The sequence below is a fragment of the Dama dama genome, chromosome X, assembly GCF_033118175.1.
Source record: "Dama dama isolate Ldn47 chromosome X, ASM3311817v1, whole genome shotgun sequence".
Lineage (NCBI taxonomy): Eukaryota > Metazoa > Chordata > Mammalia > Artiodactyla > Cervidae > Dama > Dama dama.
The window spans coordinates 125,060,877-125,132,965 of record NC_083714.1 but is presented as its reverse complement, the minus strand read 5'-3'; positions in this window follow the sequence as shown (position 1 = coordinate 125,132,965).

Below are 72,089 nucleotides of genomic sequence, written 5' to 3'. Positions count from 1 at the left end.
ACTATAGGTATAGTTCTATAAAATTCTAATTTCCATCATCTTGACTACATTGATTTTGTGCACTTTGATCTTTATTTTGTGTTATACAGAAGTCTATATGTTGATCTACAAACACATCTGCTCCTTGGATAGTAGTTACTTTAGAACCGGCTCTCTTTCCAAGTACAGTTATGACACTCAGAATTGGTACTGTGTGCTGCTGTTGGCACTTACCAGTCATAAAACCTATGAAAAATTCCAAAAGCTATGTGAAGGAAGCTTTCTTTGTTCTAATTTAACATTAGTGCATAGGGTAAAATTGTGTTTGTTAGAAATTGTATGAAAAACCTGTGGTCTTTGGTTCTTTGGTTTGTTTATTTCCTTGACTCTGGAGTATTAATACCATTTTTTTTTCTTTTTTTTTTGTCATGATCAGGGGCTTCCCAGGTGGGGCTAATGGTAAAGAGCCCACCTGCCATTGCAGGAGACCTAAGAGACGTGGGTTTGATCCCTGGGTTGGGGAGATCCTCTGGAGGAAGGCATGGAAACCCACTCCAGTTTTCTTTCCTGGGATAGCCCATGGACAGAGGAGCCTGGTGGGCTACAGTCCATAGGGTCACAAAAAGTCAGACACGACTGAAGTGACTTAGTACGCATGCACGCAGGCATAGCATGACTATAGCTATATGTCAAATTATTAGTTCATTGAAATTCCTAATCAGTATAACATTGCTTGTAAGATAAAATTTTTTGTAACTTATTGAATTAGTTCTCTGTTTTATATGACAATCTAACTATAACAGCTATTTCTTGGAGCACAGAGGTTACTTATTCATTTGTTGATTGGATACCTGAAACTGAGAGGTTACCCCTGAGAAATATTTAAAAATAAAGAAATAAAGAATCAGAAGAGTGCCATAGCCAGTACCAAAAAAAAAAAAAAAAAAAAGCTGCAATGTGAAATGAGATCACTGAGTGTGAAGTGAAATACCACAGAGACCCATTCCTTTACAACTGATGTGAAAGACATGATGGTTTAAGCATCTAAGTTGCTTACTACCTGTGTTTATATTATATAGGTAGACTTAGAAAAAAGAGGTTTAGTTTAGTATAAGAAATATTCTAGTTATTTAGTGCTGCATTAAATGAAACATGGGATGTCACTTCTGATATATTCTGTTTATTATTTGAGCCCAAAAGGCAGCCCAGATTTGAGAGGAGTGGACATATAGACTCCAACTCTCAGTGGAGTAAATGACATGTACATGTAGAAGGGTTGAAATGGATGAGCTGTATTAGAAATAGCTATCCAAGAAGTAAGTATTATTTAATGATACTTGGATATATTGAATATCACTATGATGTGGACAAATAAGGAAACATTGACAATAATTTTCATGTGAAATTTTCTTCTTTAGCCCCATACTTAAAATAGTATGTCTAGATTGTGTTTGACCATTTGATGAAGCATAGTCTTCTTGTGTTTCGAGTTGATGAAGCAGGCTGACCAAAGTTGTCACTCTAGGGGATACTTCTGTGTCCTGAGTATGCGTAAACCTTAGGAAGAGCGAGTGTGCTATTGCTATTGCATCTGTTTGTGGCAATGTGAGATGGAGTGAGTCTAAAATGATATGATTTGGAAGAATATTGCTAGAATGTATAATTTTAAATTTTCCAAGAAAAATTGTAGTGTTGATCTCATCTAAATCTTTTTATCACAAAGGTAAGAATACTAAAGCCTAGAGGGGTTAAGTGACTTTGCAGAGCTCTTAATGTTAGCAGGTGGAACGGCACACTGTGGACTTGAATCTAGGTCTCTTAACTGCCGCGTTACTGCTCTTCCTATTATTCCATATGTCATTACTTTCCAAAAGTTGGTGCTGTAAATTTCCATCTGGTAATCCATGTAGAAGTACTGTCTTCACCAAATGTTGAATAAGAGCTTGTGATTTCATTTTTATTTTCAAAGTTTGGGGTCTTTAGAGAAGTGAAATGTTTAGTCAACTTGACAAGAAGCTTGATAGTGAGTAGTTTATATATATGGTGAGTCAGGGAGAGTCTAGTTTTGACAGGCTCTGAAATTTATACAAATTTGGCCCCACTCTATAAGAAGAAATGATGCAAGATTACAACTGCAGAATTAAGCACAGGGTTTGAAAAGAGGCCTGTATAATTTAAACGGTCCTGGAGCTCAACCTTCATCAACCTCTGGTGGTGAATCAATTAGTTTAATTGAAATAATAGAGTTTTGATTAGACTTTTGGAAGAACATGTTGTTTCTTCAGACAAAGCATTGTTACTGAGCACAAGTGAAAGTTGATCTTTTCCTTCCAGCGTTTATAATGGGTTTTAAATGCACTCTTGCTTATATGTATGAATATACACAAGGAAATTCAGGCAGTGCTTTCTAGCTCTAAGAAATATGATGCTTCCTTGAATAGTGATGTAGACATGCAGCCCTACTTTTTAAAAACCTCCAACTGCCAGTGTTTATGTAGGAAGTAGTGCTATTGATCTTTGAAGGCTAAAGACTTCTGAATGATGTATTGAATTGGTGTGTTAAAGCAGTCCTGTGTATCTGCTTATTTTTGGAAATCATCTAATTATAAATTGTTTGACCTCATCGAGTAGGAGGATAAATGAGGATACCAACTCATGCCTGAGTTGATTTAAGTGAAACCAATTGCAATATTCAGAGAAATGCTGCTTATACGAAGTATTTTTAGTCCATTTCCAGTGTTAGTACGCTACATATGGAATGCATGACAGAGACAGAGGAAGTAAGGGTAATATTTTACCTTACTGAGTGTTTTGAGACACGCAAGGTTGTTATTATGTTTCCTATTCTTATAAAGAAAATCAGTTGCAGGATATGAACTCATTTTCCCTGAAGTAACATAGCTGGGATTCAAGTCCAGGATTAGGACACAAAGGGCAACAGGCTTTTCTTTACGCCACTCTGTCTCCTCTGAGTCCGGTGGAAGTTTATGCCATCCCCACTGTCCTTCCCCACCTGGAAACAATTCCATTCCCAAGGCCTTGTAATTTAGCTTTTTGTTATGACTGCTTTTCTCTGTGTTATTTAATTAGAATCTGCAGCTTTTGGCAGGAAAATAGTCAACCCAGCATATTTCTAACAAGTAATGTCTTTAGGGGAGAAAGTCGAAGTGAGCAAATAGAAAAGAAGGAATGCATGATAGTAGCTGCTAGAATATATTAGTTGCAGACAAATTTCAGTGGGAATGTCAGTCACCATGCATTAAATTTTAGTGAAGTGGCCTGAAAAACAAGAATGGAATGTAACAAAGCATGTATATCATAGTACAGAAGGTTTGGAATTCTCCCAAACCTGTCATCTTTTAATGGAGAAACTTTTAGGAGCAGAGGCAGGGCCTATGTTGATAGAATGATCTTGGGAAATGCCTTCCAAAGGTACCTTTAAACATTCCTTTTCAGACTTGATGTTTTTAAAGGCTTTTCTATTAGATAAGTAAAATTTCAAAAGCAATAGCTATATATATATTATATATATATATAGTTGTTAAAATAATCAAATTAAAGTAGCTCAATAGATAATATTATTAAGCATTCTAAAGATTGAATATTGCTAATGAAACATACTTGAGCTTTTAAGTAGAACTGTTAGACAAGATAAATGATAAATACTAGATGAAAAAACAGTGGTTTGAGTGGTACTGACAAAAATGGATTAAGAGGGCTTTCTACCCCCTCTGGCTCAAAGCATTTCATTACTGGTAGATGGAAAATGGATGGTGTAGTCTATTGAGAAATTCCCTCAACAGGGAAGGTGTGATCTTGCTATTTGGGATGATAATGTCAGTGTGGTTTTTCATCATGTTGCCCCATACAACATTTTAGGTACTTTTTTTGGTCTAGTAAATAATCGATGACATGAGTCTCTGCATGCTATTGATAAGAAACTATTTTTTTCATCCATTTTCCTTGAAGCCCATAGGTTTCTCAAAATAAGGTTTTCTGGTGGCATGATTGCAATAATATCTGCTGGAGTTGAAAATTGTGCCTATTTTTTCCAAGAACAAGTTGTAAATCCTGTTAAATTGCAAAGTCAAGTCCATAGTTTGCATCAAAGTTAACAGGGAGAGAGGAGTAGACTAGCTTCCAGGCAGGCAATGTGAAAGTATTTAGACTCCATCATGCCTGAAAGCATTTTTCTTAAGTACAAACCTTGGATATATTACCCAGGGATTTAAAACAGAGTCAGCTAAAGGGAACTGGATCTTTTCAGTCTGTCAAATTATGTGTGTCTGCTTCTTAATCATTATCATGAAACCGTTCTATGGGACTACTTGAACCAAGCTAGCTTTCAATTAGCATGACATTATGTTGGCAAGTCAAAACTATTAGAAAATATATGGTCCTGGCATGGACGTCTTATATATGAACAAGTTGGTGCAGTTTCATGGTCCAACAGTATTACACCCTGTTAAGCTCTTAAAACTCGTGCCTCTGAATTTTTCTATGAAACTCACTTGAAAACAATTCCAAACCCAGTGAAATCCAACTATCTGCCTGCTTCCATTCAGATAATTAAGATCATGGCATTTCAGTCCCATCACTTCATGGCAAATAGATGGGGAAACAGTGGAAACAGTGGCTGACTTTATTTTTCTGGGCTCCAAAATCACTGCAGATGGTGACTGCAACCATGAAATAAAAAGACACTTACTCCTTGGAAGGAAAGTTATGACCATCCTAAACAGCATATTAAAAAGCAGAGACATTACTTTGTCAACGAAGGTCCATCTAGTAAAGGTTATGGTTTTTCCAGTGGTCATGTATGGATGTGAGAGTTGGACTATAAAGAAAGTTGAGCGCTGAAGAATTGATGCTTTTGAACTGTGGTGTTGGAGAAGACTCTTGAGAGTCCCTTGGACTGCAAGGAGATCCAACCAGTCCATCCTAAGGGAAATCGGTCCTGGGTGTTCATTGGAAGGACTGATGTTAAAGCTGAAACTCCAGTATTTTGGCCACCTGATGTGAAGAGCTGACTCATTTGAAAAGACCCTGATGTTGGGAAAGATTGAGGCAGGAAGAGAAGGGGACGACAGAGGATGAGATGGCTAGATGTCATCATCGACTCAATGGACATGAGTTTGGGTGAACTCCAGGAGTTGGTGACAGGGAGGCCTGGTGTGCTGTAGTTCATGGGGTCGCAAAGAGTCGGACACGACTGAGCGACTGAACTGAACTGAACCTGCTTCCTGACTTCACCCACATTGTTGAGCATTCCCGAAGTAAGCATACTGCCTTGCTGACTGTTTTTTCCCAATTTTCCTCCTACCTCATTAATTCCTATTTTGCTTTGCTGATTCCTGTTTTGGTGTTTGGCCTCACTAAATTGTAGTTCAAGGCCTCAATCATGAGTCTTCTTCCCTATCTTCCTTGCACAACTGACCATGAAAGTGAAAAGTGTTAGCCACTTAGTCATGTCCGACTCTTTGCCACCCGATGGACTGTAGCCTGCCAGGTTCCTCTGTCCATGGAACTCTCCAGGCAAGAATACTGGAGTGGGTTGCCATTTCTTTTTCCAGGGGATCTTCCTGACCCAGGGGTCAAACCCAGGTCTCCTGCATTGTAGGCTGATTCTTTACCGTCTTAGCAACCAGGTAAGCCCATAACTGACCATACCTAGTTTTTAAAAATAAAATCCATATATTGATGACTCCTGAATCTATATCTGCAGCTCAGACTTCTTCCATGTTCTTCCCATCTGCATTAGTTATCTATTACTACATATAAATTTACCAAAAACTTGGTGTCTTAAAACAAAACACAGTCTCATGGATTCTGTGGGTTAGGAATCTGGGTATGGCTTAGCTGGGTCTTCTGGCTCAGGGTCTCTCACAAGGCTGAAGTCAAGATGTTGGCGAGGTTTGATTGGTGCATGATTTGTTTCCAAGTTCATGCCATGGTTGTTGGCAGGATTCAGTTCCTTAAAAGTTGTTGGACCCAGCTTTCCTCTGGTTGTTGGCCAGAGGCCACCCTCACTTTCTTCCCACACGGGCTTCTCTATGGGGCAGCTCATAATATGGCAGTCGGCTTTATAAAACTGAGTAGTAAGAGAGTGCCAGCAAGATGGAAGTCAGGCTTTTATCCTCTAATCTCAGAAGTGACATCCTATCGTGTTGGCCTTGTTAGCAGGTCACTAGGTTCATCCCACAGTCAAAGGGACATGATTATACAAAGTCATGAATAATAAAAGTCAGGGATTATTATAGGCCTACCATGCTAATGTATCAAATTAACTTGGATGTTTTATAAGCATCTCAAAGTATCCAAAAAGGATCACATCTTCCTAACCACTTCCCCAAGTTGCTATTCCCCTAGGCTTCCTCATCTCAATGGTAGCCCAGTACACCTCTGACTAAACCCGGGAGTGATTTTTTATTCCATTTTTAGTCACTGACCACACCTAACACGTTTGTAAATCCAATTCTATTATCTTCAAATTTTACCCTGTCTGAAGATTTTCTCTTTTTTATATTAAAGAATAGTTGATATATAGTGTTGTGTTAGTTTCATGTGTATAACATTGCAATTTAGCTTTCTCTCTCTCTCTATATATATATATATTTCAAATTCTGTCCCATTATAGTTTATCATAAGATATCAAGTGTAGTTCTCCATGATATATGTTATGTCCTTGCTGTTTATCTGTTTTATATATAGTTGTATGTATCTGTTAATTCTAAATTCCTAGTTTGTCCTTTTCTTCTTTGGTAGCCATAGGTTTATCTGTGGGTCTGTTTCTATTTTGTATGTATATATATAGTTCCTTTGTATCTTTTTAAAATATTCCATGTATAAGTGATATCACATGATATTTGTCTTTCTCTGGCATACTTCACTTAGTATGATACTGTCTAGGTCCATCCATGTTGTTGCAAACGTTATTGTTTCATTCTTTTTTATGGCTCAGTAATATTCCACTGCGTATGTTATGTATGTGTGTGTGTGTATATGTATATTTATCACATCTTCTTTATGCAGTCAACTGTTGAGGGACACTTGGTTTGTTTCCATGTCTCAGCTATTGTAAATAGTGCTGCTATAAACACTGGGGTGCATGTATCTTTTCAAATTACAGTCCTTGTCTTTTGTAGATATATGCCTGGGAGTGGGATTGCTGCATCATATGGTAGCTCTATTTTTCATCTTTTAAGGGATCTCCATACTGTTTTCATAGTGATTGTACCAATTTACATTCCCACCAATAGTGTAGGGAGGTTCCCTTTTCTCCACACCCTCTCCAGAAGTTATTATTTGTTGTCTGATTATTTTCTATCATTACCTTTGGTAAAACTGTAATCCAGTATCATTTCTTGTATGAACCACTTCATTAGCCTCCAGCCTAATTATTATCTTTTTTCCCTATTCTTGGTCCACTGTAGTCCTTTCCTTACATGATCTCAAGGCCAGCTTTTAAATAATTCATATTCTCTTACTGCTGCTGCTAAGTCGCTTCAGTCGTGTCCGACTCTGTGCGACCCCACAGACGGCAGCCCACCAGGCTCCCCCGTCCCTGGGATTCTCCAGGCAAGAACACTGGAGTGGGTTGCCATTTCCTTCTCCAATGCATGAAAGTGAAAAGTGAAAGTGAATTCGCTCAGTCGTGTCTGACTCCCAGCGGCCCCATGGACTGCAGCCCACCAGGCTCCTCCGTCCATGGGATTTTTCAGGCAAGAGTACTGGAGTGGGGTGCCATTGCCTTCTCCGATTCTCTTACTAGTACCTGTATTAGTTACCTAGTGCTGCAGCGACAAATTACCACAAACCAGGTGGCTTAAAACAATAAAAATTTGTTTTCTCACAGTTCTGGAGGCTAGAGGTTCAAAACCAAGGTGTTGGCAGGGCTATGCTCTCTCTGAAGTCTCTAGCAGATGATCCTTCCTTGCTTCTTCTTTGCTTCTTGACAGTTTTTGAGAGTCCCTGGCTTTTCTTGGCCTATAGATACATCACTCCAATCTCTGCCTCTATTGTCACATGGTTTCCTCCTGCAAATGTGCGTCCGTCCTTTTAAGGGTTTAGGGTCTACCGTAATCCGGTATGGCCTCATCTTAACTTGGTTACATCTGCAAAGAACCAATTCCCAAATAAGGTCTCATGTGCAGGTACCTAGGTTTAGTACTTAATCATCTTTTGGGATGACCCACAACAGTCCCCTCATTTAAACTCGGAATTATTCGTTTTTACTACAAATAAAATACAAGTCCCTACCTGAACTGGTCCCAGCCTATTCTTCATGATCTACCTAGTCCCATTCTCCCCTTTGTCTGATCTCTTCTAGCCATAGTGACCTTCTTTTTTTTGTACAGTTACACTGAGCTTGTTCCCGTCTCATGTCCTTTGCATATGCTCTTCCTCTTCCTGTGATGTTTTCCCTGCATATCCTGCCTCCCTCTCACAATTTCAGTTCCAAATTATAGGCAAGACCTTGGAGAAATTAAAAGGGAAATTTCTATACCACGTCACTCTTTTTCCTGTACTACTATTTTATTTGCCTCACAAAATTTATCATTAAAGAAAGTGTGCTGCTTACTTGTCTGCTTGTGTTTTGCTTGACGAGAATGAAGGGTCTTGAACTGTCTCGTTTCCTGTTATATCTCCAACACGCCTACATGTAGAGTAGTGCATGGCATATGTGGGTCAAGGAGTTGAGAGACCCATTCCAATGCCGGAGAGCAAGATGTCATGCGAAACTGCTAAGCAGGTTCTGGAAAGTAGTAGATACCAAATGCTGGTTTATCTCTGATCCCCCGAACTTGTGGAGGTGGTAAGAATTTGTGTGTTAAGTTTCTATATGTGGTTGGAAGAAGAGCAGTCAATTTTGGACTTCAATTATTAGAAGAACCCTAAGCAAGGAAAACTATATGCTAGTTTCAGCGACATTAAGAAGCCACCAGATTAGATGGTCATAACACAATTTATATTCTCTTTGAGGAGACAGTGCAGCTTCTGCTGTAAAGAAACAGGACTCTCATATAGTGAGAACTTTTGAGTTTAGTGACTGTAGCAAATACCTCGTGGAAAACCACAGTAAAAGCATATGGAAAAGAGTCTGTGCATGGCCTCTGTGAACACTGGCCACAAAAATGGTAGCCCTGCCTGCAGGTGAATCATTGGATATGGATCGAATGTGATTTTGTTTGTGGATATATTTGCATCAGAGGTCTCAGAACCTTGTTGACTATTTAAAGTATCGTCAGTGGAAGACTTGTAAACACCGTGTAGGTATCTGACCTTGTGAATGGTAACCTATAGACAACAGCAGCATCTACCTAAGTGAAAATTTGTAAGGATTAACAAAATGATTTCTGTGAAATACCTAGATACGTGCCTGGCATTAAGTGTTTTTTAAAAAAGTAAGTTGTTATTGATAAATACAAAAACCAGAATATGCAAGATCAGATATGAATATATAAATAATTATCACAAATATCTGCAAGTGCTGGTGATAAACTAGAATATTTCTTTTAAGTTTCTGGCTTTTAAAAAAACGTTTCTGGCTATTTTATTGTATTTACTTCCTGTTACTGCTATAACAATGTCTCATAAACTTTGTTGCTCAGAATAGCACAAATTTGTTCTCTTTCAGTTCTGAAGGTTAGGGGCATGAAATAAGTTTTATGGGGCTGTAATCAGAGTGTGAGCAGGGCTGGTTTTTCGGGGACTCTGGGGTAGAATCCGTTCCCTTAGTCTTCCAGCTCCTTGTGCTTGCTGATATAACTTGGCTCATGGTCCCATCACTCCAGTGTCTGCTTCCATTATCATGTGACCTTCTCCCTACCTTTAATTCTCTTGTCACTCTCTTACAAGAGCATTTGTGGTGACATTGGGCCCACCTTGGAATCCAGGATAATCTCCCTGTGTCCTTAGATCCTTAGGTGAATCACATTTGTAAAGTCCCTTTTACAATGAAAGGTAATATATTCATCCATTGCAGGGATTAATCTGTGGACATCTTTCAGGGCTATCAATTATTCTGTCTTACAGAAATGAATTCATTGTCTTTTAATTTTAACAGTTACTTGAAAATAAGTATAGAGCTTTATCATTGTGTTGTGTTTCCTTTATCAAAAGACTATATTGACCTACTGATACATAGGACACATTTCTTTTCCTGGCAGATTTGGTGGTCAAGTTCACACTGAACACCCAGGGATGACTACTAACTACCTTTATAAAAGATAACTACCTTTATAAAAGATCAGTTCTGTGGTCTCAGAACTGATCTTTTTTTCTGCCTGATAGATCTTAATATTCTAACCAGTGAGTAAACTTATGATATGACCAGCCATACCACAGATCATTTGGCAATGTCTAGAGACATTTTTGCTTCCAACAACTTGGGGCAGGTATCCTGCCATCTAGTGAATAGAAGCCATGGATGTCACAAAACATCTTATAGTGAACAGGACAGCCTCCCCCTGACACAAAGAAGAACTATCTGGCCCAAAATATTAATAGAGTGGTGTTGAGAAAGCCTGCCATAGGGAACTCTAAAAAATACTATTGCTTAGACCTCTGCTTTTCAGAGTGGGGATCATGGGCCAGTGGTTTTGGCAATACTCTTCTGGTCATTTGTCTCTTTGAAAGTTGCCCAAATCTTGTCTCTTTGAAAGATCACAAAATATAGCTAAGGTTGAGAAGCTCTGCCTTCCTTAGCATTTTCCCCACTATCCTACTGTCTTTACAAGTAATGGCTGTGGGCATATTGAGTTTCACTGGGAAAAGAAAGCTTTTAAATATTTTTTTTTTGCCACATATAACAAACATCAAATACTGCAGTTGTAATGAACATACAGCTACTTTTTCTTGAGAGTTACAATAAGTTTCTTCAACATGTTGAATTTTAAACATAGATAAATGTGATAAGTGTCAAGTTTACCCAACTATCCATTTACTGTATTGGCAGGAGGAGCTCAGAGAGGAGAGCAAATCCGCTCACCTAGGATCACATTTGCAGCCCAGAAGAGTGATGATGGAATATATTTGCTTTTCCTCTCTGGCTTTTTCACTTGCCTCATCCAATCTGCTAACTTTGGAGCCCCCCAAATTTCTTCAATATGAGCTTTTGCAGCTGGATTACAGTGGAGGGCATGGTGAATAGGAAAGGTGGAGAAAGGTGAGTTAGAACAGTGGCAGATGGAAACCGTGTCGTGTTTTTATTTATGCTTCCTATTCCTGTGCGCAGCGCACTTTCCATTTTAGCTAGTCGGGTTCATCCATTTACTGGATTTTCACCTGTCACCAAGTACGTATGAATTGTATTGGATTTTACAGAATTTTCTGGCAGTGTATGGAATATTTCCATTTCTTCAATAGTTCCCAGTAATTTCAGTTTGGACTTATTACTTATAGGTAATTCAGTTAAGATTCTAGTTATCAGCACAGCCCTGTAAATGTTCAGTGGCTCGTAACAATAAAGGGTAATATACACCTAATGAAGCACTAGTGTTTAATGTTAATCATACATTAGCATAATTGATTTTCCTCTGATGTGGAGACTGTTCCCTTGCCCACTTGACAGATGAGAGGATAGAGGCATAGAGATATTAGATATTATTAATTCGTCCAACTCCGCCCAGCTGGTAAGAAATTGGGTTGAGCTTGAAACACAGGCAGCTTTACTCCTGGGTGTATTCACTTGGCCTCCTTCACTGTATATTTCTTCAGGTTTCTCTTTACAGACAAGCATCACTAGTGCCAGGGATTTTCTAAGCTATAGCTTGTTATGCTAAGCAACTCTAGACTTTGCAAGGGATGATTGCATGAATTTTCCAGGGACCTTGATATCGAGGCCTTTTTCTAGGAAGCTTGCATCCTCACCATGTTTGCCTTAAGAATGGCAGTTCCCCTGCCTGTCCAAAGCTGAGAGGAAGGCCTGTTATCTCAAAATACATTTATTTCTTGTTGATAATAATGTTATTGAAGTAGACTTTTTCTATGCATTTTTATAATTCCACTGATCTCTTATTTAACTATCTTGAAGGTGTCTTTATATTGTTGTTCATGTGGTTTCTGATTAAAACACCATGATACCAAGCACTGACTGGAATACAAAATCTTTTTTTTTTTTTTTTAATTTTTTTATTAGTTGGAGGCTGATTACTTCACAACATTTCAGTGGGTTTTGTCATACATTGATATGAATCAGCCATGGATTTACACGTCTTCCCCATCCCAATCCCCGCTCCCACCTCCCTCTCCACCCGATTCCTCTCGAAACATCCCACCCTCGCCTTCTCCCAGAGAGTTCAAAAGTCTGTTCTGTATTTCTGTGTCTCTTTTTCTGTTTTACATATAGGGTTATCGTTACCATCTTTCTAAATTCCATATATATGTGTTAGTATGCTGTAATGTTCTTTATCTTTCTGGCTTACTTCACTCTGTATAAGGGGCTCCAGCTTCATCCATCTCATTAGGACTGGTTCAAATGAATTCTTTTTAATGGCTGAGTAATATTCCATGGTGTATGTGTACCACAGCTTCCTTATCCATTCATCTGCTGATGGGCATCTTAACTGACAGTAGCTTATTGTAATTTCTTCTTGAAACTTGAAAAATTAATTTTCTTATCTCGAAGCATTCATTATAGTAAATGAATGTAGTTATAGAGCATACTTTCAGAAATCATGACTCATAAAACTATAAAATGAACACATGTCAAAGATTTATTTATTTCACTAATTAATGAAAGAAGTGGAAGAGATGTGATAAATGATTCAGAGGTGGTGTCAAAGAACCATAAATTTATATGCAATAAAGGAATTTTGGAGTGGGTTTACCACAACTGGTCTATACATAGGACAGTAATCAGCTGCATCCCACTAGACATAGTTCAATTCAGTAGCTCAGTTGTGTCTGAGTCTTTACAACCCCATGGACTGCAGCATGCCAGACTTCCCTATTCATCACCAACTCCTGGAGCTTGCTCAAACTCATGTCCATCGAGTTGGTGATGCCATCCAACCATCTCCTCCTCTGTTGTCCCCTTCTCCTCCTGCCTTCAGTCTTCCTAAGCATCAGGGTCTTTTCAAATGAGTCAGTTCTGTGCATCAGGTGGCCAAAGATTTGACACTAGACACAAATGTGTTCTATTTCTAGGGACAAGAATGACTTGTATTGCTGTTAGCTTTCTAGAAGTTTATCTTTATAGAGTTACTTATAAAATAGCATATTCATACACAAAAGTGCACATATAGGATCAGATAATCCTCAGAGGCTCAACATTCTATTAGAAGCATATCCAATTATCTCTGCTGCTCATTCCAGAGTTTAAAATCTTTCCTTAAAGTACTATCTTGTGGATGCTTCTATGGGAATCACTTGCCTCTAGTATACATTTCATTCTTTGAGTTATCCAGTCAACACTTACTGCTTATCATCTGCCCTGAGAAATTTAATGGGTATTATAAACAGACCAGGAAATGTGTGTGTATGGGGGGTGTTTATGTGTCTGTCCAGAATCTATTTTAATTAGACTGTGATTGCTACCCTACTGTTTTTATGAGTAACTCGTTAAAGTTGACCTTATGACTGATAATACTGGAACTTGTTGTAGTGGCACAATATTTAGCACAATATGATTTATCTCAATGGCTCTTGGATTGAGAAATGTTATGTTTTCAACTTGTAGGATTATAATAGTAAATCATCCAGATTCTTGAGAAATGAGCTAATTTGATTTTGTGAAACCTTTTCTTCTTCACAATTATTCTTCCTGCTTAATTGAGGTATAATTGACAAGCAAAAATTGTATATATTTAAGGTGTACAACTTGAGGTTTTGATAGATGTATATATTATGAAGTGATTACCACATTTAAGCTAATTAGCATATGTATCACCTCATATAGCTATCCTTATTTTTTGTGTGGTCAGAACACTAAGGATTTATTCTCAGAGACTTTGAAGTATACAATACAGCATTGCTAACTGTAGTCACCGTATTGTGCATTAAATCTCCAGAGCTTATTCATACTAGGTAAGTGAAACTTTATACCCTGTGACTTTATCTACCCATCCCTGCCCCCAACCTCTAGAAACTACAATTCTACTCTCTGCTTCTGTGAGTGTGACCTTTTCAGATTCCAAATATACATGAGATCAGATCATATTTGTCTTTCTGTGCCTAGCTTCTCTCCCTTAGCATAATGCCCTCGAAGGTTTATTTATGTTGTAAAAAACTAAAAGATTTCCTTCTTTTTAAAGGTTGAATAATAGTTTTTTCTGTGCGAATGTGTGTACCTCACATTTTCTTTATCCATTTTTTTATTGATGTACACTTAAAACCTTAATACTTTTTCTAAGGAAGTTTTAAAATGATACAAATGTGTTTTTATGAAAAGCAGCACATGTTTATATATTTTTTTAAAAAAAACTGGGCAAACATTTAGCAATATGGAGGAAAGCCAAACTCAGTATAACTACTTATGGTTGATACAGTCAGTACTGTATGCTGTGATGTAGTTTTTTCCAGTCATCTTTCTATTATCTATATTCATATTATTCATAATAAGAATCATGCTATCTATGCAACATTGTGTTGTTTTTCTTCTCAACATTTTATTGTGACTGTTTTTCCAAGTGATTCACTTCAAGAATTATTTGTGAAAGCTGCATAATATTTCATCTTATAGGTACTCCCTACAATTTATTTTAATAGTTCTTATTAGTAATCAGAAACATAATACTTTATTAAGTTTTTCTTTATATAAATCTCCATCTGGATTTATGACTAAGTTGATGTGTTAGTTACCTGTTATACCATAACAGATTACCACAAATATAGCAGTTTAAAACAACACAGGTGTATTATCACACAACTCCTGTGTGTCAAAAGCCTAGGCACAAAATAGCTGGGTTCTCTGCTGAGTGTCTCATATGACTGAAAGCAAGGTATCAGCTGGGTTGAATGCATCTGAGATTTGAGGTCCTCTTCCAAGTTCATGTGGCTGTTGGCGGATTTCAGCTCTTTGTGGTTGTAGGACTGAGGGCGTCAGCTCCTAGAGGCTGTAGCCTCTATGTACGTATGGTTCTCTTGACTGCATGGCAGTTTCTTCTTCAAGACCAGTAAGAAAACATCTCTGCTGCTTCATATTTCTAACATATTTCATCTGTGACCTCTAGACTCTTTTTTAAAGAGTCACCTGATTGGGGCAGGCCCACCGAGGGTAATCTCTCTTTGATTAACTTAAAATTGACTGATTATTTTTTTACAATTGCAAAATATTTTCACTTTTGCCATATAATATAGCCTAATTACATGAGTGTTATTCCATCACATTTATAGGCCTTACCTCAAAGTGGGGGGATTCTACAGGGTAAGAGCAACAGGAGGTAGGAATCTTGGAGGGCCATCCCAGAATTTTTACTACTGCAGACAGATTTCATTTCTCTATTCAATGGTATATGCTTTCTTTATCATGCTTTGTTCCTATGTATTCTGATACCTGGTGCAGTGTTGTATATATTTTTCATTGATAAGGTTTATCAATCTTTGTGGCTATACTGTATGCTTCAACTAGTCTAGAATTAAAATGCCTTTTGGTATCTTGCAAGGCAAGGTCTACTTAATTCATCTTTTTTTCTAAATTTCTCTCTTTTTTATTCTTCCATTCAAATTGTAGACTTAATTTTTCAAAAAGCAAAATAAAAATTCCATTTGGAAAAATTTAACTTTTTTTTGTCAATATTGACAAACTGGTCAATATTTTCATCTTGGTGGACATTAGTTTTCTTCGTTTATAGTGAAAGCCTTCTTAAAATGTTTTTATAATCATAACCTATAAATATGAAAATGCTGCATTTCTCTCTTTCTAACATTTATAGCTATTGTTCTTACTTTCTGCTTCATTTCACTGCCTCAGACTTCTAAATAAAAGCTAAGTGGTAACACTGACTACCCTGGCCAGTGTTATTCTAGTCTTATAAAGTTTGTTAAATTTCTTATATTCTAGTATTTTATTTTGTCAAATATGTAAGCTTTTCTATATTTTTAAAACCATAATTATGACCTTCTGTTACTTGTAACACTGTTTTCCTTAAAAGTTTAAAAGTACTCATCTGTGTTATTTTCTGTAGACAGAAAGTTTGGGAGTTTATACTTTAATGGTATCTAGAATTTTTAAATGATTTTTGTTTGATTCATGTTTTTCTTTTGTTTAGTAAATTATGGAAATTTACATTCCCAGAAAGCCACCTGTTCAGTAATATTTTCAAATTTACTAAAATTCAAGGTTTTCTAAGTGTTTTCTGTCAATGTATATTTTATACTCTTTCACTATTATTGGCCCCATTTTCTTAGTAGATTATATAGAAGTTTAGTCAACTCTTTATATCACAGATTTGCTAATGACCCTTAGTTCCTTAAGCACCACTGGCCTCCCACCCCCTGGAGGATGTGGTCCAGACATTGTGAGACTTGAACAAGCCCTTTGCTTACAAGATCCTTCTATGAAGTTTTCAGCCAAGTGGAGCCACCCAGTTGGTGTGCTGGTTAGTTCACAGCAACTGCAGCCTCTGCTCCAGTCTGTTAGTTTGCAGGATGTTCCATAGTGTTTAAGCTGAGTTAAGCTTAAGTATGGCAACATACACTGGTGTGTAATTCTCAGGATAATTTTTAAATAAGGAACACATGCGCTTGGGACCGGTATTTGACAACTGACCATTCTTTATGATCTGCAGGAGAATCTGTCAAGAATTATATGACTGAAGACTTTACTCTTACCTTGGCCTCTTAGATTATGAGTTAATTTTTGATGATCAGTATTGAAGAATGGTTGGAGAAGGAAATAGCAACCCATACCAGTACTCTTGCCTGGAGAATTCCAAGGACAGAGGAACCTGGTGGACTGCAGTCCGTGGGATCACAAAGAGTCAGATACGACTGTGTGACTAACTTACACTTTCAATTTCATTCTGTTTAAGAGACCTGGGTTAGCTTCCTGGGTTAGGAAGATCTGCTGGGGAAGGACATGGCAACCCACTCCAGTATTCTTGCCTGGGAAATCCCATGGACAGAGGAGCCTGGTGGGCTACAGTCCATGGGGTCGCAAGAGTTGGACATGACTTAGTGACTAAACCACCACCACCACGGCCATTGAAGAACAGTTATAAGATCTGGAACCTTAATATTCCCTTGTTACCCAGACTCTAGAGGAATGAATGATCTGGTTAGGATTGTTTTAAACAAACAACAGCAGCAACAACAACAGCAAAACCCCAGAAATGTATCTGGGCCAATTTGTTAAAAAATTACTCAAGTTCAGTTCAGTTCAGTTCAGTCGCTCAGTCATGTTCGACTCTTTGTGACCCCATGAATCGCAGCACGCCAGGTCTCCCTGTCCATCACAAACTCCCGGAGTTTACTCAAACTCATGCCCATCGAGTCGGTGATGCCATCCAACCATCTCATCCTCTGTCGTCCCCTTCTCCTCCTGCCCCCAATCCCTCCCAGCATCAGGGTCTTTTCCAATGAGTCAACTCTTCGCATGAGGTGGCCAAAGTATTGGAGTGTCAGCTTCAGCATCAGTCATTCCAATGAACACCCAGGACTGATCTCCTTCAGGATGGACTGGTTGGATCTCCTTGCAGTCCAAGGGACTCTCAAGAGTCTTCTCCAACACCACAGTTCAAAAGCATCAATTCTTCAGTGCTCAGCCTTTTTTATATTCCAACTCTACATCCATACATGACTACTGGAAAAACCATAGCTTTGACTAGACAGACCTTTGTCAGCAAAGTAATGTCTCTGCTGTTTAGAATGCTGTCTAGTTGGTCATAACTTTTCTTCCCAGGAGCAGGCGTCTTGTAATTTCATGACTGCAGTCACCATCTGCAGTGATTTTGAAGCCCAAGAAAATAAAGTCTCTCATTGTTTCCATTATTTCCCCATCTATTTGCCATGTAGTGATGGGACTGAATGCCTATGAGCTTCGTTTTTTGAATGTTGAGTTTTAAGACAGCTTTTATCAGTCTCCTCTTTCACTTTCATCAAGAGGCTCTTTAGTTCTTCACTTTTTGCCATAAGGGTGGTGTCATCTGCATATCTGAGGTTATTGATATTTCTCCCAGCAATCTTGATTCTAGCCTGTGCTTCATCCAGCCTAGCATTTCTCATGATGTACTCTGCATATAAGTTAAATAAGCAGGGTGACAATATACAGCCTTGACGTACTCCTTTTCCTATTTGGAACAAGTCTGTTGGTCCATGTCCAGTTCTAACTGTTGCATCCTGACCTGCATACAGGTTTCTCAAGAGGCCGGTCAGGTGGTCTGGTATTTCCATCTCTTTAAGTATTTTCCACAGTTTGTTGTGATCTACACAGTCAAAGTCTTTCATGTAATTAGTAAAGCAGAAGTAGATGTATTTCTGGATTTTTTTTTGCTTTTTCTGTGATCCAGCAGATGTTGGCAATTTGATCTTTGGTTCTTCTGCTTTTTCTAAATCCAGCTTGAACATCTGGAAGTTCATTGTTCACGTATTGTTGAAGCCTGGCTTGAAGGATTTTGAGCATTATTTTGCTAGTGTGTGAGATGAGTGCAGTTGTGCAGTAGTTTGAACATTCTTTGGCGTTGCCTTTCTTTGGAATGGGAATGAAAACTGACCTTTTCCAGTCCTGTGGCCACTGCTGAGTTTTCCAAATTTGTTGGCATATTGCGTGCAACACTTTCACAGCATCATCTTTTAGGATTTGAAATAGCTCAACTGGAATTCCATCACCTCCACTAGCTTTGTTCATAGTGATGCTTCCTAAGGCCCACTTGACTTCACATTCCAGGATGTCTTGCTCTAGGTGAGTGATCATACCATTGTGGTTATCTGGGTCATGAAGATCTTTTTTTGTACAGTTCTTCTGTGTATTCGTGCCACCTCTTCTTAATATCTTCTGCTTCTCTTAGGTCCATACCATTTCTGTCTTTTATTGAGCCCATATTTGCATGTAGTTTTCCCTTGGTATCTCTAATTTTCTTGAAGAGATCTCTAGTCTTTCCCATTGTGTTGTTTTCCTCTATTTCTTTGCATTGATCACTAAGGAAGACTTTCTTATCTTTCTTTGCTATCCTTTGGAACTCTGCATTCAAGTGGGTATATCTTTCCTTTTCTTCTTTGCCTTTAACTTCTCTTCTTTTCTCAGCAATTATTAAGGCCTCCTCAGACAACGGTTTTGCCTTTTTGCCTTTCTTTTTCTTGGGGATGGTCTTGATCACTGCCTCCTTACAATGTCATGAACCTCTGTCCATAGTTCTTCAGGCACTCTGTCTATCAGATCTAATTCCTAGAATCTATTTGTCACTTTCACTGTATAATCATTAGAGATTTGATTTAGGTCATACCTGAATGTTCTACTGGTTTTCCCTACTTTCTTCAGTTTAAGTCTGAATTTTGCAATAAAGTGGTCATGATCTGAGCCACAGTCAGCTCCTGGTCTCGTTTTTTGCTGACTGTTTGGAGCTTCTAACTTTTATAACTATAACTAACTTTTAGTTAGTCTATAACAGTGTCTGTTGATCCTCTCCATAGGGACTCTTTCCAGAACTTTAAAATCTATTCCTTTATTTAAATTGTACATTTGGTAGAATACATTATCTGTGCCATGCAGATATAGATACTTAAAAAAAATTTTGAGTTGAGTGGGAAAAAAGAGTATAATCTTGAGTTTAATAATACAAGAACTTCAAGAACTAAGTAAAATATAATGGGTCATCTTTGGAATGGAAATAATTATTATATAGCAGCCAGGAATGGAGAGAAAAGAGAGAAAAAGTGCTGGTATTTAAAAATTTCTACAATTAAATGTCAATGTTAAACACTATAAAAAACAATTATTTTATTTACGGGTTATAAAACCTGGAAGGTAGGTATTTACTACATCAGTATGTTGGGGGAGAACCAGGTCTAAAATGAAATAAAATGAAAAGAAATAGATATGACCCATATTTATGTGTATGCTTTTGAGATGAGAAAAAGGAGACTTGTAGAGAAGTAGCTTGCCTAACCCAAGTTCTTAATCCAGTTCATCCCCATTTTAAAACCAACTTATTTGCTTTATGATGTCTTAAATAAGACAAATGAGTAAAACATCCCTCTCTTTCTCTTCTAAACTTACTTTTGTATTCCAATGTATTTTATTTCTCTTCTGCCTATAAGAGGAGTTTTCCCAGCTTCTCCAGACTAATGTATCCTCCCTTCTAGATTCACTTCCTTCCTCTGGCTCTGCTTCTCTTTGCTTTGGTTTACATATAGGTCGTAGTCTTCCCTATTCTCAACTATAGTTATCCTTCAACTTCTTTACTCTCAACTAGGGATGAATTCTGTATCCTACCATTAAGAAACAAGCAAAGGAAGCTGATTTTGCTCCTTAAATTTTTGTTTTTTTCTCCTTAAATTTTCTCATTTTTACCCCCATTTGTCTAATTACGAGACTGGCTGATGTCACCAGCAGTATCTTAATTTTCAAGCACTTGCCTGTTTTTGATCCTTACAATACATAAGCTCTGCTGATTGTGTCCTTAAATGCTCTTCTTTGCTTCATTGACCTACAGACTTCTGATTCACATTCCCTTTACTACTTTTTCTCACTTCTTCTCCCTTTTGATTTCTTATGCCTGTATCATCAATATTTGTAGTTTCACTGTTGAAAGTAGAAACTTTCTTCGTCATCTGTATTTGGTCTATATTTTCTTCCAGTTTATCCTAATCCTTGTCTTTAACGTCAGCTATAGTTGCAACATTGTTATCTTTCATCACTCTACTGGGCTTCTGGCTAATATATTTAATTGCATACAAGACGTTTCTAATAGGAGATTCCACAGGGAATTTGAAATCTACATGCCCCAAATATAATTTCATGTATTTCTCCAGCCCGATTGCCCAAAATGTCTTCTCTGTTTCTTTTATATTGATAAATCGTATCATAATAGACCTTGTTCCTCAAACTGTACTGACTCAGGTCCACTTTTAAAGCTTCTTTTTAACATCACTTCTTTTAATAATCGCTAAGCTCTATTTATTTTCAAATCTATTCTGTTCTCCCATTATTCACCCCTACTGCATTAAGGCTAATCTTGTTTATCTTTCTGAAACAATGCCTGTTTACCAGTTTCTTCTGCCTTCGAACTATGGTTTCTAGAACCGTTCAGATTATTTACCTATAAGCATCCAATGACTCTTCATTGTATATACTGCAAATAATCTTTTATTGTTTAGTCACTAAGTCATATCCTACTCTTTTGCAACCCATGGACTATAGCCTACCAGGCTCCTCTGTTCATGAGATTCTCCAGGCAAGAATACTGGAATGGGTTGCCATTTCCTTCTCCAGGGGATCTTCCTGAGCCAGAGATCGAACCTGCTTTCTTGGTCTTTGACATTGGCATGAGGGTTCTTTACCACTGAGCAAGTGGGGAAGCCCTGCAAAGAATCTTAGGAGTGTGTGAAAGGAGGCAGGTCAGAATCTTGGGTGAGTCATCTTGTGTATTCTGAAGTATGTGTGTATGTATATGACCCACATTTATGAGTATGCTTTTGAGATGACAAAAAGGAGACTTGTTTTCATGATTTTAAAAAAGATAAAGCTGCATGAAATGTTACTGGATGGTGAAGTTAGAATATGAATGGAAAACATTGTAGGGGGCGTGGTGGAAAAGTCCCAAGTTTTTATCTAGCGTAGTTTGCTATTAAGAACCCTACATGAATATTTTTAACCTCCGTCCCTTATAGCCCCCAGCTTGTATTCTATTTACACTTTATTCCTAAAGCTTGCCATCTCACATCCTTGCTTGTAATAGTTTCCTACTGCTGATGTAACCAGTTACTACACATTTAGCAACTTTAAACAACCCCAGGTTTTAATGTTGCAGTTCTGGTGGTCAGAGTCCAAAATGCATTGGATTCACTTGACTAAAATCGAGGTGATGGCATGCCTGCATATCTCCTGGAGGATCCAGGAGAGAATCTGTTTCCTGACCTTTTCTACCTTCTAGAGGCGATGAAAATTCCTGGGTATGTGTCCTGTGCCTCCACCTTCAAAGTGCATCACCCCAGTCTCTGACCTTTGCTTTCATCCTCATGTTCCCTCTCTCTGAATCTAATTCTTCTACTGCCCTTTTATAAAGATGCTGTGATTACACTGGGCTTACCCAGATGATAGTCTTCCACCTCAAAATCTTTCAGTTAATCACAGCTGCCGTGTCTGTGCACTGTGCAAGGTAACATCCTGACAGCATCCAGGAGTTCAGATGTGAGCGTGTTCGTGTGTGTGCATGCTTAGTCGCTCAGTCGTGTCCTACTCTTTGCGACCCCATGGACTGTAGCCCACCAGGCTCCTCTGTCCATGGAATTCTCCAGGCAGGAATACTGGAAGAGGCTGCCATTTCTTTCTCCAGGGGATCTTTCCTACCCAGGGATTGAACCCCGGTCTCCTGCATTGCAGGCCGATTCTTTACTGACTGAGCCATCAGGGAAGCCCGTGAGCATGTTTACGGATAGGCTTTTCTGCCTCCCAGACTGACAATTGCACTCATCCCTTGTCCTAGACCCAGGATTCCCTTTCCCTTATAAAATCTCTCCTTTATGACCTCGCTTGGCTTTTCCCTATGATTTCACCACGTCCAACCTGGAGCAGAATTAATAGATTTCCTCTCTCTACTCCCTTAGCGCATTATACTCACCATCTGGCAGTAGGGCCAGTCTAATTAAGTAGGCAAGTATTTGTCTCCTTTATTGGCCTGTGAGCTTTCATTAGAGTGCGTTGCATTATCTTTGTGTCCCCACTGCACCATTGCATAGAATCTTGGAACTAGTATATGTTTAATAAGTGTTTATGAAATGATGAGTTTGAATGCTGACGTTCAACTGCATATAATAGCAACCACATTCAGTCTTTCTTATTTATTCATTTTATTTTAGTTAACATGTATTTATCATTGGATTAAAAAGATGAATAAAACACACCCTCACCCCGGAGGCACTTGGGTAGAACAAAAGACGTATAGTGAAAGATATAAGCCAATAATGTGGGGTGGCATGTAAAGAAAGCTGATAGATGGAGATAGTTTCACAGGTGGGAGGGATGTGAGTTAAGTCTGCAATGGTGGTAATAATATAATAGTAATGATAACAATAATGGTGCCAACAGTTAGCTGCAATAAAAACAGTAACAAGAATAGCTTTCATCTATTCAGATTGTTCTATATGCCAGTGCTGTTCCAGGTATTATGTTATATGTACTATAATAATCCTGTTTTAGAAATGAAGAAACTATTTGAAGAAGTTCAGTTCAGTTCAGTTGCTCAGCCATATCTGACTGTTTGCAACCCCATGGGTCGCAGCATGCCAGTTGGTGACTTTGAAGAGTCACCAACTCGTGGAGTTTACTCAAACTCATGTCCGTTGAGTCAGTGATGCCATCCAACCATCTTATCCTCTGTCGTCCCCTTCTCCTCACACCTTCAATCTTTCCCAGTATCAGGGTCTTTTCAAATGAGTCAGTTCTTCTCATCAGGTGGCCAAAGTATTGGAGCTTCAGCGTCAGCATCCATCCTTCCAATGAATATTCAGGACTGATTTCCTTTAGGATGGACTGGTTGGATCTCCTCGCTGTCTGAGGGACTCTCAAGAGTCTTCTCCAATATGACAGTTCAAAAGCACCAATTCTTCAGTGCTCAGCTTTCTTTATAGTCCAACTCTCACATCCATACATGACTACTGGAAAAACCATAGCTTTAACTAGACAGACCTTTCTTGAAGAAGTTATTTGCCCCAAATTACAAAGCTGATAGGTAGCAAAACTGGGTTAAGAACCCAGACAGACTGATTGCTTATAATCACTGTGATATGCTCATTTTGCATAAGATTTAGTAGTGATCTATGAGTAGCCCAGTAGTGAATGGTATTCTTTTTGTTTTGTTTTCAGAATAAGTTTAATTATGATAAAATTCACATAGCATAAACTTCAGCATTTTAAAGTGTATAATCAGTAGTGTTTAGAAAATATTCACCCCAGTGTATAACCATCACCAGTGTCTATTTCAGAACAATTTCATCATCTCTCCTAAAGAACCCCTATACCCATTAGCAGACCTTTCCAAAATTTCCCCTTTTCCCAGCCTCTAGCAACCACTGTCCTGCCTTCTTTGTCTACGGTTTTGCCTAGTTGAGTAGTAGTCTTAACAGGAAAACAGGCAAACAATCTCAGGTCCGTTCATCTAGAAACTGAAGCTTCTTGAAATTAGGTCACTGATAGCATGAGCTACTATGTAACAATAAGAAAATACCTGAGAACCTCAGTGAATGTTTATATATAGTTTGCATTGGAATTTCTGGGTCGAAATTTTAATTCTGCAATGAATATAGCAAAGCTTGAATGTCTATGACTAGATTCATTTAATCTGTCTTTCAATAGAAATGTAATAAATTGCCCTAAAGAAGTTTGTAATGATGACTGTAGATTGACCAAGATGTTGAATGTGTGAAATGCTCCATAATTCATTTTTGTTTTCCCTAATTCACAACTGTTTTGAAAGATTCAATTAAGGATCTTGATGTTTCCAAATTGATGCTTTCCAAACCAATTTAAAGAAATAGAATCATAAACTAGGCGTTTTGCCTTTTAGAAATGAAATGAGTGAAGAAATAGTATTTTGAACAAGAGTGAAGGAATAGTGTGGTTAAGCTAGAAGGTCTTATGGTGTCTAGTTGGCTCCTGGAGTTTCTTGGGCAGCGCTGATTAAACTCACACTGAGAGAGGAACTGATTCTCACTGCTAACCTGAAGGCTGAAGATATCAACTTGAAGATTTCCTGCTGCTCCTGTTACTGCAGTGGCTAGGAAATGGGATTCTGTTTTTAGGAATGCATGCCTGAGTCAGGTTTGCACTTTAATGTGGCAGTTCCTCAGATGTGTCTTATGATTTGGCTTTTTGGACTACGTTTCATTTATGTCTTTATATGAACTCCAGGTCCTTGGTTAGAAAACTGAAATGGGCTATCATCATTTATAGGAGCTGGAGTTAAAATAGCTTATTCTCAGTGCTTATTTGAAAATTCCCTGACTCTGACTAAAATGATAATGGTGACATTTTACGGCAAGTGAATGGGTTTTGATTTTGTTTTGTGAATTAAAATGTGTCTTAACAGACTTTTATTAATGTGAATGAATTAATCATTTCAAAATGCTCAGAGGTTTCTGAGGTTTTAGGAGAGCAAAAGAAAAAAAAAGTGACTGTCAAATCACCATTTCAGCTTTCTCATCTTAATAAAGTCACAGTGATTGAAGGCTGATGATCAGTTCTCAACTGTCTTGCAAAAAAACTTTGGCTGTCATGGATTGACAATATAGTTGAACTGTGTTCTAACTTGCTCCTTTTTGAAATTCAGTCTTGCAGCTCTACTATCTCAGTCTCATACAAAAATAAAAGGGAGATGATTTTCTGAGGAAGACAATGTTCATTTCAGTTAATTTCACATGAAGTATTCCCCCCTCTTGAAATCTAACACTAAGCTAGTGTTCCTTCTGGTATCCCTCTGAGAGCCTTGTGATAGGAAGAAATGATGTATTTTCTGGCAGTTTTCATATACAGTATATTTTTTTGAACAGAGATGAAGTCTTAGAGTTCTCTTTAAGTATCTTATGAAGTTTTTTTTTTTTAAAGAGAATTTAAAAATTATAATGAAATCTTTAGAGGCATAGAATTTATGATTTCTTCTCAAATGGAAAGAATGATACTGAATAAAACCATGTTCTACTGCAGCATGCAACATTTAAAATGTCAATGTTAGGTAATTTATTGGTTGAAAATAAATTATTAATGAAATAATATTTTTGAAGGGATTGTTTCCACTTATTTAAATACTATTCAATTCTCTAAATAAAGAGAAATTCTAAACCTTAGTTGAGTGTGAGATTTTGACATATTGTAATGGGCCTATGGAAACATAATTTTGGTATTACTGGTTCTGATTTAACTTAGAACCCCACAACATATGGGAAAATAGAATACAAATCCTGCTCACATTCTTTCCATTTGTGAAATTCATTACCCTGATTGTACATGATTAAAGCCTAACAGAAATCATATAATATTGCTAAATATTTTTAAAATGTATGTTTTTCTTCTTTATCTTTGCTTTAGGGTACAGCCTTTAAGAGCTGGAAGATGAAAGCTCCGATTCCTCACTTGATTCTCTTATATGCTACTTTTACTCAGAGTTTGAAGGTAGTGACCAAAAGAGGTTCTGGTATGTAGTGTTCCTTCCTTTTCTCTCATTGTGGCTTAAAGTGATGGTGTTACATTTATACATGTACCATTTGTGAAGAGGTTGAAAATTATCCAGGATCCATATTGTGGAAATAACTGTAGATTTATCTTTAAATGAGTGGAGCATAACTTACAGGGAATTAGAAAAGTGGGAGTAGGTTGAAAAAGACATGGTTTATTTTGGTAACTACTATGAATTGAAATGAATTGAGTTTGTGGTTGATTTCATTTTATAGTATGATTTTCAATTTTCTTTATAAAGAGTGTCATTTAAATTTTTGCATGGAATCATTGTGAATTTTTTTTCATGTTAACTTTTACTGTCACCATTTTGATGTCAGCTATAGTTAGGGCAGATTCTTTGCTGATTTATTTTGCAGTTTTTCTTTTTTAAAAAAACCCAAAGTTATTAAAGAAAATGTCATGGGGAAGCATCCTAACATGTAAGTAGGAAATATCAGAGATAAAGTAGAATAGTAATATGAAAGCTGCTGCTAAATAGAAAAATCTTGAGACTTAAGGAAAACTTGGATGTTAACATACATCTTGGTTTTCAGTTGACTGTGATTCTTGGAGTTAGAAAAATGTATGAGACAATTGAATAAATAGCTATTATCTGTGTGAAGTTATATTACATCTAACAAATCACTGATAATAATCTTGCCACATTCACATTTTACATGGGGCAACAGAATTTTTTTTTTCCAGAATTTTTGAAGCTCTAACTTTTCGGTACAATGAAGGATGGAATGTATTGTATTTAGTTGCTAACACTAGAATGTGTTATCTGTTAGTTCTAGAGAGACAGTGGGAAAAAGAAGAGAAAGTGTGTAAGAGGCTACAGAGTGTTGTGATATCAAGGACTGTACAAACAAGCATATCTTTGGAATTCAGAAAGGAGAAGGAATGAAAGGAATGAGATGGGGCCATGGCAACCATTCTCGGTCCCTTAGGTTAAGAGGCTTCAAACTCATATTTGATTCGACAGTGAAAAGGGCCACATCCCAGGGAAGTAGGGAGCAGTCTGCTGTTATGAGCCCCAGCTTGGGAGGAAGTCTGGGGAGTCCTTCCTGCATATGCAGGCGGATGACACCACAGGCTGGAGGGTTAAAGGAATTTGGCCCATTAGCTCCAGAACTGTTGGTTGTTGTATAGCTGTTGTAGGCAGTATGAAAAAAATTAGTGTTTCTTTGTTTACACATTATTTTGTCTGTTCCTCTTGGTGGATATTTTTGAATGAGAGAAAGCCCTATTATTATATTATAATATATTATATTATAATATAGGGCAGTATTATAATATAGTAGCTTTTGAAATTTGAATGGATTACTGGCAAATAGCAGATATGTTGATTTCTTTGTCTGCCAAGTGCGAGGAAAGTTGAGTGTACCCGTGGAAGTTAGAGTTGGTAGACGGGGGAAGTAAACTGTGATGAAAGCTGACAATTTCTATGACAGTGATATTTTATAGAATAGCAATTTACATTAAAAACACTTAACACGGATCTTTGAGGTATTGGTCACATAGAAGAACACTCATCTGTATAAGTATTGTAACAAAATGCAACTCTCTAAAATGGAAATAGTGTTTGAGTCTTATTAACTTCATTTTTCTGGTTATCATTTTTTATTATGTAAAATGTTTTTGTGTATGTCATATCTCTGTTTTCTTTGTCAAAATGCAAGTGTGATTTTTTTTCCATCATCAAATAGTGGTGACAGGTCCATTCTATATTCTAATTTTGGGAAAAGTTTATTAAATTGGAGCTTAACTTTGTATGTTTGAGAAACAAGGGAGCAGAGCTAGAAATGTGGGGCAGTTGGAAAATTCATATCTCTTGCAGCTCCAGAGACCTGAGAGAATTCAGTGACCTGTCTCAAGTTCAATTTTTATGTTAATGATCTAATTACTTTAAGAGGGTGGTAATAAAATGCTGTCCTAAGTTTGGCAAACGTTCTCAGACTTTGTTCTCTTCTGTTTACGAATATCGTTGTCACTTAGCTTTTTAATACCTCTGAAACTGAATGTGTTTTCTGTATAGTAATGTCAAAATGACAGGGCAGGTACTGAGATTTAGTGGCATGTTTGATTTCTTTACTTTTCTGTATAATATGAATGAAGTTGGCTCCCCCCAGTATCTGTGTTAAGATCTCACTGTTTGGAAGTTTATTTGTTTGATTTTTTTATATTAAGTATAATTTAGATACTGTTGCTTTACCCATAGACTTTCATAGCTTGCACACATTTCAACTGATGCCTGTTTCCATGGCACCTTTATTGAAGGAAGCAGATATGTAGCTTTCTGAAGAGCAGCATTACTGATGTCCATAGATCAAGTAGAAGAGGAGTGCGCTTGGCATCTTCTTCAAAGATTAATGGCTTGATCTTCACACCCAGCCCAACCTGTAAAGCCAGAAGTACCAAGGCCAGGAAATAAAAATCAGTTTTTGATGTTTGATCTCACACATTAACCAAACAAGAAAGGCTTCTTATCCTTGTTCTTTTTTCTTATCATTTAATTCTCTTCTCTATTTCAGTTTTGTCAACCTTTGCAAGTTCCATAATCATGACTCCAAAGCCAGTGCTTTTCACGTGCCTTTTGCTAGAATATTATTTTTAATCCATTGTGACCATTAGAAAAGCAAAACTAGATATTTTAATAACCAAGAATATATTAAGTATGATTATGATACCCACAGTGATGTTGAGTTTTTATGGGATGTTAATTGTGTATGGTGTTTACTTTAGGTAAACACATATGGTCATTCCATAAAAATTTAGAAGTAAGTATTTGCTTCTCATTAACAGAACTAATTTGAAAGCAATAGGAGCTCTTCATACCCAAGCTGGAGATGTATTATTTTTATCACATTTGCTTACACCCCCATTGCTAGTAATTTAAAGAACAAATTAAATATAAAAAAGCAGTTATATTATTCTAACATTTTTGATTGAAACACTAAAATTTTTACTTTGTAATGTTTTTTATTTTAATGTAATTAAAATATGTAATGTAATGTAATGTAATGTAATTTATTTTAATTATCACTTCATGTACACATATGATACAGTCAAGGATTGGGTCTGGTCTCTCAGATAATGTTCTAAAGTTTTGCATATATTTAGAATCAAGGCCTTTGACATCTATGAAAGCAAAGAGCCTTTTTAACACATTAGATTTTTCTCTTGGAACAATTTTTTGCCTTGGGTTTGGTTTTTATAAGCGGTACTTGAAGAAAGAGGCAAAAACTATCAATATTACCCATCCTTTTCAAGTGTGTGAAGTGTTGTTAGCAATTCAGTAAGTAAACATTTGAGTAGCTGTCATTTGTAGAATTGTGTACAGAAACCACATGGAAATCAGATGCTTGCTTGGAGGGTCTTTGTATTTCAACCAGTTTAGAAAGGTTAACTTAATATTCTCATTGGTTTATTTCTTTCTCTCTCTCTCTCTCTCCTCTCTCCCTCCATTTTCTTTGTGTATTTGCAAATCTTTTGAATATTTCATTGTGTCTTGGTAGAACTTCTTTTTAACTATAAAAATATTACTATTTTGTTCGAGAGGTCAAAGTCTGTGAAATTCTATGTCTTTACAAGGTCATTCCAAGAAGATAGTATGGCCTCTGTTAATAATGGCTGTTCTTAAATATTTATTTTTATTTTGTGTAACTAGGAGAGTTTGGAATACAATTCAGGGGCAGAGAAATAATGTATGCATACAAAGTATGTCAAGTTTTGGGAACTAAAGTGTGAATTGTGATTTGGCCTGAGTTGGGACACTGGAGAGAAATGAAGCTAGAGGAACCTGGATGTAGAGCTTAGAAAAGAGAAAGAGGTCTAGACTTTTTGTCTGTTTCTCCCTGCTCTCATATCTGTTTCTAGACTATAAGCTGACAAATGCAAGAACCATGATTTATATATGCTTATAACCTCTACAGTGCCAAATATGGTGAATGTTTCAGAGTCAGGGTTCTAGGAAATGTCTTAATGAAGTAATGATTATATAAATGAATGAATGAATCAATCAATCAATGGCTTTAATTTTGAGGCTAGGTTATATCAGTATTAGAAAAATAAAGGTAAAATAAAGACATTTAAGAAAAAAAATGTTCTTTTTTAAATAGAAAGTAGTACAATGTATAACATGAGACCACTGAAGCAAAAAGAGAAAACTCAGAATAAGCAATATCTAAGATAGAGGGTTTATATGAAGACAATAAACCTTTGCAAATCATGAGTCTTTACATTATTGATATGTAGTTCAAAATCTGTTAGAAGGACTGGAAAATGATTCTTTAAATATTATCATACTGAAATTTTATTATACTTAGTGCTGCTTTAAAGAAATATTGCCATCATGCAAATGTTTTGATTTTAATGGTATTGTTCAATATAGACCACCATGAAAAAGGGTGTAGTTCATGATTACTGATTAATGAAATGTAAGCCAGTGACTTTAGTATACAAAAAAAGGTATTCACAATTATTAGACCAGATGGAGAAATGGAAGTGACTATAATATATAAACCAATGATTACATATTATTCTAGAAAATATTTAAGATACGTTAAAGCTACCTAAAGCTGCCAGCTATTACCACAGGGGGTTGATCTTCTCTTCATTCTAGAAATTGACAATGGCCACTTGTTTATGTAAAATGCAGTTTTAGATGCAGTTCTTTCTGGCAGCAAGAGGAAAACAAATCTCTTGAGGGTTTCTCAGACTCGTAACTCAAATCCCAAATAGTTTATAAAAGATAAGGGTAGTTAAATAACCAGTGACACAGTTTAGGTTCTAACCTTTGTGTTTGTTATTTTTGGATCATCATTTCTTCAAGTTAAAGAAATTATGCTACTGTGTAAAGAAAGTGAGATTTAACTGAAGAAGAGTAAGAAAGTCTAGTGGGGTGCTTCCATCTCATACCAATGTGATTTATGTGCATCAGCTCTCTTGGGCATTCCTGGATGTCAGTGAGCTTAATTTCACATGATTAAGAGACAACCTAGCCCCCCCAGCATCTGCCTTTTATTATGTTACCAAGTGTTTATTCCCAGTTTGTCAAACATGTCAAAAAGGATGAAACGTTTCTCTTTTTTCCTTTGGTATAATTTGTAAGGCCAAACTTCTGAGGCTTTGTTTCTTTCCTTTTTGAAGTGAAAAAAAAAGTGCACTTTACTTTTTATTGGGAAAAAATCCTGCTTTTCTATTTATCTCGTTTTTAAAAATAAAATTTGAAGTTAGATCTACAATAATTTTGATATTCGTTTGAAATGTCTTTAATTAGAATAAATCTAACAAACAAATGGACCCTACACATGCCACATAAATAAAATTTATCCAGTAACTGTGTTTAATAATCATGTGATATGCCTAAGAATTTCACCATAAACTTATTTGTTCAGTTTTAATTGTCAATACAGTTTCACATAGTGTTGGCATAGATTAACGTTCATTGTGGAGACTTATGCCTGGTTTGTGGTGGATTTACATGGGGAAGACACAAGTCAATAGGGATGAATCTTGCAAGTTGAGTAGGATTTCAGTTGGGAGGGGAATATTGCAAATTAATAAATATAGCAGTATGGCAGTGTATCATGGGGATAATAAAAGGTATATTTTTCTATTTAGGGAGCAACAGTAAGGAGTCCGTCAATGCTAGGCATTTTAAATCATGTTATGAAAGTGATGTTAATTCTAGAGGCAGCACAGGGGTAACTACTGCTGGACCAGAGGATCAACCCCTGATTAATGGACAGTCTACTGTAGGCTTGAGGGTGATCCCATGAGGTGACCTGGAAATTAGGGACACTGTTGTGTTAGTATCCAGTTGCTGCTTTAACAACTTACTAAAAATTGAGTGGCTTATGGCCACACAAGTCTATCATCTTACAGTTCTGGAGGTCAAATGTCTGAAATACATTGGTAAGGCTGAGTTCTTTGTGCAGATTCTAGGGGAAAATCTGTTTCAGTGTTGTTTACAGCTTCTAATGACTTCTTGCATTTCTTGCCTCATGGTCCCCCATCACTCCAACCTCTACTTCAGACATGACATCTCCTTCTCTGACTCTGACTCTCTTGCCCCCCTCTTTCCCTTAGAAGGGCCCTTGCAATTACATTGGACTGGCCTAGATAAACTCTTCATCTCAAGATTCTTAGTTTAATCAAATCTGCAAAGCCCCATTTGCCATGTGATATAACATAGTTATATGTTCCAGGGATTAGGATATGGACATCTTTGGGAAGGTGAGTGCATTATTCTCTCTACCACAATTGATGATTTTCTGAGTCTATCAAACACATCTATTGGACTTGGACTGGAGATTAGAGAGAGAATGGTCTTTCAGGATTTAGATGGGATTGGGGGTGATAAAAAAGAGAAGTTGAAACTTTTTGCTGAGGGGAAAATGTGATCTGTGGTCTGTGATAAAGAGGAGCTGGGGAGAAAGGGAGGAGAAGGAAAAAGAAAACAGGAGAAAGAAAGAGAAAGGAAGGCTGGGAAGAAGAAAGAAGAAATAGACTCTAGTGAAGCTTTGGATCTTGATAACTTTTAAGATTCACATGCATCCCACAAATACACTTTCAGAAATAACCCCTTTTCCTTTGTGGAATCCTAAAAGTCTGCTTTCTTTTTGACCAAAAATGTTTGACACAAAAATGCTTTCCTGACTCAACGTAACAGCAGGGAGAACAGGGAAGACAGAAGAGAAAGTAACAAAGTTAGAACCCATTGAGCTTGGTGACTAGATGTGGAACATTTGAAAAAAAGGAGGTGGAGAAAATAATTCTGTAATAGGAAGACTGCAGGGCCATCAATCATATTAAAGGTTTCCAAAGAACAGAAACTTGGAAGGACCACTTAACTTAAGTAAAGGGAACTGTTGATAGGTCCTTGTGACAAGATGAAGCCCAGAAAGTAGATGGGCCATAGAGTGTGAAGGGTTTCATGTGTTCTATAAGGGATTTTGGGATTTATTGTCTAGAAACAAAAAGTTTTGGCTGAGCTAAAACTAATTAGCTAGTTTGGCTAATTACTTTGCAGATCCCTTTAGTAGAAAGTTTGATCTTTGAGGTTGGGTCTCTGATTTGCTGATCCTATTTATTGTGGTGTCTTCTATACACCATAAAGCTGAAACTCCTTGATGTACATGGAATAGTGCTATATGGTCCATCAGTAAAGCTGCCGTTACAGTGGCGAAAACACAGAGGGTCAAGCTCTAAGGAGCCACATGTGAGAGTGGCATGGTCAGACCTGTTTGGGGACAGACAGTGGTCCCTGTAGGAAAGGCTGTAGTGGGATTCCAGAGTGAACAGTTAGGGCCTTAATAGAAGTGATATTCCACCATACTGAGGGTCTGAGAAACAGTCATAGGAACTGAAAACATGTTTCTGAAGAAGAATAAATGGGATCAAGTGAACGTTCGGAGTTGAATTGTGAAATCACTTGAGGAGAGGTTATGTTGACAGTGTCATCAATTACAGAGAGAGGGGCAAGGACAGTTTTTTTCAGGGATAGGAGATGAAGTGAGTTCAGTCTGGAGCATGTGAGCTGTGGCAGTCACTGGAACCAATAAGCTGATGGGTTGATTGATCTGGAGTTGTTTTAGTTTCCCATAGCTGCTGTAACAAATTACCATAAACTGGGGGACTTAAAACAACAGAAATCTGTTTTCCCAGCTCTGGAGGCCAGAAGTCCAAAATCAGGGTCTTAACAAGGCCACATTCCCTGGGAAGACTCTATAGGAGAATCCTTCCGTGCCTCTTCCACCTTCTGGTGGCTCCTTTTTTATCTGCATCATTCCAGTCTCTGCCTCCATCTTTACATGGCTGCCCCTTCTATGTCTCTAGTCTCCCTCTGTCTTTCTTTTGTAAGGACACTTGTCGTTAGATTTAGGTTCTTTTTGGATAATGCAGGATGATCTTATCTTGTGATCTGAAAGGTGTCAGATTAAAAAAATATGTGACTGTTATAGAAAATAGTATAAGGGCTGTTTATTTTTGTTTAACCCTTAGAAATTATTACTCTTATTATTTTTTCTATTTAGGTAAAACAAGTATAAAGCTCTTGGTCATGATAATAAGACCAAGATCTTTATGATAATAAGAATTATTGTACTATAGAAAGGATCAACTTTTCTCCAATCAAAAAGTTTTTAACCTAGATATCAAATATGTTTGCATAGACTAATTTCCTGAATGTAGGGTATTACTGCTTTAATTTTCATTCCCTTATTTCATACAGACAGGAAAATAGCTTACAAGTGTATTAAAATTTTCCATGGTTAATCCTCATGTTGACTAACTATTATAGAACATTTCTACAAACATGCCAGCTTTGTCTACAGCAGTGATCACTAAGAAAACACATACTTTGAGTTATTTTTATAGAAGTGGTTTAGGTTGGTCTGGTGAATATTATGAAGCCTATAGAGTTGCAACCTAAACTTGGATTTCAATCCAACCTCTAGTAAGCCTTGATTGATGGAGGACAAGTCCTTGAACCTTACAGAACCTCAGTTTCCTTTTTCATGATGTAAAAGTTCTGAACTGCAACATCATCAGTGGAAATAGAAGTATGTTATTTTGTTCCTTTCACAAGCATTTATTGAACAGCTTGAAGGAATACTCAGTACATAAAATGGTACCTTTTTTCTGTAACATATTTTACATTTTTGCACATTGATCAAACAAATTTAGATGGGCAGAGTTTGTAGTCAGAGTGTTTTGAGGCGGGAGGAGGCTGCATTTAGCTTGATCCTACACACTTTCCCTAAGGCTGCAGAGCAGAGGGTGTTATCAGTTTAAAACAGACTTTCAGTTAGGGAAAAATTATGATTTTTGTTTGTCTTATTAAAAAGCACATTCTATATAGTTAGAAAGCTCAAGTGAAAAATAAGGTACTTTTCCTTGCAGGTGGTGATGTGTCTAAGTGAAATTAGGTTTGGCAGTTCAAAATACTAAGCTATGTTTTAGCTTATTTTTGCTTATTTACGGCAAATTTCCTTTTGTAGAATTGTAGTCTCTTAAGACATCTAGAGTGCTGCCTTGCATGGAAAATGTTGCCTTAAGGCAATGATAGTGAATAACTTTGGTAAAACTTAAAATCTCTGAGGGTTGTATATAAAGATTTCTTGAAAAAGTATGTGTAAGGCTCTTGCAGGTATCCTAAACACTATTCAGTACTCAGTTATATTTTACTGCTGCTGCTAAGTCGCTTCAGTATGTCCTTAAAATATTTTCCAATTTGCATTGCTGCCTTGATTTCAGTTATGTTCTATCATTGGCATTTTACTTTTATTTCTAAAAGCCTGTTCCAGTTACTTTGTATACCAGATATGAGAAAAATATGTCATAAATGATAAAATTTTATCAATGATAAGAAAAGGCTTAATATTCTAATAAATTAATATGTTTTTCCTCAATATATTTTCATATTAGGAAAAAAAAATGGACAACTTCAGCTTGAAGATTCTTCCAGTTTTTCCCATAAAGGTGTCCTATAAAGTAATTGGACTCTCTGATGCCATCTGGTGGCTTTTCAGAGTTGGTGAAAATTCAGTAATAAATCACAGAAAAAAAAAAAAAAGAAAATAAACATGGGAAGAAAACTTTTAATGAATTATTGCTCAGAAATTATTTTAATTGACCATAGTATTTTCCAAACATTTGTTGTCTTCAATTTATTGCCTTACATTCTAAAAAATGTATAGATTTCTGTTCTTTTGGGGAGATTTTTTACATAGAAATTTTCACTGAGATTTTTTAAGGAGACCAAAAATTTTATTTTTAATAATGCAATCATCATGTCAGTTTGTAGCTGTGCATTAGCACTGTTCAAATTATGTAGACAAATACATTCATATTATAAAGTATTTTTTCAATTATTAAAAAATATGTTGCTGTCATTAAGGTCTTGTTATTATAATGATTCAAGTATCAAAAAGAAGACAAGTCAATAAAGATTTTTTTCATTTATTCACTAAATAATAGCTGCTGGTAGAAGTATGAAAGTGAAGAACATGGAAGGATGAATGTACAATAAGCTACTTAGATTTTCCTGCTGGTCTAGGGGACTGGACCTGGAATAGGAGGTAGAGGGGTCCAAGAATGGTCAAGCTAAAATAAAGCACTAGTCATGAGGCAAAGTTAACTTGAAAAAAACAATGGCTCTTACCTGCATATCCCGAAAGAATGGGGTTCCATTTGAAAGGACTTTCTTGGTTGGCAATGTTTTGTATTTTTAAAAATTTCCAAAGAACTTTGGCTTTTATAAATATATTTCCAAACACATACACAAGTACTAACATACTAAAAAACTTTGAAGAGAATCTCTGTTTTCAGTTATGAGTGTTTATATATAACATGTACAGCTATATTTACTTATTAGTTTCTTTTAGGATTTTATGCATTTCTGACCTAATGCTGAAGCCCCTCCATCCTCCCAAAGGACAGAGAAATAGGTTCTTCATACAGTTGTTAACAAACATTTATTGAGTTCCTACTGTGTGCTAAATAACATTGAGTGACATCAGGTGTGCCTGGGTATGAACGAGGTTAAAATGTTTAGATAACTGTAGAATTTGACTTTTGGATTCCTTATTTAAAAAACAAAATTATAGGAAGTTATAGTAAAAGAATGTGAAATGTTTTATCTTTGTTAGGCTTGGTCACTTTGTTTTCCACATTCATGAATTGTATTCTGAAAATTGTGATACAATTTCCCCATAACTTTGATGATTATGGTTTTGGAAGTACATGGAGTGCTTATTTTTGCAGCTGAATGCTTTTTCACATTATAAAATCCATGTAACATAACTTTGGTAGTGCTATAGGCATTGTCCTTTCATATTCACTACTCAGTTATAGTTACTCTTTTATACTTAGCAAATCGTTTTCAAACAAAGCATACTATAAACAAGCAGTTTAAATTCTTCAGGGGATTAAAAAACAAGAACCCTTTTCCATCTCTATTGTTAAAGATCTTGTAAAAAATAAGTGATATGAGACATACAAGCATAGTGTATTAGTTCCGTATGTTGTAAAGATGACCACAAACTTAGTGGCTTGAAACAAAACAAATCTATTATCTTACAGTCCTGGAGGGCAGAAATCCTAAAATCAATCAGGGTGATCAGCAAGGCTGCATTCCTGCTGGAAGCTCCAGGGTACACGCCCCCTCCTTGCCTTCTCAAGCTTCTGGATGCTCTCAGCATTCCTTGACTTGTGGCTCCTTCTGGATCTCAAGTCCCATGGCATAGCATCTTCCAAGCTCTCTCTCTGACCTCTACTTCTGTTGTCATATCTCCTCTAGTTCTGACTCTCTTCTTTGTCTCTTTGTGATTACATTTAGGGTCTATATGGTTAGTAAAAGAAAAAAGTCTTCATATCAAGTTCCTTAATCACATCTGCAAAGTCCCTTTTGCCATATAAGCTAAGACATTCACAGGTTCCAAGAATTAGGACGTGGCAACCTTTGGGGACCATTGTTTTCTCTGTCACAGAAGTACACTAGAGTAGTTTTTACATGAAAGAGTTTACTATGGTTGGAATACATGTACATTTGGGCACAGTATGGGTGAAGGAAGGAGGGAGTATGTCAGGAGAGGTGGAGAAAGATAAAGCCATATCACAAAGCATTTTGAATGGCATGATAAGAAATGTGAATATTATCTTATAGGAAATTGGGAACTACCGAAGAAATTTAAATAGGTTTATAACAGGATTGGCCTGACCAGAAAGAGCTCTGAGACCAGAAAGTGGGAAAATGGGGCCAATAGTCCAGGTGAGAAAGTCATGAATTGACATGATGACATTAGGAATAGGAAGGAAAAGATGGGTTTGATTGCTGATACAGAATTAATAAAAACCAATGGCTGAAATGTTGTGAAGTAATTAGCCTCCAACTAATAAAAAAAATAAAAACCAAAAAAAAAAAAAAAGAAAAAACCAATGGCTGATTATACAGTGGAGAGAAGGAGAGGTGGAAGGTGATTCCAGTTGTTTTTATTAGGTTTAAAATTCTGTTGAGAATTAATAGCTTATTTTGTATTTCTAATCTGTATTCTTACCAGACAGATACACAAGTTTTCAATAGGATATACCTTTTGTGTTTGGGGTTCAGACTGGCTCACTCCACATTTGACACAAAAACCCCATTTTGGAGCTAAACCCCTCTCTTGTAGTAGATCTCTCATATAGAGAGCATCTTTCTAAAGTCACTATTCCCTCTTTAGAGTTCTTTCAACGTTATTCTATCATGTGTGTCTCAAGTGGAGAATTGTATCAGTGAGTCTTCCTTTGCCTATTTTCATTGAAATATCTCAAATGAACACAAAGGAGGGGCATTTTTAAAGGTGTCAGGCTTCTTTTAAAATACAGGATAACATCTGACATAGGCATACCTACATGCATATACACATACACTGACATGCACACATGTATATGTGCAAATATACACACAGTTACCTATTCATTCACAAAACACATAATTTATCAAAGAACCACTATGTGTCAGGTGCTGCGGATTCAAAAATGACCAGGATATGTGATTGCCATGCTTTTTAACATCTGTGTTTTATTTACCCAACTAAATAGTATAAGCTCATTGAGTGCAAGAATATTTTATACATGTTTATGTATATGTCTTTGAGAATCACTGGGCTTAAAGAGTCATTGCAAAATTAGTGCTCAATACATATTTGTATCTGATTGCTGGATTTAAGCACATAGATGGAATCTCATCACAGCAGTCTGTTTTCCCATGCCGGTGTATGTGCATGCTGTAACTTTTCTCCAATATGGGAAGTTCCTTGAAGGATGATATCTATATCATTCAACCTCATAACTTTTACAAGCCCTTACCCAGGTCCTTGCTCATGGCATTCTGTGACCAATTGTTACATGAGCATCTGAATGAATCTAACCTACATGAAATCAATAGTTTTATCAGAGTTCACACTTCTCCAGAAAGGAAGACTTATATTTTTTCTTTCGCTGTTAGGATGACCTGGCTATCCATGGTTATCACATATGCTTCCCTCCTGGAATTGTAATAGCTGAAGCCAGAAGCACTGAGGCTACCTGGGGAAGTGGATCTCGAGGTGGTATTTCTTTTGCTCGAAAGAGCAGCTTTTCAGTTACTTCCTTGTAATGAAAAGGGTGCAGTTTTTTCTTCCTTCTTATCCTTGGAGTTTTGGCCACATGTGCGGATATGTAGGTCATTCCATCAAGGAGGACTAGATGCAAGAAAGGAATCCTGTGTGGAAAGGTGGCTGCCAGGAGCAGAGCGTGGGCCAAAGCAGCTGTTCGATGCCTCCATGTGTCCCACGACAGATCAAAGCAAACCCTAGAAATGCTGGGCCACAGAAGTGGCCTACGACATTGAGGGTGTTTTATTTTAATTCAGAACATGAATTAGTTCAATTTGGCAACTTGCACATTCATTCTGCGACTCTGAAACTGACATGCCGCTCTGCAATGAACAGTGGTGACTTACTGTTTGTTTCAAAGGCATGTTTTTGCTTCTTTGGGAGACATGCTTGGTTTGTTTTGTTCAATTTTTAATGATACATGATTTTATTTTAAATTTCTTTGGAAACTGCTTTGTATCCTAGGGTTTTCAGCTTTCTCTGAATTGAGAGGAGGTTATTACCTTCTAAGTTTTCAATTAGAAAAACAAAACAAGTTTGGAAGCTCCGTTGGGATCTTGTAAGCCCTCTCAAAGCATGTTCTGAATGAGACAATTTTTGTGCAACTAGCTCTAATTGTCTGAGATGAGACAGTCTCCAGAAGCTAATTGAAGAGGGTCTCATTCCATAGCATGCATGGGGTTGATACAACAACCATTTTGCTTCTTTGGCTCTTTGGTTTGCTTGTTTTTTAATTTTTTGAGAGTCCATCCTTTCTTTCAGTATTTAGTATTTTTAAGGGGAACTTTTTCAAGTTTAACTTGGCTATTCTTTAGTGGTAAGGTTCAGGCTTTGGGTTCATATGGAAACCCTTCTCAACTTCTGCAGATTGCTCCTAAACCTACATCCATCCTGTTGAATGAATATGGGATTAGTAAATTATTAATGACCTTGTAGCCCCTTGTGCTTTACCCGCATGTGATACTGCACCCTGTTCCAGTTTAATGTTTGTGTTCTGAATCACATCTGGCAGGTACAGAATCGTATTTATCACATTTTCTTTCCTATGATCACCACTTGAGTGATTACCTTGTTGACATATTCTGAATTAGACAAGAACATATGCTTGGCTGAATTGATGCCTCATGTAGAAACTTGCATATAATGAATTTTATCTGTGTGGTTATTTTAATTTTTGATTACGTTATTGGTTTTAGCTTTATATTGTTTATGTTTCTCCAAATCTGTTCCTTCATGACTTAAAAAATAGATTTCTCTGAAACTGGGAAAATTATGCAGATGTCATAACATCCTAACTGGAAGAAGTCAGGCTTTGTATAATTGAGGAAGAATACTTAAACCTTATAGATGCATGCCATTCATTCTCTTATCATTGTGAATTTGATTTATGGTTTATAATCTTGAGTTTAATAAATGAAAACAGAGTTGAGTTTAATAAATGAAAAAATAAAAACAGAATCATATCGACACTTCCTTAGACGTAATTGGAAGGTTTTCCAGAAAGTACCCTCAGATTGTCTCTTCTACAAATCTAGTGATGCTTGACAATTCCAGAGGAAAATTCACCATTAGGTGAAAGGGAGGAGGGCAGTCCCAAGGAAGAGGCAGCTCAGAGAACAGGGTAGGGAAAGTTTCTGAGACAGAGTATCGAGTAACTGATGATGATAGAGCAGACTCATGTCTTCCAACCACTCCTTTCTCTTGTGCCTAGTACTAGACTTTCCATCACACAATTTGGTCATAAAATCAAATCATTTTTCCTCACAGTAGAATGAGGTAGGGATCATGAAGAAGAGGATGGAAAATGTCAGTGGATAACATGGCTAAAACATTTTTCTGTTGTGAAGAAATCTTGAGACAAAGTTCAAGACTAGGAAGAATGGTGTTACAAGCAGTTGTTCTGATTTAAGGAAAATATCTAGATGCTATTTGAGATTATTTAAAAAAGAGAATGTTTAGTTCATGTTGCCACATGATGATGCCATACCATCTCTAAGTTACTGTTCAATGACAAATTATTAAAACTTATATTCAAATTCATGATTGTATTTAATTTAGATGCCTATATCGCTGGGAATTACAAACACAAAAAACAAAAGTGAGCTTGCATTAATATATATAGTGTTAATAAGAATCTGTTTTCCTCTGTATATGAATATAAATGCATGTTCTATTATTTCATAAAGATAATTTAAACATTATTTATGTGATTATATAGTTACACATTTTGAATGGATATTAAGTAAGCTATGTACTTTTATTAAGAAAAAGTAAAACAGTTTCTCAGAAAGTTTGATATTCATTGGAAGCATATAAATATGAAGTGTTTTAAATTTCTGTCCCACTTTGTAACCAAAAAAGAGGTTATATTAATAGTGAAAGTGAAGTGAAAGTGTTAGTTGTTCAATCATGTATGACGCTTTGCTACCCCATGAGCTGTAGCCCTCCAGGCTCCTCTGTCCATGGAATTCTCCAGGCAAGAACACTGGAGTGGGTACCTATTCCCTTTGCCATGGGATCTTCCCGACCCAGGGATTGAACCCAGGTCTCTTGCATTGCAGGCAGATTATTTACCATCTGAGCCACTAAGGAAGCCCCCTTGTGCAATGACTATTTGTGGATGGAGAAGGATGTTAGTCTCTTCATTATTGTTGCTTTTTCTCAGCATTAAGGAATCAATGGGTAGAATGATTTTACTTGGTAGTGTTTTGCTCTTGAAAAGCCTGCTAAGTCATTATAGAGGTAACAATTCTAAAGAAGTATTTGTTTTGAAGAAAATATTTTGAGGCATGCAAATGAAAAGAATCAATATATTTTCTATCAGGTTGTACAAACTTTTCTTAAGGAAAGTCTCCTAGCTATTTGCTTTTATAGAGATTGTTTGGGTTGTGTGTCTTACAGAACATGCCAGAGGTTATTGAAATATATGACAAAGTTGTTTTTCTTCAAAAAGTAGAGTATCTGGTAATTTTTTTCACCTTATACCAAATTAACATGTAATGCTTGAGTTGTCTGGTATGTGTTGGCTACTGTTGTAGGCACTGGGGGTGAAATGTTAGTTGCTTTTCTTATGGAGAGTCCAATTTAGTGGGCTTAAATAAAGTAATTTTATAATACTTCATGCTGTGAATAAAATAAATGTGGTAGTGTGATAGTGGTTGACAAAACTAGCTACTTCAGATAGTCAGAAGTCTCTTTGAGGAGATACCATTTGAGTTGAGACTTGATAACAAATAAAGAGCCTGTTACATATGAATCTTGGACAAGCTTATTGCAGGCTGAAGGAATAGTGAATACCAGAGACATGCAACAGGAGTGAACAGGACATGTATATAAGAAATAGACAAAGGTCATTGTGGCTGACAGGTGATAACCAAGGTTCATACAATGAGTCAAACAGTTTTCAAAGGCTATAGAGCAAAAATTAGGGGGTGAAGTGAAAGGAAATGTTGGAGAATTAGCGTAGGTCATGATTTGAAATTCGCATTTTATTTTCAGTGTGATGTGAAGCCACTGGAGTCTAGTAAATGAGATAATGATAAGATCTGATTCATATTTTTTAAAGATTACTTTGGCCGTGGTATAAGAGGCTATTGAAGTCTTTCTAGCAAGAGAGGACCGTTGCTAGGTCTAGGCTGGTAAATGAAAGAGAAAGAGTTAGGTTGGTTTGGGTGACAGTTTGGAAATGGAATCAAACAGGACTCGATGATGGACTAGATGTGGGGCATGAGGAATGTATAAGGTGTACACACACACACACACACACACACACACACACACACACATACACACACACACACACACACACCATTTCATCCTCTGCTGCCAAAGGAGGAGATGGTTAGATAGCCATCACCAACTTGATAGACATGAATTTGAGCAAACTTCAGGAGATAGTAAAGGACAGGGGAGCTTGGCATGCTATAGTCCATGGGGTTGCAAAGAGTCAGACATGACTTGACCGAACAACAGCAACAACAATGGAACCATGGCTGGATGCCTTCTAAATTTGGGGGACAACTGGTTTCATTGTGAGGCTTTACAGAGATGGGGCCAATTAGGGGACAGAGAGATTACAGTTTTAGACATGGTAAATTTAAGATGCTCATTTAAAATTGAGATGGATTTTTCAAGGAGTCTGCTGGCTGATCAGTGGATAGGTCAAGTGGAAGGAGTCACTGGCATGTGAATGGTATTAAAAATCATTTGCCTAGATGAGATCAGTCAAGCTGAGTATAAGTAGATATAAAAAATAGAGGTCATAAAAATAGAGGTCGTGGGATGGGGACCTGGGTTGTTTCAGCATTTTAGGAGCTGGCAAAGGGACTGAGATGCAAAAAAGTTAGATAGGGGGTGAGTGATTGCATGGAAACCCAGAGTGATTAAAGAAGAAGAAATCAAATATATTGAGTAGAGCTGAGATGTGAAGTAAGATGACGGTAGAGATGAATTGATGACCATTTGATTGGGACATATATACAACTATTAACAATAGTAATGAAAGCAGTGAATGAATGTGAGAGAAAAGTAGAGAATGGTGACAGGGCAGAGGCTGGGGGAACCAGCCTCGAGGTCTTATTTGCAGTATTGATGCTCCACTCCAACAAACTTCAAGTCCTGTACTCTGTGTAACATGTCTGTGGAGGTCAATATGCAATATTAGATATCTCAAGGTGAGTATGTAGGCCAGAAGGAAAAACAGAAGCATAGAGATCAAACTATTTTAGGAAAAAGAAACCAGTTAACATCAGATTGATTGAAATTTATTTCACAAACCCATATTCCTCATGCCCACTGTCCTATTAGATCTATTATGTAATGAAGAGCTGTGTTAATTATTTCTGCCACCTGCATCTAATGAAATTAGATATGAAATTTCTGATAGGTACAGATGGCCATTTGGAAAAAAAAAAAAGACTACCCTTTTTTCTATCAGTTGGTTAAATCTCATAAGTTGGAAATGTTCAGACTGTGAAATTAATCACCAGCCTTCATCATAAGTATAGATAATAAAGCACAAATGACAATTTCCTCAAGCTCAAATAAACTTGTTTTATTTAGATTTGGAGCTTAAATAATAGCCAACCATGTATTCCACACTAACACATTGTAATTTTAAACTATAGTAGAGGTTTAACCTGGTTGAATTATTTCAACTTAAAAGGCTGATAACCCTCTGTCAATTTAATTCAGTAAGTCTTATGCAAATACATTTTAATCTCAAGGTGCATATAAAATAAGACCAGAATATGGAATGTACTGATGAATAATAAAGCTGGCAATATTATAATGGAACTCATAGAAAAGTTGTGGCCTATTGTAATTAATAATATGCACCTTTGACAAGTTGTAAAGCATTAATTATCCTGGGAAGGAAATGCAAAGTATGTGATAATGATGGTCAAAATTCTGTTCATTTTGTGCAGCTTGCTGCCACTCGTGTCAATCTAAAGATTGTTAAAGTTGGAATGTAGGGGGCTTTGGGAAGTTGCAGGCTAGAAATTAGGAGTCCAGGTAGACCTACCTGATCATATAAATGACAGACTAGAGAAGCAAAGACAAGGCGTGGTTCCTTGAAGAGGTGAATGAAAAAATAAATTGAGCTGGATTCAATAATTAGAAACAAATAGATTAAGCTTGAGATGAATACACTGATTAAGAATATATTCAGATTAATCCTTTGTCTGTTTCTTCATTTGCTATTATTTTCTCCCAATCTGAGGGCTGTCTTTTCACCTTACTTATAGTTTCCTTTGTAGTGCAAAAGCTTTTAAGTTTCATTAGGTCCCATTTGTTTAGTTTTGCTTTTATTTGCAATATGCTGGGAGGTGGGTCATAGAGGATCTTGCTGTGATTTATGTCGGAGAGTGTTTTGCCTATGTTCTCCTCTAGGAGTTTTATAGTTTCTGGTCTTACATTTAGATCTTTAATCCATTTTGAGTTTATTTTTGTGTATGGTGTTAGAAAGTGTTCTAGTTTCATTCTTTTACAAGTGGTTGACCAGTTTTCCCAGCACCACTTGTTAAAGAGGTTGTCTTTTTTCCATTGTATATCCTTGCCTCCTTTGTCAAAGATAAGGTGTCCATAGGTTCGTGGATTTATCTCTGGGCTTTCTATTCTGTTCCATTGATCTATATTTCTGTCTTTGTGCCAGTACCACACTGTCTTGATGACTGTGGCTTTGTAGTATAGTCTGAAGTCAGGCAGGTTGGTTCCTCCAGTTCCATTCTTCTTTCTCAAGATTACTTTGGCTATTCGAGGTTTTTTGTATTTCCATATGAATCGTGAAATTATTTGGTCTAGTTCTGTGAAAAATACCGTTGGTAGCTTGATAGGGATTGCATTGAATCTATAGACTGCTTTGGGTAGAATAGCCATTTTGACAATATTGATTCTTCCAATCCATGAGCATGGTATGTTTCTCCATCTGTTTGTGTCCTCTTTGATTTCTTTCATCAGTGTTTTATAGTTTTCTATGTATAGGTCTTTTGTTTCTTTAGGTAGATATACTCCTAAGTATTTTATTCTTTTTGTTGCAATGGTGAATGGTATTGTTTCCTTAATTTCTCTTTCTGTTTTTTCATTGTTAGTATATAGGAATGCAAGGGATTTCTGTGTGTTAATTTTATATCCTGCAACTTTACTATATTCATTGGTTAGCTCTAGTAATTTTCTGGAAGAGTCTTTAGGGTTTTCTATGTAGAGGATCATGTCATCTGCAAACAGTGAGAGTTTCACTTCTTCTTTTCCTATCTGGATTCCTTTTACTTCTTTTTCTGCTCTGATTGCTGTGGCCAAAACTTCCAACACTATGTGGAATAGTAGTGGTGAGAGTGGGCACCCTTGTCTTGTTCCTGATTTCAGGGGAAATGCTTTCAATTTTTCACTATTGAGGGTGATGCTTGCTGTGGGTTTGTCATATATAGCTTTTATTATGTTGAGGTATGTTCCTTCTATTCCTGCTTTTTGGAGAGTTTTAATCATAAATGAGTGTATACAAGCAGCTCCTACAGCTCAATTCCAGAAAAATAAATGACCCAATCAAAAAATGGGCCAAAGAACTAAACAGACATTTCTCCAAAGAAGACATACAGATGTCTAACAAACACATGAAAAGATGCTCCACATCACTCATTATCAGAGAAATGCAAATCAAAACCACAAGGAGGTACCATTACACGCCAGTCAGGATGGCTGCTATCCAAAATTCTACAAGCAATAAATGCTGGAGAGGGTGTGGAGAAAAGGGAACCCTCTTACACTGTTGGTGGGAATGCAAACTAATACAGCCGCTATGGAGAACAGTGTGGAGATTTCTTAAAAAACTGGAAATAGAACTGCCATATGACCCAGCAATCCCACTTCTGGGCATACATACCGAGGAAACCAGATCTGAAAGAGACACATGCACCCCAATGTTCATCGCAGCACTGTTTATAATAGCCAGGACATGGAAACAACCTAGATGCCCATCAGCAGATGAATGGATAAGGAAGCTGTGGTACATATACACAATGGAATATTACTCAGCCGTTAAAAAGAATTCATTTGAATCAGTCCTAATGACATGGATGAAACTGGAGCCCGTTATACAGAGTGAAGTAAGCCAGAAAGGTAAAGAACATTACAGCATACTAACACATATATATGGAATTTAGAAAGATGGTAATGATAACCCTTTTGCAAAACAGAAAAAGAGACGCAGAAGTACAGAACAGACTTTTGAACTCTGTGGGAGAAGGTGAGGGTGGGATGTTTCGAAAGAACAGCATCTATACTATCTATGGTGAAACAGATCACCAGCCCAGGTGGGATGCATGAGACAAGTGCTCTGGCCTGGTGCACTGGGAAGACCCAGAGGAATCGGGTGGAGAGGGAGGTGGGAGGGGGGATCGGGATGGGGAATACGTGTAAATCTATGGCTGATTCATATCAATGTATGACAAGACCCACTGAAATGTTGTGAAGTAATTAGCCTCCAACTAATAAAAATAAATAAATAAATTAAAAAAAAAAAGACTATATTCAGACCCAGCTGTGAATCAAATGCAGTGGATATCAGACATCTCACTGTGAAAGCAGGATCTGAGATATACAAGGTTTAAGATGACCACAGCTGAAAGAGGATCAGAAGCATACTAAGTATTCTCTAAATAACAGTGTTGAACAAAATAACTTTGAATCCCAGAATGTTAGAGGTCATCTGCTATAACTCCCTCATGTGAGGCGAAATAATTTACTTAAAGTTGTTCAGCTGATTGTGTGACCTGCTAGGTTTGGCCATCAGAGAGAGTGTGGTTCTCTTTACAGAAACTGTTTAGGAGAATTCTGTGTGGTATAAAGAGAAGTGACAACCTTGGGTTACAGAAAAGTCTTTGTGCATTATCCCTTCTATAGGATGCCTGGGAAAACAATAATTGTTATCTAAGTGGCATATTTGAATTACAGAGTTCAGCAATGGTATAGCTTTTGTAGAAAAAATCATAAATAAAGAAAATCCTTGTGTGCCCAGCTATTTAGTTTTTACTAGTTTTGTCCACATAAAATGAAACAACCTGTGATGTACAAATTGTTTAAACAAGCACCCAATTGAATTTCAGAAATCATAAAACACCCAGATTAACCTTGCTTTTTAAGTCAGTTATATTTATTTGCCATGGCATCATTCTCTGATAAATAATTTTGAAGTGTCAACCCTCTGGGTTTTGCAAAAGATTAGTTTTGGGAAAACTTAACCACATATTTTTGGATCCTTACCATTTCGTTCTCTTGAATAGAAAAGATCTGCAACATGTCTGTTTATTGTTTATTGTAAGAAAAATGTCAATATTCAAGTTGTTAAAATATATCTCTCTGATGCTAATATTTTCTCTTCTTTGTAAAGCTCTTATCCATTCTTTAGTTGCATACATGTCTTGATTTGCTTAGACAATTACAGAACTGCCTGCTTTTAGAATTTGCCTATGATCAAATATAGTTAAATATATATAAACCTCAATGAGTGTGTGTGTGTGTGTATTCATAACATGGAATGTGAAAAAAATGAAAGACAAACATATTCCCAAAGGTTGAAAAACAACGCAGCAGTTTAAAAGAAAGGCTTAAGGCTAATACTATATATATATATAGAGAGAGAGAGAGAGAGTGTCATAACACTGTCGTGAAAGTCTCTGTTGAATGTCATATCCTCAGATATAGTGATCCCAGTCACACAGTGAAGTGTTTCCTTTCCCCCCAGCATTTGTCACATTACCCTGTTAGGATACTTCTTTACATTACTCTGAATGTGTTTTCTTTACTTATGTACTTGTTTAGCTTTCCACTGTCCCCATTAGAATGTCAGCTAGATTATAGCAGGGGTTTTCCATTCTGGTTCATTCCTTATATTCCCAGCACCTGGCCTATGAAAGATGTTTGATAAATATCAATGAACTTAACAATGGCATTTTTTTCATTGTAAATTTCATTTAAAAAGCCAAGTTCATTTTAACTGATTTTAGATCTTTATTTTCATGCATCTCAATGCTCTTAATTTCTCTCTAAGCACTGCTTTCATTGAATCATCCTACAAATTTTGGTTATAATTTTATCTTCATTTCGTTCAAAATATTGTAGAGTTTTTCTTTAAACTTTTTCTTTGATCATGGGTTATTTATAAGTGTGGTATCTAATTTCAAACTATTTGGAGGTGTTTTCCAGCTATCTTTCTGTTGTTGAATTCTAGTTTAATTCCATTATGGCCTGAGGTAATACGTTGCATGTTTCTATTCTTTTAAACTTGTTAGGGTGTGGTCTATCATCAGAATGTGGTCTACCTTGGTAATGTTCCATGTGAGCTTGAGACAAATGCATATTCTGCTATTTTTGGATAGAGCATTCTCTGATGTCATTGAGACCAAATGATTGTGTGATTCAAGTCATATATGTATATCTTTATTGGTTTTTTGCTTCCTTGATCTAGTAATTACTGACATAAGAGGCATAGAAGTCTCCAACTATAATAGTGGATTTATTTATTTTTTCTTTTAGTTTTGTCAGTTTTTTAAAACTAATTTATTTTGCTGCTGCTGCTGCTAAGTCACTTCAGTCATGTCCAATTCTGTGCAACCCCATAGACGGCAGCCCACCAGGCTCCCGCGTCCCTGGGACTCTCCAGGCAAGAACACTGGAGTGGGTTGCCATTTCCTTCTCCAGTGCATGAAAGTGAAAAGTGAAAGGGAAGTCGCTCAATCGTGTCCAACTCTTAGCGACCTCATGGACTGCAGCCTACCAGACTCCTCCATCCATGGGATTTTCCAGGCAAGAGTACTGGAGTGGGGTGCCATGGCCTCCGCAGTTATTTATTTTAATTGGAGGCTAATTACTTTAGAACATTGTGGCAGTTTTTGCCATACATTGACATGAATCAGCCACAGGTGTACATGTGTCCCCCCATCCTAAACACCCCTGCTTGTCAGTTTTTCACTAATGTATTTTGATGCTTCATTTTTAAGGTGCAGATGTGTTTGGGATTGTAATGCCTTCTTGAGAGATTGACCCCTTTATCATTAAACACTGCAACTGTATATTACTCATATTTTTCTACATTTAGATGTCTGCATTACCTGAAATTAATACAATAAAATTTTACAAAATACTGTAAAAACCCAACTTTCGTTCCAAGTGCAGGGCAGAGAAGTAATTTCTGATCTTCTTGTTTGGCCTCTTCCAGTGTGGGGAATGAGGTGGCCAAGTCTGATCAGGACGGCAGTATTCTTTATCTCTTGCACTTGGCATAGAACTTTTGTCCAGCAAAGGGAGGCAGATGAATGAAGGAAGGTTTCCCGTAACTTCTCAGTTGCACTAACAGGCAGTTTGAGCTCTTCATCTTGGAAGGAATGAGAAATGGTGGCAGCTAACAAAGGTGACATGTGGGAGGGAGGGAATAGGTCATGGTTCAAATACCATTTACTCTGGTTGTTTTTACTGAGTCATAGTGTATTTTCATGAATAATTTTTTTTTGCTTTCTGTATATAAATATGTATATAAAATAGATAAATAAATAAAATAATAAAATAAATATAAAACATCGGCAAAACACTCTCCGACATAAATCACAGCAAGATCCTCTATGACCCACCTCCCAGAATATTGGAAATAAAAGCAAAAATAAACAAATGGGACCTAATGAAACTTAAAAGCTTTTGCACAACAAAGGAAAGTATAAGCAAGGTGAAAAGACAGCCCTCAGAATGGGAGAAAATAATAGCAAATGAAGAAATAGACAAAGGATTAATCTCACAAATATACAAGCAACTCCTACAGCTCAATTCCAGAAAACTAAATGACCCAATCAAAAAATGGGCCAAAGATCTAAACAGATATTTCTCCAAAGAAGACATACAGATGACTAACAAACACATGAAAAGATGCTCAACATCACTCATTATCGGAGAAATGCAAATCAAAACCACAATGAGGTACCTTTACATGCCAGTCAGGATGGCTGCTATCCAAATGTCTACAAGCAATAAATGCTGGAGAGGGTGTGGGGAAAAGGGAACCCTCTTACACTGTTGGTGGGAAAGCAAACTAGTACAGCCGCTATGGAGAACAGTGTGGAGATTCCTTAAAAAAAAAAAAAAAAAAACTGGACATAGAACTGCCATATGACCCAGCAATCCCACTTCTAGGCATACACACCGAGGAAAGCAGATCTGAAAGAGACAGGTGTACCCCAATGTTCATCGCAGCACTGTTTAGAATAGCCAGGACATGGAAGCAACCTAGATGCCCATCAGCAGACGAATGGATAAGAAAGCTGTGGTACATATACACCATGGAATATTACTCAGCCATTAAAAATAATACATTTGAATCAGTTCTAATGAGATGGATGAAGCTGGAGCCCATTATACAGAGTGAAGTAAGCCAGAAAGATAAAGACCAATACAGTATACTAATGCATATATATGGAATTTAGAAAGATGGTGACGATAACCCTATATGCAAAACAGAAAAAGAGACACAGATGTATAGAACAGACTTTTGGACTCTGGGAGAAGGCGAGGGTGGGATGATCTGAGAGAACAGCATCGAAACATATATATTATCAAGTGTGAAACATATCGCCAGTCCAGGTTAGATGCATGAGACAAGTGCTCGGGGCTGGTGAACTGGGGTGACCCAGAGGGATGGGATGGGGAGGGAGGGGGGAGGGGGGTTCAGGATGGGGAATACATGTAAATCAATGGCTGATTCATGTCAATGTATGGCAAAAACCACTACAATATTGTAAAGTAATTAGTCTCCAACTAATAAAAATAATTGGGAAAAAAACATATATAAAATACATATATATACACATATATATTTATATACATATGTGTATATATACATATATATTCCTTATATGTATACATATATTCCTTAGGACTATTTCCAGATACTTTAAATGATTTTTAAAAAACATTTTTTTTAACCAATTTTACTTCTATCACTAGAGAATATTCTACAGAGCTTCTTACACTGTCATCACAAAAGTGGAACTTCCTTTCCTTTGATTAGTGTCAGCATGGTCTAGGGCTTCCCAGGTGGCACAGTGATAAAGAGTCCACCTGCCAATACAGGAGACACTGGATCAAACCCAGGGTTGGATTCCTGGGTCAGGAAGATCCCCTGGAGAAGGAAATGACAACCCAGTCCAGTATCCTTGCCTGTGAAATTCCATGGTCAGAGGAGCCTGGCAGGCTACACAGCTTATGGGGTCATTAGAGTCAGATACGGCTGAGCAACTGAGCATGCATGCAGCCGGGTGTATCTCTCTTTATACCCGTCCTTGTAACCTATATGAGTCTTTATGTTTAAATTGGGTTGTTTGTAGACAACATATATAAAATTTGTGCCATTTTTTTTAATCCACTCTAACAATTTCTACTTTTAATTTTTGTGTCTGGGCTTTTCACATTTAATGTGATTATTGAAATAATTTGCATTAATATTCACATCTTTGCAACTGGTTTCTATTTGTTACATTTGTTCTTTTCTTTTCTCATCTTTTTTTGCTTTTTTGGTTTTAATTGAACATTTATATAGTGATTTTATTTCCTCAGCATATCAACCATACTTCTTTTAAAAAGATTGTTGCCCTAGGTTTTGAAATATGTATTTTTATCTAACTTAAGTCTACCATCAAATAACACTACTTTGCATATAACAGTATTGGTGCTTTACAACTTTCATTTCTTCCCTTCTATCCCTTATAACATTGATGTCATTCATTTCACTTATCTTTATGTTACAAACACTCTGTACATTGTTACTATTAATTTAAACAATTGACAGTTTAGATTAAATTGTAATAAAAATGCAACATTTTACCTTCATATAGTCCTCTTCCTCTTCCTTCCTTCATGTAGAACCAAGTTTCTGACCTTCACGATTTATTTCTACCTGAAATACTTCTTTTATTATTTCTTACAAGGAACTTCTGTTGCAGGTTTTTGTGTCAGAGAAATACTTTATTTTTCATTCCATTTTGAATTATAATTTCTCCAAATATGAATTCTAGAATGGTGTTTTTTTCCCCTTTCATCCCCTTAAATATTTTACTATACTCCGTTGTCTGTGTGGCTTTAGATGAGAAGTCTCCTTTAATACTTATCCTTTTTCTTATAAGGAATCCCCCACCTCTCCCCACTATGATTTCTTTTGAGATTTCTCTTTGGTTTTCTGCAGTTTGAATGTGATATACCTAGTTGTAGCTTTTTTTTTTAATATATATTTTTTGGTGTTTACTGAGCTTCCTGGACCTATGTTTTGGTGTCTGTCCTTAAGTTAGGAGAATTCTTGGCCATTACTACCTCAGATATTTATTTTGCTTGATCTTCTCTTTTCCTTCAGTTAATTTGGTTATATGTTACCCATGTTGAAACTGTCCTCTGTTTCATATTTTTTCTCTTGCATTTTAGTTTGGGAAGTTTCTATGGGCCTATCTTCAAGTTTAATGATTCTTTTTGACTATGTCAAACTTACTGTTGAGCTTGTTAAAAACACTTTTCATTTCTGTTACAGTATTTTTCATTTCTGTATAATACTTCCATTTGATTATTTCTTAAAATTTCCATCTCAACACTTATTTATAGTATTCATTACTCCTATGTTTTGCCTGTGTCTACTCTTTTATTTAGAGACCATAATGTATTCGTCATAGTTATTTTAATGTCCCCTCTGATAATTCCAACATATGTTTCATATCTGAATCCCATACTGATCTTTGCTTTGTGTCTTCAATCTGTGTTTCTTTTTTGCCTCTTGGATGCCTTGTAAATTTTTGATGAAAGCTAGACACGCTGTATCAGGTACTAGGAACTAAGATAAATAGGCCTTTTAGTATGACGATTTATGTTAATCTGGGTAGTAGCTACTGATATTAACTGTAGCTATGATGCCAGTGGATCCAAATTCATCTACTGTCCTTTTTTTTCCTCCTGTCTCTTGCTGTTAATTTTCCCTAAGTATTACTCTTCAGGAAGAGTCTATGTCTTGCAACTCTTTCATTTGTTATCTATTGTTGTTAGATTCAACCCTGATGACTTGTTGGTATGGAATGAGAGAGGGAGAACATTGTATAATCTCATCGTGTCTGACTCTCTGTATAATCTTATCATGTCTGACTCAGTTGTGTCCAACTCTTTGCCACCCCATGACTGTAGCACGCCAGGCTCTTCTTTCCATGGAATTCTCCAGGCAAGAATACTGGAGTGGTAGCCATTCCCTTCCTCAGGGGATATTCCTGACCCAGGGATTGAACCTGGGTCTCTTGCATTACAGGCAGATTCTTTACCATCTGAGTCACCAGGGAAGCCCAGTATAATCTTTTCATTAAATTTTATTCTTTAAGTGGGCCTGTTCTGGACGTGATTTTTTCAAGTGTTTCTCTAGTGTCCTAACTTCCCACTCACGGCCCCAACTCCCACCCTTGACTGTGCTGTTTCCAATCTATTTGAAACCCTGTCTCCTGTTTACTGCATTTTATTTTTTCCCCTTAGTTGGGATATTTCATTGCATAGCTTAGGTACTGGTTGTCAGCTGAAATAGCTAGTTACTATAGATGCCTATATCCTTTGTGGGGATGGGTAAGTGAAAGTGAAAGTTGCTCAGTCGTGTCCGACTCTTTGCGACCCCATGGACTATATAGTCCATGGAATTCTCCAGGCCAGAATACTGGAGTGGGTAGCCTTTCCCTTCTCCAGGGGATCTTCCCAACCCAGGGATGGAACCCAGGTCTCCCACATTGCAGGCAGATCCATTACCAGCTGAGCCACAGGGGAAGTGGGGATGGGTAAAACTGTCACCAAATGCTGTTTCACTCAGATCACAAAAGTAACCCAAAGCCAATAAAGAAGTTATACAATTCCATCCTTGAAATGATAGATATCCTCCACCAGGCAATGGTTATTGAAACCACCTACTTCTCAGATCAGATCTGTGGGCTCAGTTGCCAGACCCTAGTCTAGAACTGCTTTATTTCTATTGTCTTATTTGTGTGTTGGATCATTTATCTCAGCAGCAGACATTTGCATGTGTCCTGCTGTCTACCCCTCAGCCCTCTGAAAGATGATTCATGCACCATTATCTTTAGCCATGATTCTGTCTGTGTCCTCTTGGACAACATCAGTGACTGAATGCATCTCTCAGCTCGTGCAGTAGTCTGCGTCTCAGCAAATAACCCATATCTGAAAGTTTGGTCTAACCTCCAGGATGCATCGGAAGGATTTTCTCTTAGGACTTCACTTCCATTCTTTTATCTATAAACCATAGATGTGCTTGCCAACCACCATCCTGCCTTGCCCAATCTCATGTCTTTTAAGATCAAGTTTTTTTTTTTTAAATAAAACATTCATCATTTTTAATTATACAATTCAGCTGCATTAATCACATTCACAATGCTATGTAATAACCATCACCACTATCTATTACCAGAGCTTTTTCATCATCCCAAAGAGAAATACTGTAACCATTAAATAATAACTCCCCTGACTCCTCCCCCATAAGATCAAGTTTTAACTAAGTTCCTGAAATTAACAGAATAATATTTTTCCAACTAACATTCAAAGGTATCATCTCTGTGAGTTCAAGTTTCATTCTGTGGAGTTAACTTCCAACGAAGTAGATGGGAATCCAAGGTCAGACAGCTATAGTTTCCTCTCCTTGGACCCCCATCTTTTGCTATCTCCTCCTCTATTGTTTTCCTGATACTGGAAATGACTTTCTCAAGAACTTTGTCAAAGAATTAGTATTATGGTACATGACATTAGGTTTGGCTTCTGTTCAAGTCACGGGATACTTGATATTATCTGATGAACTCCAGGAAAGTCGTTCTCACTTCTAAGCATTACCAATGACTGGAGTTCTAATATTACATCTTTACTCTTCAGGCCAAACAGTTACCCACACCTCCACCTCTAACAGGCAGATACTTGATGGAAGAATGATGTTTTCTGTTTGGAGAACTTTTGATAGGAAGGAAAGAAGAGAATGTGAGTGCTGAATGGAGAAATATTATTATGCAAGTTGAGAGGTTGAGGGTTGGGCTGAAGGAGGATGAAAAACAAAGAAGAAAATCCTAGTGAGCTTAAGAACAAATGTCATCTTTTCCAAAATTAGCTTAGCCTAAATTCAAAAGAAAATCTAAATTTGAAGCTCTACTCCTCTAGTAGTTGTGAGGCTTTGGAAAATTTATTTAGACACTTTAGAATTCATAGTTCTCTTACATGTCAAGTAGTTCAGTTCAGTCACTCAGTCATGTCTGACTCTTTGTGACCCCATGGACCACAGCACACCAGGCCTCCCTGTCCATCACCAACTCCTGGAGTTTACTCAAACTCACGTCCACTGAGTCAGTGACGCCATCCAAACATCTCATCCTCTGTCATCCCCTTCTCCTCCCGACTTTAATCTTTCTCAGTATCAGGGTCTTTTCCAAGGAGTCAGTTCTTCGCATCAGGTGGCCAAAGTATTGGAATTTCAGCTTCAGCATCAGTCCTTCCAGTCAAGTAAGAACAATAATAATACATCTCTCATAGTTTTACTGATAATACTAGTAAAGTGTTTAGCACAGTATCTGATGCATACCCAGTACTCAATAAATCTCAGTCATATTATTAACAATAACACTAATTATAAAGCCAAGTGTAAAGTATTAATTATCTAAACCTAAGATAATACAGATAATAAATTGTAATTTATTCAATTACACACATATGGAATTTGATCAGATAGCTCATGAAACTTAAAAACTCTTATCATTTAAAATGGATAACCAGCAAGGACCTACTGTATAGCACAGGGAATTCTGCTCAGTGTTAGCAGCCTGGAGGGGAGGGGAGTTTGTAGAAGAACATACACATGTATATGTATGTCTGAGTCCCTTCGCTGTTCACTTGAAACTACCACAACATTGTTCATCAGCTATATCTCAATACAAAATAAAATGTTAAGAAAAACTCTTATCTGGAATTATGATGAATAAATCACCATTCTTTTTATATACTCAGTGATATTTCTATAACTGTATTATAAATAACGATTATGTAAGAAAGAAAAAAAAAATTGAGTTTGTCTTATGACCTTATATTCTCCCAGTCTGTCACTTCCAAGACCTTAAATACTGGATTTCATACACTGTAACCTATGAGTCAGTAGCCATGAACTCCCAATATCAGTTTATTTGCTGTGGGTCACCCACATATCAGGCAGACCTTTCAGAATGATGGATGGAGGAGAATGTTTAGAAGTCACCAAGCTAGGAGAACAACTTGTTGTCATAATCTCCTAGAACAACACAAATAGGAGACTATTAGCAGAATCCACAGATGTAATGTGCTTAGAGGCCTCTCTAAACCAATTGTACCAGTCACACCAAGCGCAGGATAAAGAAAGATATGTAAACATTTAGTTTACTGTGAAACAGGAGATACATGGTCTTAAACCAGAATACACAAAATGGAAAAGGTTTGGGGTCCATTTTTGGTACTGTTTTAAATATCCTTGTCAGTGTTGTGACTTTTTTCCCAAGTGCACATTACTAGTCACTTTATCTTAGGATTTAGGCAGGTAGCTAAATAATTAATCTTCACCAGAGAGGTTTCTGCTAAGCCTCCTCTAGAAGATGACCTTTTTGTAATGTTGAACTGACATATAACTGAATGATGGACGTGTCATTTACTGGCAAGCAATTTTCTCTTTCATTGGGGAGAGTTTTAAAATCATTGGACTTGTAAATGGTGACAGGATTGTTGGTCTAGATATGATTGAGCAGTTTAGTAATGTACATAATTATCATGACTGCCTGAAAGCTCTAGGCACCTTTTCACTTTTGATCATGATTTCAACTGCTGATGCCTAAATTACAAATCAAATGGTAGGAGGATCAATCATGATGCCAGAGGCATGGCTTAGTCATGCCAGCAAGCTTAAAATCGGGTTTTGTGAGGGGAGGTTGACTTATCAAAAATGGGAAAGGTTTGTGAACGAAAAGTTTCTACTTGTTTTGAAGGCATAATTTGGGGTTTATAAAACTTTCAGGACAAGGGGGATTGTCTTTTTCAGAAGACTTGTTTTTGGACAGGAACCTTAAAAATCTCCATTTTAAAGAAGTTTGATTAATATTATTTGGGCAAACAAAGGTTACAAAGTTAAAGGGGTAAGTTTGTAATTTGTAATTTGTATAACCAAATTATAGGCATAAAAAGACATTGGTTAATGCTAAATAAGTTTTCTATGTCATAAAACTAGCAGTAATTTTTGGCATATTTCTCTAGAATAATTTAGCCAAATTAGTAGTCAAGAACATCATCATTTCACCAATGAGTAGTCAAGGACAAGAATTTTATTTTGTTTATTACAGTAGTTGTATTTTCTATGACAATGTATGGTCACAGATACATCAAATGCACTTTCATCTTGGACTCTGAAACATGGTTAAGGCCTGAGAATTTTTGAGCCCGATTTGAGGTTCACTGTCATATGATGTAGGGGTAATGATTTATAACTTGATTCTTACAAGTTTTGCATGTCAAATAAGTTAACTTTCAAAAGTCTCATGGAATTTTTAAGTAATTAAAAGATTTACATTTAAGTTCCTGAGCGAAATAAGATGAAATTTCTTCTGACTTACTGTTTGACTGATGCCGTGAGCATAACCTCTAGCTTCTGAGCACTTGTGGTTGTATTCACCTGGCTCCAAGATATTTACCCCAAAGGCCCAGGAGCTCTGCTAAAGCCATGAAATTAAGCTGCACACCATTCCTGGGCCTGTCTGTGAGCTGTACGTCAGTGTTCCAAAGGAAATAGATTTGGATGTATTCATCTTAAAACTACTCTGATATTATACTATAAAAATAATAAATTATTCCTTTAAAGAAATACAGATCTGGCTGAGAAAGCAAACATGTGCATCTTAGGATATTTTAATCCAAAGATCTTTGGGAGCGGAGAATCTTGATATATCAAGTAATTAAAAATGCTTCCTGTGTGTGTGTTTGTGTGTTACACATAACATATGATTTCGAGAAAATGAATTTATTTCTTCTTGCTGATTAATATTTTCTTCCTTTACTGAAAAAATTGTCATAAATATTTATGACAACTAAAAATATCTATAGAATATGCTATACATGTATCGAAATTTTCCTAAGACTGTGTAAGCAAACTGGTTAAAACAAATACAACAATCTTAGGATAGTACATACATATGTGTGTGCTCAGCCACATCTGACTCTTTGCAACTCCATGGACTGTAGCCCGCCAGACTCCTCTGTCCATGGGATTCTCCAGGCAAGAATACTGGAATGGGTGGCCACTTCCTTCTCCAGGGGACCTTCCCAACCCAGGGATTGAACCCGTGTCTCCTGTGTCTCTTGCATTGCAGGTAGACTCTTTATACCACTTGAGTCATCAGGGAAGCCCCAATCTGAGGATTAAACTGAAGTAAAATTCAAGCCAGGTACATATTGTTATGAAGTCCAGATACAGTCAGCCCTCTGAATCCTTGGGTTTGGCATCTGTGGTTTCAGCCGGCTGTGTGTGGATTGGCATCCATGGGATACCAAAGCCATGAATACAGGGGACCTGCTGTATTTGATGGAGAGGGCAATGGCACCCCACTCCAGTACTCTTGCCTGGAAAATCCCATGGACGGAGGAGCCTGGTGGGCTGCAGTCCATGGGGTCGCATAGAGTCGGACACGACTGAAGTGACTTACTAGCAGCAGCAGCTGTATTTGAACTTCAAATGATCCTTAAGATAATCCATGCCTTCCCCTTCCCTACAATTGAGGAAACTGATACCTGTGGTCATGAAGTGATGTCCCTAATGGTATACTGCTAATTGGTTGCAGAGCCCGGATTAAAATTGACTGCTGCTTTCTCTGATTTCCCCTTACCTCAGTATTAATGCAGTGCTGGGTTACACCACTCACGGCTTGATCCAGCCACTTTGTTATTCAAATAGCAACGAAACATGATCTTACAGGGTTAATAGAAGCAGTAAATGTGTGTATTATTCAGGGTTTCATCAGGAAAGCAGGAACCACTCCAGGTTTTGCAGGTTGGAAGAGATTCAAGTCAGGGAATTAGAGGATTGTACAACCATAGGGAGGATTGAAGACAGAGAGGTCAGGAAAACTACTATTGAAGTTCATGAAATCAGAACGTAGGATGGGAGGGAAGCCATCGCTGATTATCTGTGCACCTAAGCAGGTGATTCACAGAGTGAATTCACTCAGGAGCCACCGCAGCTCATACCTGCCGTGTGATTTTGCGGCAACTGCTGTGGAGACTAACGGCCTGTCGCTCTCTTCAGCCCCCAAATCAAGTGGAAGTGCCTCTAATTGGCTGAAACAACTCTGAGACATAGAGGGAAAGGGATTCTAGAAAATTTGCCTATAGGTTTCCCCTTGTCAAACAGTGGAGACTACAAAGGCGCCATGATGATGCTGAGCTGACGATAGGCAACATATAATCCAGCGCAAATGATGCCACTTAAAGCTGTCAAGCAGAGAAAATTGTTTAGTGAAGGATGAAAAAAGAAATATGGCTAAGGCACCTGTCCTGTCTTCTTTTAACTGTAAAAAACCAACTTGGGACTAACCTGAGATATTTTAACCCGGTTAAAAACTATCTAAATTGGAAAGGTTAGCTATACTGTAACTTAGATGTGATTAATGCATATGCATGTATGCTTATGAAAGGTAGAGAAATTCTATTGTATTCATATTGTTTGTGGATTTTTTCCCCCCTAACATTTTGGACTTTTTAAAAACAGAATAGCAGTTCATTGTAACATTCATAGGTTCTGGGGATTAGGATGTGGACACATTTGAAGGGCCATTATTCAGCTACTGCTTAACTTGTAGTTCCAATACCATTCTCTAAAATTGCGAAGATTTTTAGGTTTCTCAAAGATAGAATTATCAATGTACACAGAAATCTCGACGTGTGTGATAAAGCAGTATATTGTAATATGGATCTTTTAGACTGGAGACATTTTGCCTAGGAGAAAAGAAACTTTTTTCTCCTTTGCAAGCAGTATTGCCAAGATATTCGCCAGCCCTGCTTTATCTCTAAGCCTCACCATACCCCTGGCTTTCTGAGGCCTCAGGATAAGGTAATTGATGGGTTGTGCATCTGAAGATGACATGTGCCCCAGGGTGGGGGGCAGAAATTGGGTGAGGTTTAGTGATGCAAGGAGGCATCTCTTTCAGATTGTATCATTTAACATGCTTTTGATCAAAAGAAACAGAAAATCCAAATCAAACTGGCTTAAATTATGACAGAAACGAATAGGCTTATTATTTAACCAATAGGCACAGGGTAAGCTTGAAGCATGGTTCATATTCTGAGCCAGAGGTTTTGATAGCATTAGGTCTCCAGCTTTATTCTTCTGTGATTGCATTGGCCCTTTTCCCTGTTTTCCCCTTCTCTCCTTGCATTTCGTTCATTTTGGGATGACACAGGATTCACTTGGAAGATACCAAAATGTGCACCAGAAGAGTTCCTTTCAACAGCTTCCCATCATGCACACCAAAGCACTCTCCAAGAAAGATTCATCTTCAGTGTCACAGGACCATGGCTATGTTTTCCTTAACTGCCTTTATTTTGTGTTCATTCTCTGTGTACACATTGATAATGACCTCTCAGACTAGGGGCTAGCAAACTGTAGCCTTTGGGCCACAGCCCGTTTTTGTCCAGCTCATGGACTGAGAATGCTTTTAACATTTTCTAAAGGGTTGTAGAAAAAAAGAAAAGGATATGTGGCACAGACTTTATGTGGCCCACAAATCCTAAAATATTTGCTGTCAGGCACTTCATAGCAAAAAGTTGCCAACCGCTATCTTATACCATTATGTGATGCAAAAAAACCCAACCCAACCCTCTTTGTTCCTAACACATTCCTGTTGTAGCTAATGCAATTCCTTTCATATAGCATTCTCATCTCTAAATCCTTCTTCCCACCTTCCCTCTTAGGTCAAGTTTTCCACTTTTATTAGAAGAGAAGGTGTTGCCAGGGAAATTTTTATTAATTTAGGAAAGGGAAGACCTGCAGGGGATGGTTAGGGGGAAGAGACGGGATGAAACTTCTCACTAATGTAAAAGAAGTGAGCACTGAAAGGACTTTTGAGATTGTCTTGTTCAGTTGCATCTTGTTCTGGGAGGGAAAATACCACCAGGGGATGGCAGGGGTTTGACCAAAGTCATAGTCAGCTGGCAAGAAAAATCATCAGGGCCCAGCATTGTGGTCTAGTACTACTTCCACCAATTCCTGCTACTTTTTTTTGACTCTGCATCTTTGGCTTACAGCCAATTTAGGCATACACTCAGGTGTCCCAAAATGCCCCTTTAACTAGGGACTTTCCCAGCAGTTCATAGCTTGTGCAGGAAAGAGTGATCCAGAACTTCCTTAAAGAGATTCATTCTTTTACTTTATTTTCTTCAGTTCACCTCATAAAACCTCTTGAAATTTGCCCTGTCTTCCAATACTGTGTCCCTGTTCTTCCCCAGTAGTTGTATTTCAGGAGCCCTAGATTCATTTGGACATCAGTGGCTGCTTTCTAGGATGACTCCATGATATTCTCTCATTTATTTAATTTATTAAAAAGTAGTGACAAAAAATTTACCAGATGATGAATGTACCTTCTTTAATTGTTTGCTCAAAGATTACCAATGACCTGTTAAAGTCCTTGGATTTATCAGCTTCCTCAGATTTCATTCTCCTTGGTCTCACTCTCATTCCAACTTAACCAGCTTCCTGGTTGTGGTACCTACTATGATACTGCCACCTCTACCTTGCCTTCTGATTTTTTTAGATAGATTCTTTTTTTCTAGCTATGGCTCTAATTCCTCCTTCCACCCTCTAAGTATGGGTCTTAATATATTATTTCCCCATTGGTGATGTAACAAATTATCACGAACTTCGTGGCTTCAAAAACCACAAATTTAGTATCTTTTTCTTTGGAGGTAGGAAGTCTAACTTAGATCTTATAGGCTAAAATCAAGGTGTAAATAGAGCTGTGTCCATTCTGGAAACTTTAAATGAAGAGTCTATTTCCTTGCATTTTCCAGCATCTAAGACTTCCTGTGTAGCTTCCCTTGTGGAGCCTTCCTCCATCTTCAAACTGCATCATTCCAACCTTTGCTCCTGTCATCACATCTCCTTTTTCTGATTTTGACCCTCTTGGTTCCTTCTTATAAAGGTCCTTCTGACCACACTGAACCCACCAGACTAATTGAGAATAACCTTGCTATTTCAAGATCCTTAACCACACGTGCAAAGCGCTTTATGCCATAGAAGGTAAATTTTCACAGATTCCTAGAATTAGGATGTAGGCAACTTTAGGAGCCATCATTCTGACTCCTTCCACTTAGGTTTCTACAATGGGTTCTCAGCTGCATTTGATTTTTCAGTGTTAGGGGCACCCTTTGCCTCTTTTTTTTTTTTTTCTTTCCTTTAATGCTTCCTCCAGAAGCATGACTGAATCCATAGAGGTTATTCTCTTGCATTTCAAACTCATTATCTGCAAAACTATTCAAATCTATGCTTGCTTCATTTCACTTGCACCTCAATTTAAGTTCGTATTGCTTCTTAAATGAATTCCGTTAAAAATATCCTGTGACCCTCGGTTTCGTCATTTGGACTAACAGCATGCTGTGAAAGTAGTCTAAATTATCTTCCGTCGCTTCGTGTTTTATACTTGTGTAGTATCCTATCCTCTCTAGGGGACAGAAAACACATCATGCCCAAATTTATATCTAAGTCCCACCTCCTTGTTTTGCGCAAAGAAAATACTCAGTAATAGCATTACCATGATCTTTTTTAAAAGTTACAGAGTCCAGGGATGCACTGATTTAGAACATGTGATGAAGGATTTAGTTGTCAGAAAACTGTGCCTAAATGAATGACTCCTGAATTTTTCACTGGGAGACTTTTTTTCTGGTCTTAGCAAACATCTTCTGACACAGACTCTAAATTATTCTTGAAATACTAAGCAATACATCTTTGTGTACTCATTAATCACACCCAAATTGACTAAGAAGCACTCTGCCAAATATTATGAAGGGTATGAAGATGTCTATGCTTCTATAAGAAGTGAGTAGCTTCTATAAACTTCTTCTGAAAGTAACATTAGAATGTGACTTTTCCAACTACCCAACTGTAGAACTCTAGCCTTTAGCAGGCTTGTGAAACTCTTGGAAGCAAATAACATCTGCCTGAACCCAGCTCCTTAATAGTTCTAAAAATGCTTTTGTGAGGCCAATGAGAATTTGACATTTGTCAGGATAGTTCTTTTACAATGTTTTTTGTATTATGCTTATTAGAAATGAAGTTTCTGCCAGGTGGTATGAGTGTTCCTATGCTGCTGGAGAAGGGATAGGCTACCCACTCCTGTATTCTTGGGCTTCCCTTGTGGCTCAGCTGGTAAGGAATCCGCCTGCAATGTGGGAGACCTGGGTTCGATCCCTGGGTTGGGAGGATCCCCTGGAGAAGGGAAAGGCTACCCACTCCAGTATTCTGGCCTGGGGAATTCCATGGACTGTATAGTCCATGGGGTCACAAAGAGTCAGATACGACTGAGCAACTTTCACTTTGAGTTTCATGCTGCTGGAAGCTGGGCATGATCATGAGGCATTGCCTTTGATAAGGAATGGCACAAGAGCATGGGAGCTGGCAGAGTTCTCTCTGAAGATCTTTGACACGTGTTATCATCATGATGCTCGCAGTATTAATAGAAAGTTGAGGAAATTAACTGCCCCTTACACTTGAATATCTCTGTAAATTTCCAAATATGCTATATTTCTTGTGATGATGACCAGTATGTTTCCCCAAACCTCAAAATTACCTACATCATTCGCTTTTCCTTTTACTCTTGAAGAGCAACATTGTATTTGTTACACTCAAGAGGCTAGGTTGTTATTGTGGTACCATTTCATTTGAAAGCATATACCAGCATGTTCTTGCCTGGAGAATCCTATGGACAGAGGGGCCTGGGTCGCAAAGAGTCAGATACCAGCATATGTATGAATTTTTAATATTTCAATATATGATATGTATTGAAATAAATAAGACCTCAGATATTGAAATTGTACTTTTGAATAACTATATTGGCTTTCTGATAATAAGCAGTGAATAATAATTGATTGTATTAGTATCTTGAATACACTAGCAAACTACAGGATGTTCAAGAATTTCTTATTTTCAAATAATTTGAATTTGTAAGACTCTGAATTGAAGGGCATATATTAATATTGAATGACATTTGAATTTCAACTTCCCTGAGTAATGACACTATGTTCCATCATGAAAATATAAAAGTAGAGAAGTGCTGAGGGAGAAAGAATTTGCTTATTTATAGGCACAAATCACCAATATTAAACTATCATGAAAATCACCACTTAAATTTATTGGTTTAAAAGTTGTCTGTATGCTTAAGAATTTACAGTGTTCATAAAGTAGAATCTTATTTGATTTGCCAGATGCAAGAAAATATATTAGTGGTGTCCATTCCATTATTAAAGAAAATTCATATCATTTTGTCTGTCTCGGTAGGGTGGATATATTTCACTTGAAAATTTGAGACTAGTGAACTTAGAGGAAACTCTAAGAATAGTCATTGGTAGACTATGATGTGAACTTTTATCTCTATTTTCTCATGTAGTTTAAAGGAATTTAATTTGTGAAAGAATTATTTATTGAACTGGTGTTATAGACCAGTGTCTCCAGTATTAATGGGGCAGAAATATCCATGCATATAATAGCAAGCCACTTTCTTAAATTCCTAAATATGTTATCTAGAAACCTGAAAGCATCACAGTTGTATGTATTAATATATGGGAAAATGTGTTGGCTTCTTATCCAGTAGTCTAATCAAGACTAGATCAGACTAAGTTGAGTGTTCACTCATTATGAAATATCACAGATGGGATCAAAAATAAAATGTTTCCAAATAGCACATTTAATATGAAGTTAGGAAGAGATTTTGATATAGGCTATAAAAAAGGTTTTCTTCTGACTTGATTAGCTTATTTTCTCATGCATACAAAAGCCCCCAAGTGTCTTGATCTTTTTTTCCTGAAATTTGAACAATTAAATTTTACCTTTACCTACAATAGCTTTGAAGAGGATTTATATTATGTGGTAGCTATTTGTACATTTAATTAATTTTTCCTGTCATCAGTGTTGAAAGCGTTTATTCATTTATTAGCACTTGCAGCAAAGATGAAGTTAAAGAAGTAATTAAGATGTGGGTTGTTTTGCTCTCCTACAAATATTGAATGTCATTAACATTTTAGTATCTTTTCTGTTAGCTTAATTAAGAGTTGAATTATATTAAGCAACACTTGTATATTTTACTAATTCTAAAAGTTTAATCTACCTGTAAAATACATTTTTATTTTCATGTACTGCCTCACATTGTTTTCTGTAGTAATACCTTTGTTTATAGCTTCTATTTGACACTAAAATTTGCAAAGGGCTCAAATGTTTCCAATGTTTATGTATCTCATCATTTCACTCTTCTGTTTTGGCTTATGACTAGCTCTTAGATTGGTCTGTACATTTACTGATACTTTTGCCACTTTTAATTGCATCCTGGGCTTCCCTGGTGGCTTGGCAGTAAAGAATCCGTCTGCTAAGCAGGAGATACAGGTTTGATCCCTGAGTTGGGAAGATCCCCTGGAGGAGGAAATGGCAACCCACTCCAGTATTCCTGCCTGGGAAATCCCATGGAGAGAAGAACTTGAGGGGCTATAGTCCATGGGGTTGCAAAAGAGTTGCACACGGCTTAGTGACTCAAAAACAACAACAAATTGCATCCTGGTTTCACTTTTCTGGTTGGCGGTAAAGTGTCTGCCTACAATGCGAAAGACCTGGGTTCAATCCCTGGATTGGGAAGATCTCCTGGAGAAGGAAATGGCAACCCACTCCAGTACTCTTGCCTGGAAAATCCCATGGACAGAGGAGCCTGGTAAGCTACAGTCCATGGGGTCGCAAAGAGTCAGATGCGACTGAGCGACTTCACTTTCTTTTCTCTTTCACTTTTCTAAATTGAGAGGTAGTCTAAATTAGTCCCTGCAGACCGCCAGCCAATGAGTTTACACAAAAAAGAGATCAGTCAAAGTTAGTGTTTAATGTAAGGAAATTACAATGTGAACTAGCACCTTTAAATAAGATGCTAGTATACAAACATCTGTCCTTATAAACATGAATTCCCATCACAGTGAAATATCTATCAAAATATTGCTGTTAATGGATGTTCTTTTCATTTTTTAAAATATAACCGTTTTTCACCATAATAAAATGATTTAGCATATGAAAAGCCTATTTCCATGTGCTTATCATTTGTGTATCTTCTTTCAAAAAAAATATCTTTTAGAATTATTTGCCCATTTTTTATTTGGGTTGGCTTGAAAGAATTTTTACAATACATTCTGATTAGATGTCCCTTACCAGAAATGTGTTTTGCAAATATTTTCTCTTAATCTGTGTGAATTTTGCTTTGTTAATGATGTTCATTGAAAAATACAAGGTTTTATTTTTGATGATACCTAGTTAATTTTTTTCTTTTGTTGTTCATGCTTTTTGTGTCATATGTAAGAAACCACTTTCTTGTCCAATATATTGATGATTTGCATCTGTACTTTCTAATTTTCTAGAAGTTTTGTAGTTTCAGCTTTGACATTTATATTTGTTGCTGGGTATCCATGGGAAATTGGTTATAGGGGGTCCACCCCCCTGTAGTGGATATCAAAATCCTCTGATACTATAGTCCCTTATATAAAATGGCATGGTGTTTGCATATAACTGACATATGTCCCTTATACTTTGTCATTTCTAGATTAGTCAAAATACATAATACAATGTTAAGTGCTATGTGAATAGCTGTAAATACAAGGTAAACACTATGTGAATAGTTGCCAGTGTGTGGCAATTTTAAGCTTTGTTTTTTTGAACTTTTTGTAAATGTTTTTGGTAATATTTTTGATCTTCAGTTGGTTGAATCCATGGATGCAGAAACTGCAGATACAGACAGTATGTTTCTGATACATTTACAGTTAACTTTGGTATGTGATATGAAGTAGGGATGCAACTTCATTCTTTTAGTATAAATATTTAGTTGTCCTTATGTCATTTGTTGAAAAGACTGTTTTTTCCCCTCAATGAATTGTCTCTGTGCCCTTGTCAAAAATCTTAAATCTGGGGATCTGTGTTGGGACTCTCCATTTCATCCCATTGACCTGAATGTTGTTATGCTAGTACCACACTCTCTTTCATTTTGTAGCTTTTCAGTAAGTTTTGAAATTGCAAAATATGAGTGCTCCAACTTCGTTCTTCCCAGGATTATTTTCACTGTTTTTGCCCTTGCATTTTCATATCAGTTTTAGGCACAACTTGTCAATTTCTATAAAGTGGAAACCTAAGATTTTAAGAGGGACAGCTTTGAATCTGTAGGATAAATCGGAAAGCATTGTCATCTTGACAGTGTTAAGTCTTTTGATCCATTAACATGGGATATTTTTCCACTTATTTAGGTCTTTAAAATTTTTTTTCAACAAATATTTTGTAGTTTTCACTATGCAAGTCTTATACTTTCTTTGTGAAGTTTATTCCTAAGTGTTCTACTGTTTATGATGCTAATGTAAATGGGATTGCTTTTTAAATTTTCATTTGCAGATTTGCTCATTGCAAATGTATAGAATCAAGTTGGTTGTTGCATATTGATCTTGAATCCTGTACCCTTGCTGAACTTGTTTAATATTTCCAATAGTTTTTTTTTTCTGTGTGTGAGGATATTTTAGGATTTTCTTTATATAGAAATCATGTCATCTACAAATGGTAGTAATTTTTTTTAAATTAATTAATTGTTTGACCATGCAGCTTGTGGGATCTTAGTTCCCTAACCAGGGATTGAACCCAGGCCCTCAACACTGTGAGTGTGGAGTCCTAACCACTGGATCACCAGAGAATTTCCAAATAGTGATAGTTTTACTTCCTCCTTTCAATTTTGGATGCTTTTATTTCATTATCTTGCCTAATTTTATTGACTAGAATCTATATATAGTGTTGGGTAGAAACAGCAAAAGTGGAAATTCTTGTCCTGTTTCTGATTAAAGGGCTAGTGTCTAGTTTTACTGTTTACTGTGTTAACTCTGGGTTTCTTGTAGATGTCCTTTATTTGGTTGAACTGGGTCCTTCTATTCCTTAATCGTTGAATGTTTTTTTATCATGAAGAGTATTGGAGTTTTTTGAAAATGTTTTTTCTTTATCAATTAAGATGGTCATGTGATTTTGGTCCTTAGTTTATTAACATGTTTTATTACAGTGATTAATTTTTGGATGTGAAGCTAGTCTTAATTTCCAGGGAAATATCTCACTTGGTAGTAGTGTATAATTTTTTATATGCTGCTGGATTTGATTTCCTGTTTTTCTCTTGAGGGTGTTTACATCTATATTTGTAAAGAGATATTAACCAGTAAGGCCTTCCCTGGTGGCTCAGCAGTAAAGAATCTGCCTGCAATGCAGGAGACCCAAGTTCAATCCCTAGGTCAGGAAGATCCCCTGGAGAAGGGCATAGCAACCCAACCACATATTCTTGCCTGGAGAATCCCATGGGCAAAGGAGTCTTGCAGGCTGTAGTCCACAGGGTTATACAGAGTTGGACATGACTGAAGTGACTAAGCAGCAGCAGCAGCATTAAATAGTAAATTATGTTTACTGGGATTTCTTTGCCTAGTTTTGCTATCAGGGTAATCAAGTATCATAATGAGATGGGAACTATCATACACTTTTTTGGACTATTACATTTTTTGGAATAGTCTTTGAAGTATTAGTGTTAGCTGTTCATTAAATATATGGTAGAACTTACTGTAAAACAGATGAGCCTGAGATTTTCTTTGCTGAAAGCTTTTAATTACTAATGTAATGTTTTTTAATAGGTCATTGAGATATTCAATTTCTTCTTGAGTCTGTTGCAATAATTTTGTCATACTGGAATATTGAGCATTTCAATTATTTTCCATTATTTTGAAGTATATTTTGTTGTTGTTTTTCAGTCACTGAGTCATGTCTGACTCTTTGCGACATCATGAACTGTAGCACGCCACGCTCCTCTGTCTTCCAGTACCTCCAGGAGTTTGCCCAAACTCATGTCCACTGAGTCAGAGATGCTAACCATCTCATCTGCTGCTCCCTTCGCCTTTTGCCTTCAATCTTTCCCAGCATCAGGGTCTTTTCCAATTAGTCAGTTCTTCCCATTAAGTGGCTAAAGTATTGTAGTTTCAGCTTCAGCAGCAGGCTTTCCAATGATTATTCAGGATTGATTTCCTTTAGGATTGGCTGGTTGGATCTCCTTGCTATCCAAGGAACTCTCAAGAGTCTTCTCTAATACAACAATTCAAAAGCATCAATTCTTCAGCACTCAGCCTTCTTTTTTTTTCCCAATTATTTTTATTAGTTTTAGGCTATTTATTTTACAATATTTGTAGTGGTTTTTGTCAGCTTTCTTTTTTTAAACTTTATTTTATTTTATTTTGTTAATAGTATTTCTTTTTTTCCCATTTATTTATTTATTTTTTTCATTTATTTTTATTAGTTGGAGGCTAATTACTTTACAATATTGTAGTGGTTTTTGCCATAGATTGACATGAATCAGCCATGGATTTACATGTATTCCCCATCCCGATCCCCCCTCCCACCTCCCTCTCTACCCTATCCCTCTGGGTCTTCCCAGTGCACCAGGCCCGAGCACTTGTGTCATGCATCCAACCTGGGCTGATGATCTGTTTCACCCTAGATAATATACATGTTTCGATGCTGTTCTCTCGAAACATCCCACCCTTGCCTTCTCCCACAGAGTCCAAAAGTCTGTTCTGTACATCTGTGTCTCTTTCTCTGTTTTGCATATAGGGTTATCGTTACCATCTTTCTAAATTCCATATATATGCATTAGTATACTGTATTGGTCTTTATCTTTCTGGCTTACTTCACTCTGTATAATGGACTCCAGTTTCATCCATCTCATTAGAACTGATTCAAATGAATTCTTTTTAATGGCTGAGTAATATTCCATGGTGTATATGTAACACAGCTTCCTTTACCATTCGTTTGCTGATGGGCATCTAGGTTGCTTCCATGCCCTGGCTATTATATACAGTGCTGTGATGAACATTGGGGTGCACGTGTCTCTTTCAGATCTGGTTTCCTTGGTGTGTATGCCCAGAAGTGGGATTGCTGGGTCATATGGCAGTTCTATTTCCAGTTTTTTAAGAAATCTCCACACTGTTCTCCATAACGGCTGTACTAGTTTGCATTCCCACCAACAGTGTAAGAGGGTTCCCTTTTCTCCACACCCTCTCCAGCATTTATTGCTTGTAGACTTTTGTATAGCAGCCATCCTGACTGGCGTGTAATGGTACCTCCTTGTGGTTTTGATTTGCATTTCTCTGATAATGAGTGATGTGGAGCATCTTTTCATGTGTTTGTTAGACATCTGTATGTCTTCTTTGGAGAAATGTCTGTTTAGTTCTTTGGCCCATTTTTTGATTGGGTCATTTATTTTTCTGGAATTGAGCTGCAGGAGTTGCTTGTAGATTTTTGAGATTAATCCTTTGTCTGTTTCTTCGCTTGCTATTATTTTCTCCCAATCTGAGGGCTGTCTTTTCACCTTACTTATAATTTCTTTTGTAGTGCAAAAGCTTTTAAGTTTCATTAGGTCCCATTTGTTTATTTTTGCTTTTATTTCCAATATTCTGGGAGGTGGGTCATAGAGGATCCTGCTGTGATTTATGTCAGAGAGTGTTTTGCCTATGTTCTCCTCTAGGAGTTTTATAGTTTCTGGTCTTACATTTAGATCTTTAATCCATTTTGAGTTTATTTTTGTGTATGGTGTTAGAAAGTGTTCTAGTTTCATTCTTTTACAAGTGGTTGACCAGTTTTCCCAGCACCACTTGTTAAAGAGGTTGTCTTTTTTCCATTGTATATCCTTGCCTCCTTTGTCAAAGATAAGGTGTCCATAGGTGCGTGGATTTATCTCTGGGCTTTCTATTCTGTTCCATTGATCTATATTTCTGTCTTTGTGCCAGTACCATACTGTCTTGATGACTGTGGCTTTGTAATATAGTCTGAA